The 72,089-nt window shown below is 39.2% G+C and overlaps 1 protein-coding gene across 4 annotated transcripts; it reads left to right on the top strand.

Annotated features, from left to right (window-relative positions):
* Nucleotides 1-27,948: 27,948 nt before the first annotated feature.
* pax2a (paired box 2a) lies at nt 27,949-55,178 on the top strand. Of its 4 annotated transcripts, XM_027015796.2 has the most exons (11): nt 27,949-28,534; nt 30,301-30,466; nt 31,311-31,508; nt 34,939-35,024; nt 35,313-35,432; nt 36,353-36,397; nt 42,464-42,639; nt 45,119-45,239; nt 52,452-52,553; nt 54,293-54,379; nt 54,835-55,178. In XM_027015796.2, the coding sequence occupies exons 1-11, from the start codon at nt 28,492-28,494 to the stop codon at nt 54,909-54,911; spliced, it is 1,221 nt and encodes a 406-aa protein (XP_026871597.1). In that variant the 5' UTR covers nt 27,949-28,491; the 3' UTR covers nt 54,912-55,178. The 4 variants fall into 4 exon arrangements, with proteins under 4 accessions (XP_026871597.1, XP_026871598.1, XP_026871600.1 ...); XM_027015797.2 differs by lacking the exon at nt 36,353-36,397; XM_027015799.2 differs by lacking the exon at nt 36,353-36,397 and having other exon boundaries at nt 54,854-55,178.
* Nucleotides 55,179-72,089: the final 16,911 nt, after the last annotated feature.

Consider the following 72,089-nt stretch of genomic DNA (forward strand, 5'->3'; position numbering starts at 1 on the left):
TGTGGTTGTTTGGCAACAAGTCACTGGATGGGTTATTGAGTCTTCATCAAAGCTAGTGAGTGCTAAATTGAGGAAGATGTGTCTTTAGTTACAGAAAATATATATTACTTGGATATTTGTGTTAGCTACAGAGTGACCTTTCTGAAAATCTCATTATGTCATTATGGTGTGGTGAAATTGGTAAATATAATTTGGGACTTTAAAACTGGATAGATAGTAAAGCATCTCAAATGAGAGCTGGACAGAAATCTGTATTTTTATGGCTTATGAAAGGGTTCAAGAATGACATTTATTATATAGGTTACTACACATATGTGTCATAAGATTGTTAACTGCTCTGTGACTTACACTAGATATGAAACCAAGGTATTTCTAATTACCTTGACTTTCCCTCAAACCCCTAACGTTTTTTTTTTTTTCCTTTTACATACATGGTATACATTTGAAAAAGATTGATCAGATTCCCATATCTCCATGTCACCTTTTAAAGTCACATCAGCCACCATGGCATGCACTTTTACCCTTTTCATCACTAGTGAATTTCTGACCACAGGTCCACTGCTGACTGGATATTATTTGATTTGTAGTTGCATGGTTGGGGGTTTTTGAGCTGATTCAGGTTAATCAGGCACAGCAACACTGCTGATGTTTTTACGTGTCAGTGTCACAACCCCAAAACATATCCAGCCAACAGCAGTCCTTTAGTCAGTAAATGACCATTTATAGAGGGTTTGACGACATCAACAGATGATGCCAACAGATGTATGGTGTACTCTCTTAACTGTACACCTGCAAGGTGTTCATAATAAAGTGTGGGGGGTTTTAATAAAGTGACTAGTGAGTGTATATTTGAGTTGAAATTCCCATGCAAAAATATGTACATATTTAAAATTATTTTTAATGTTTGTGTGATTGAGCTTGCCTTGACTGCCGAAGCAATTTGTTCATTAGGATTTTTACTGCATAAATAAAGTTGATTAATTAGCAAGTCAAGACTACAGAGGATGATCAATGTAGAATATATCACTGTCATAGGAGTCACTGAATTTTTCATTTACACCACAAAAGCCTTCTAATTACTGTGCTGGTTATTTTACAGCATTGCCAGCAAAATTAGAAAAGCATATCTTTGTGTGTCACTCAACTGGTTGATGCTCCCTAAGTGTCTAGCAGTTTCTACAGTTAAACCTTAAACATGTTATGGAAATTAGACTGGGTGCGGTTAGTAGATTAATATAGCTGTAGATTAATTTAGTTCTTCATGCAGAAATTCTGAAATTTTTTTTAGAATGCACATATGGCAGCCAAAGTATAGACTGACCATACCTGTGGTCGACACAAGATTCTCTTTATTGTCTCTTTATGGTGTTCCCTTATTAAGGAAAACATATTTAATAGTAATGTGTAAACAGATTAACTTGGAACAAGTCCCAATAACTCACAAGCAAAATTAAATTCAGATTCCACTGATCAATATCAACATCATCCGGGTTAACTTAACGGGAGCTCAGCCCAAACCTAACTTCTAGGCCTGAGCTACCAAATGACTCAGAAGTAGCACTGCCTTTAGAGTAGTGTTTGTTAGTGTGATGACTTTACATTGTTGTGTTATTTTACCTGCAGAGTCACACTCTACAGTCACATATTTTGTTAATGTTTTATAATATGAATAATAATGAAAACCATTCACATTTATTCACTTAAAGTTTGTATTTTGGTAAAATAAGTTCACATCCTACTAGTGACTCTGATATGATCTTGTGATATGTTTGGAAAAAAAAGAAAAGAAAAAGGAAAGGAAAGGAAAAAACCCTTTGCCATCTGGGCTCCATTAACAGCTCCTGTGGGAACAGTAACGAAAGACTGTAATCATTCATATGTAATTTACTTTTGGGATGTTTGTACACAGAGGGAACAATATGAACCAAAGTTGAATAACTAATAAAATGTGACGTTTGGAGACTGGCATTTCATATAGGCCTATAAACAATAATCACGGGAATACCTGAAATAAAACATCCTCATTGCTTGTGAACTACCTGGACTTAACAGCAGATTAAGATAAAGAGAAATTACAATGTGGGAGGTGTGTGTAGCCATGCTCCTTTTAGTCTGGCACGCAATTTGAGAATGGTGTGCCTGCACAGGTAGATGACAAGCAAGTAATATCAGACACTGCCCACAGTGCTCTGTGCTTACCGTAATCACCCTGTCCTGCAGAGAGTGTACAATAAGCCTTTTCATAGGCTAAGTAATCTATATCTTTACATGTTTACTCACGGAGAAACATACTAAGAAAAATTGGGAAATGAATATTTCTGATACTAGTTTAAATACTGATGCGTTACATTTGGTAACTGTTTCCCAAAGCACCACATATGTGCACATGAGCATGTGATGTGGTAGTCTCTAGGCCCGCTGCTCAAAAGTGCTGAGCCTCGGTCTATTTCTTGGAATATGCATTCAAGGTAAAAAGAAGGTATGCAGGGTTACTGACACCTAGTAGTCACAGATATCATTAATATTTCAGTGACTAAAAACAATAAAAACAACCCTAAATAATTTCAAACTAATCTGAACTTGTGCATGTGCTTGTGTGTCTGTGTGTACAGGCACAATGAGGTTCGGGGTGGAGGTGAAGTGAACTGTGGCAGCTTTCTCTGACCACTTCCTAGTGGTCAGTGGTACAAATCCAAGAGACTAGATTGAATTTATTGCTACGGGGCCAAAGGTAACAAATACATGCAATATAAAGAGGGAGATGGTGCTGTTTTTCCTAGATGGATTTTGAGCCCATCTTGAAGGGCAATCAAATGAAATAGATTGATATTGCATGTAATATCATTATATCATCCCATTCTAATTGGACATCAGTGCTGTTGCAAGGTAAAACTGGGTGTGCTTTGATATAAGGGAATAATAATAATATACATAGAAAGGAATGCTACAAACAGGTGTGTGGAGTTATTTCTCACTATTTATCACAAATGTCAATTTTCGGGAGAAATTAAGCATCCATGTTTAGGGCAATTTTATTTGTTCATCTTGCTTACATATTTTTTAGTATGTTGGTATATCTTTATTAATTTAGATAGTATATAAGATGCACAGCAGACAGATGAAAAAGGTAGGAATATGTAAACCCACAAGACAGCAGACAACAAAGAACAGACAACAAAGAAATGATAAATAAGTCTCTGTAACAACATATTTCCGCAGAACTTTCTATTATCATCATAATTACACAAATGCTGAAACAGTGAAGAAGCAGTGTGGTGTTGCAGGAGACAACTGCAGTTATTAACTGATGCTTGTGATATAGCTGTTATGGGCCTTATAACTTGTATTATACTATGGATATCAATTGTGTATATATCCATACAACCTGTATCTTCTAATGATTACAGTTTGCTTCATTTTCTATTTTAAATATGTTCAAATAAGTATGTATATCTACAAACCTTTTTTCACTGGCATAATTGTGTACAAATCCCTCTTCTCTCTGTGTGCGGAAGGCCTACAGCAAAATCACTCATATTTTAACTGAACTCAGAAATGCTGCTTCACTGTTTTGCAGAAAAGTGAAAGCTATGCACATATAAGAAAATATTTTAATATTTAGAATTGTTAATAGATTTAGAATTTTCATTTGTCTATGACCCAGAGGCACAAATCAGTGACATTTGAAATAATGGTTGTATGGATAATCCACTAGGGAACATGGGGGAAAAAATAGGAAAAAATTAAAAAAGAGAGTTTAGAAAATGGCTGTGTCAGCCGCTGTGTATTTGTGACATGCGTGCCAGAGGCGGTGCCTCAGAACCCAGACCATACAGAAGTCACCAGCAATACCAGAGCTATTGCTGAAAAGTTATGCTGTTATGTCACAATTTAGCACCTAAGTGGTCCCTGTGGCAAAATTGAGAGAGAGGGATTCATAATGGGAAAATGAATGCATGTACACTTTATGTAAAATGCATCCTTATGAGTTACTGTCTAATGCCAAAAGCATCATATTGTATTGGGCAGTCAGCATCAATGTGGCAAGCAAGGACAGTCCATTTGTTTGATACATCAGATATTGTCCGTTTTAGTTAGAAGCTAAGGATTCAATGACATCATGATTTTTTTTAAATAATGTAAAAATGTCTGTGTTGATAAAGTCTTTAAAAAATGTCTGCCATTGATGTTTTTATAAAAACTGATATTTCAAGATAAAGAATATGATACTCATTTTGTCACCGGAATGATGATCATGGGTATAAAGGTTATTGTAAACATATTACCATTTTACAAAGACACTGTAAAAGCAAGTAAGTGAAGATGAAAAGCAGGTTTGAATTAATTAAATGACACTAATGCGCCACGGAATAGAGGACATGAGGTCAGAGCGGCTTGTAAGGTCTGCTACACAAATGGTGCAAGTCCCTGTGGGGAGGAGATTATGGTAGGCTTGGTGTCAGTCAAACAGTGGAGCACAATAACTGCCCTAAACGGAGAAGAGTGCACCCTGAGGCAGGGCTGCCACAGGCCCTCTCACTGGCTCTCCCTGAGAGGGGAGCACAGCAGCCCTGACCCCCACAGAGCATGCCTGACCCAGGCCTGCTCTGCAGCAGCCTACCACTTTTGTAGGAACGCCGCAAAGAGAGCCGAGGTTAGGGGATTTGAGGGTGCCAGTATGGTGCAGTTGGCAAAGGAGGATTGTATATGTGTTTGTCAGTTGGTGGGGGTGGGGCTGCACAGACCTCACCATTGTCCAGTCACTACAATTGCCTTTTTTCTGATCCTTTGTGCTCTCCTGTTGACAGTGGATATTAACTAAACTGTTGGAAATGGAAAAGATAAAACTCCCTTTTCTGTCTGGTCCCCCTGAGGCTAAGAGAGGAAGCAGGCCATAGGTTTACATGCTGCACATAGAGTGAGAAGAGAATGAACATTTGAGAAGATTATGCGAAAAGGTCCTGACCAAAATCAGACAAAGACCAAGAGGCATTTAAATTTGAGATGTAGAAAGACAGACAGAGAAAGAAGAGCAAGAGAGAGAGAGAGAGAGAGAGAGAGAGAGAGAGAGAGAGAGAGAGAGAGAGAGAAACAAGAATGAAACAAGAGAAAGAAAAAGTGGAGTTTTTTCCATCATGGCAGACACTTTTTTTGTGGCTCCTCAAACAGATGCTGAGGCAGATGGTGGTGAATTAACAGAAAATGAGAGAAGAAGGAATGAGAAAGCTCATGACTGGTCCAGAGAGGCAAGACATTAAAAAATAAGGATTAAAGTGTGTGTGTGTGTGTGTGTGTGTGTGTGTGTGTGTGTGTGTGTGTGTGTGTGTGTGTGTGTGTGCGCGTGAGTGTGTGTGTGTGTGTGTGTGTGTGTGTGTGTGTGTGTGTGTGTGTGTGTGTGTGTGTGTGTGTGTGTCTGGGCACATGTGTGCATATGTGCACATGTGTGCTTATGTGTGAGTACCATAAGTAATCATATATACATTTGCAAGTGTGTGTGTATATGTTTGTGTGAGAGAGTAGGAGGTGGGCTTATCCTGTCAAAACAGCAGCTCAGCTGGGAAAGGGAAAGAGGAAAGGTGGAGAAGCTGTGCTCAGAACTGGAGTGTGCAATAATAATCAGAAGCGTGAAATTACAAGTGTGATATTTGTGGGACCCCAGGGTGTGGTGTGGGGGCTCGCTTTGAGCTTGCCCAGACCTCCCATCACTATCACATCATAGCAGCCCATCATCAATAATCAGGAGTCTGCTTCTCTTGCACTGAAAGTTCCTGGGCCCTATTAATATCACCATATAGCACCAAGAAGCTTTTTTAATGAAATATAGAGATTTTATTACAGGCAATCTCATAGTTACAAATATGTTTCTAACAGTGATATTACAAGCAAAAGGGTAAACCAATACTGCCACAACCGGGGCCTGAAGATCAAACATCAAAGAGACCCTCTCATAAACCCATAGAAGCATTAATTTATAATACACATTTACAAGTGTGTTCATGGCAAACAAGCGCACAAGTGAGAAAAGAAAAAAAAGAAACCTAAAAAAAGTCTAAAACCTTTTTTAAATAGACAAAAGTAAAGTAAGAGACTAAACATCATAAGGCAGTAGTTGCTTTCTCAAGAGTAGATGTCTGGAAGAGCTCATGGTCTCCAGGGTGAAAGTGAAAGTGCTGTGTGTTGTCAGGGTAAAACGGCTCCAGATTGCTCTGGTCTCACTCGGTGAGGCCCATATTTCCCCCACTAAAATGCCTAATGACAGTGAAAGGTGCTTGCTCTACCCTGTCATGACAATGTGCTGAGTGGACATGATCAGGCCTGGGCCAGATAGACCTTGTCGTCTGGCAACGAGCTGTGTTTTCAGACTTACTTGGGCTTGGGTGTCCTAGCAAAGAAAACCAGAGACTGGTTAATTTTATGCAGGATGATGGTTTTAAAATAGATTTCTTCAATATCTGCAGTACTTTGGAGAGATGTAGAGCATTTGTCCATCTAGTCCTCTGTAGATGATCTTAGCATGTGAAGGTGAGTGAAATGAGTCTATAGAAGCCAGAGATTTCATAGCTATGGGGCAGATGAGATATAGAGTTATAATGACACATTCTGCATTAAAAGATAATAAGACCTTGCCATTTTGCGTCTGATGTTTCAAATCCCTCACAAAGGCTCCCTCCAGTTTGGAAATACCAGGAGACTCATTGGGGACCTGCTGATTAAGTGCATATTATAACAACCATCTTATCAGGCCCACAATGCATTTCTGGAGGCCAGCGATTTCCCCGGGATTAATGCCAGTTGGGCACTTTCCCTCTCGATGTGCTGTCATCTAGGGGGTCTGAATGACTGCCACCCGCTCTCGTAATCACTTCATGAGCTCATTCCCCTCTGACTGTCACCACCATTCTGCTGATGGAGGCATCTTTCACCCAGACGCAGCACCCAATACTTAGTGGGGGGAGGTTGTGAAATGAAGGGCATTAGGTTGCAGATGTTGGTCATCCTGACCTCGTGGACCCCACACAGATGTAGACTGTATGTACACATGGTGCAAGTGAATAAGAGAAGAAAAAAAAGAACCGTACAATGCATAAAATGAACCAAATAATCATCTGAGCTTTGTGAATAGGGTGATACATATATACAATAAACAGGGGACACAAGGGAATGATATCTGGCAGCATTAAAACATGTAATTCACTCCGCTGAATAGAGCTATAGCACATAGGCTGTGGTGGTGAGAACGTACTTTGTCTTTGGACATGAAAACAGCCCAGGCAGTGTCACAATTCCAGCAGGGGCCAGAGCAAAATTGCTGTTTTTACATTTCTGTATCATTTTTGCCCATAAGGAATACGGATAACAAATGGAATATTCAGGCCTATTGTCTGATTTATTTCTTTTATTATCCACAAAAATCAGCCAGGCAGTTTAAAGGATAGCTTGCCTCATTCTGGGGCCTCTCGCTAGGGGCCTGACAGCCTATCAACTCTTCGTGCATAAACAGGTCAGGATTGTCTGAGTGTTCCAATGTGTTCTACTTTAAGCTTTCAGCATGCAGAATCTCTAAGTAGAGACTGGGGAAAAAGAAAGGAAAAATATCCTTGAGGGAACAATAGAGGCCACTACCTCAGCAACGACAAATTTATTTGTTGAGTATCTTGAAATATGAAAACAAGGTATTATTAATTTTGAAATAACCAATGAATGGTTATTTGAACTGAGAGGATGGCATCCTTTGACTATAGATAATATACCTTATAAAAAACATGTGAGTTTAGCTTTATGTGTGCATCATTTGTTTGATCAATATAGTAAGACAGAGACTTCACTGCTTAGGTGCTTAGAATTGTCTATGGTGATGACACAGTGGGGCCCATAAGCTCTAAGTAATTGACCATTAATGAACTAAAAAACACTGCCCACTGAGGAATACCCACAAGGGCCCTAGGGATAGCATGAGGTAATGAAGGGGTGTGGCTCTAAGCCATTAACAGAGTCCCAGGACTACAATGGGGCTTTAAATAGCCAATCAATAAAATACATCATGATGTTATGCAAATCGCCTGGCTGTTACATGCTGAATACATGAGTAATAGAAATCATGGAAAAATATTTTTAAAGTGTAATTCTTAGTCTTGTTATTAAAACATATATTAAACCACAGCTTACTTAAAAATGGGTAAATCAGAGGATGATATCTTAAAAATTCTCACTTTTTCTTGACATTTTTTAATTTCATCTTTTGATAATAATATTGCCAGAGCTGTTTAACATCTCCTAGATAGTTTTTTTAACTGTACAAAATGGCAATCATTCTTTACAGAAATTGTTTAATAAGAACAAGTAAAATCAGGGCACATTTTCTAATTATCTGATTTAATATATCCATTCCTGAAACACAAGCTAAGTAAAAACACATCCATAGTCAGTTTTGCTCCTAATTTTCATATTGGGTTATACTATATGACACTATGAGATAAATCTCATTACATATAACACTGCTTCCATCCAAATACAATGCTGTGTCCTTGAAGGCCAAATAATAAATGGTTCATCATTGGTGACCAAATGGCAAGACAAATTTATGACCACTGATCTCCCTCATCATTATCACGAAGTACTCAGTAAAATTTCATCGTAACTTTCAGGGAAATAAATAAATTTGGACCTCTGACCTTGGGGGGAAAAATGCAGGTGTAGGAAGGATGGTGCCTTTATTTCCATCACCTTCCTTGCTCATCTCTCACCTGGCCTGTGTTTCCAAACATACATGGGCTAAAGATAGTTATTCCACCTTGAATCGCTCTCTACACTGCCCCCGGAGAGAGCAGGTCCCCGTGCCGAGACGCCCTGTGCTGCCCAATTGTGGGCTCTGGCAGACGAAGGGAAATGACAGCAGAGGAATATGCAGGAAGCTTCACTTTAAATCAAGATAAAAGACAGAAATGGAAAATAATAGGGCGAACAAACCCCTGGACGGCTAGGTACCCTAATGGAAACACATGGCTGAAGGCTGAGGTGTTGTCAGCAGGCTGCGCTATGACATTCCTTTTTGATAATCTGGCCTGCCATAAAATTAGAATAGCAAATACCTCCTGACAAAGATGCATGTCCCCCCTCTATTGTGCCATCATAAAAAACTCCGCTGGTGACTCTGAACGCCACAAACTTCAATTTAAATTTACAGCGCCGCGAAAGGAGAAGTGATATGCACTCAAAAATTTTAATAACCTATTAAGTTACGACTTCAATTTCATTTTATGAATATTTTCCTTGGGGAGCACAGCTATCACCAGAGAAAGATAGAAATTTAAAAAAGATAAATAGTGCCATTAATCTACAACATTTCTCTTCCATTATCCTTGAAAATGAGGAGTTATTTTTGCTCAGATCCTCACGTAATTAGCTCCTTACACTTGATTCACAAGCCAGAAAATGACCATGTTCAGAAAATTAAAAATTTGTCATTAAGTGGAATTTAACATAATACCATTTATCTTTATATATTCCCCAGCTGACAAGCAGCAGCCTTGGAAGTTGATCAGACTCCAATGGCTGAGATTTGGGTGAAACGACAGAGCAGCTCCAAACAAAGCAGGAATCTGATTACCTGTGCTGGCTCTTTCAGTCAAGTAAGATTCTGAAGGAGATGCAGAGTAATCTGCACATTATCAGTAAACCAATAGGTATATGACACTATTGTGAGTACTTCCTTTATTCTAGTGCATTAGTGTCAGCACTGCACTGGAATTTTAATATGTTTTTTTCCTAATGAATAAAGAAAAGACAAAAAGCCTTCTGTTCAACTATACAAATGTGAGACAAAATCTGCACCAGAAGTGTAAATAAAATCCACAGCTCTTTTAAGGCCTCTATGTTTATTTCTATGTGAATAGAGCATTAAAATATAATAATAAATAAATAATAATAATGATGATGAAATAATGATGGCTTGTTGAAAAAAGGCCTAATGAATCAAAGAAAGTGTCTTGTAAATCACTATAAAACTTTCAAATGAAAGATAATGTACGGAAGTTTTTAAAATCTAGTTATTGTTTGTCTCTTGGGCATTAAACACAAATTTGGTAGGAACATGACTATGGCGCTCACAGCAGGCTGCCCCATAATATCTAATGGGTCATCAAAGGGAATTGTTGGTGGAGAGCGACCATTTACTCAAATAGTTATGGGAAACCCCATGAGGTGTCACATGACTCATTACCACCAAGTACTTTGCTTAGTTATCACACTCATATGGCTATTAGAAAGGCAGGTTAAAATAGACAGACATTTGGCACTCTTCTCATTATATTCAAAGTCTCAAGTTAATACTGATTGTAATGAACTGGTGTAATTCACATCATCATAACCATAAAATATACTGGCAGTGTAGCTATAAATACGAGACCTTATTGTCGACAGGTAAATTGGTACCATTTCATTCTCTAAATTTATGATTTATGATTGTCAGGAAAAACCATGGCAATGTAGATTACACCATAAATACCGAAAATCCTAAAGTGAAGGAAAAAGTGAGAATGGGCTGAGTAGTCTCCATTCAATCAGCCTGTTTATCTGGGGGAAAACGAGCCTTGACTGGTGTTCAGTGAGAGTACTCAGTGCTCATTCTAAATACAAATCAGCAGCAGAAATGCCCCCGTAGTTCAGGGCTGTTTTATTACCACTGTAGCACTTGTGCCTAAGTGAGATCTCCCCCAGATGAAGCAAGCCTGGGTGCTCCACCATAAAGCCTTCACAGCCAAGTGTTTTACACAGGCTCGCGTCACCCATGCCTGACTTGCTGAAAATTGCATGAAGGGCCTAAAACAGTGGGACATTACTAGTAGATTTAAAGCTAATAAACTCATTTCATAATAATATGTGCAGCCACGCTGGTAATCAATCATGATGGGGAGTGTGCGTTCTCCTGATCTGGGATTGAGCCACTGACCCCAATCAGCCCATGTGGCAAATATTTAGAATTACAGTGGGGAGTTGATTAATTTCACACATGCCCTGTTTGAATGGAGGGAAAATGCACTGGCTAAAATGGAGATTTGGCTGCAGTGCAGTGATGTGAGCCGCTGATACAGATTTAGTGTGGGTGGACTTGCTCAGGACTGAAGTAAGAAGGCTCTCTGTCATAATTCAGATAGCAATTTTCATGTGTTATTTCTCAGCATGTGGAGCAAGCCCCATTTTGTCCTTAAACAGGAGCAGTTTCATGAGACCACTGCCTACTCCTATATCCTGCAGATTTTTTTTTTCTGTGAAACAACACATGATGTATGTCTTAACATCTACTGCTGTCACTTATCCTTAAACATGTGAGTAGACAAAAATTGATTGATGCATTGAAAAAGCTTTCACACTGTACAGTGTTTGTGAAAATTAATTTATCACTAAACATGCTCATCGCTGGTAGAAATACAATCTCAAAAATTCATACGGTGTCTGCATCAACTAGTGGACTTGTTTTAAGTTCATATCAGCTTTTCCACCTGTTTTCCATGGCTTGGTTTGAAGACTATATAGGCAATACTAAGAGATAATGGAAGCATTCACCATTTGGTCCTTCTTACATCTGACCAAAGAAAATGGATTTTGAGTTTTGGCCTTCCTTAGGCCTATTTCGGCAAGCCTAGAAAGACTAAGTCTGTGAGATATGACAGGAGCTCATTATATAAAGAGCAATATTATTGGTAAACAAATAAATGAATCAAAACAGATTCACACCTTAATAAAAGTTACTTGGTAAAAATTTTGTTTCACCAGTGAAATGCATAGAGCTTTATAAATGAATATGATCAACAACTTGCAAGCTTTAATTTAAATAATTGTGTTATAAAAATATAAAATTATAAAAATATGTAAATTTTCACAATGATTGACTTTAATTTACCTTTACCTCATCCTCTTCTCCTGTATGGAATAACTAACACAATTATCTAGTTTCTATAGTTCACATAATTCTTTCAACATTATTACTAAATTTTTTTGTTGTTGACACAGTTCTTCAGAATGTTGAAAACATTTAGAAATTACTTGAGGCTCACAAAGGGTTTTCATGTTTAAGTGATTACATTAGGATCATTTTAAAAGAATATTTTTGAGAAGAATGCTCTGTGATAAATGAAAAACATACTTTCCCTACTAAACACACTCATGTTCTTGTGTAAAACACACACACACCTACACACACAAAACCACAAAACCACAAAACAACAGTGCCCTGCTTACATGCTACTCACATCGATTCAGTTCCCAGGGGACCAAACCAATTTCTCTTGTTCTCTGCGCGTCTCCCTGTCTGAACCTGCAACAGCCATCAAACCCATTAATCCATCCACCCAAGATGACTATGACTGATTTGGCCGCCAAACAATCAATTTGTATCTCTCTCACTCTCCCACTCCCTTTCTTTTGTGAATGTACAAAATATCATGAAAAAGTGTCAGCGATAACAGTTTCACAACAGTGGAGTAATAGAGTAATAAGGCAATCAGTGTTTGACCTTGGAAGACAACTAATTCATCTGTCCATCTATCTTAATTATTTCACTTTTCAAAGCAGCAGGAAAGAGAAACTGTATGCCATTCATCCCTCAGAGGCAACCCCAGATGCTGCTGTTGGTTTGGATTTCCACTGTTTTATGGACTAAGGGACAGTCTAAAGGATTAAGGGAGTGAGGTTTTTTTCCTTTTTCTTTCTTTTTTTGACAGAATACAGAGAATTGTTAACTACTTCTTATACACACCTCATTAGGGGTGTGAGCATGTGAAAGTATTGCGTAGAATCAATGATGAATAGATTTGTCCTTGTGAACCTATTTTTAACTACATGCTAATATTCGCTTTCAGCTATAAGATCAACTTGCAACTGATTCAAAAGCCTATTTCACCTTTTAAATATCAATAAACCTATATTTTCAACCCCAGTGTACAATACTACTTTAAGGCTTCACAACCAAAGACACATGAGAATGTCACAGTATGCTTACTGTGCAGTAACCCCTTATCAGCTAAGGGGATTCTAAAGCACTTCTATGGTGTCTTACCAGGCTCAACGTGCTGGAGGGACATGAGGCTAAAACCCTGCCTAAATGGTGAGGAGCAGAAGGTAGGGTCGGCCATGTCTGAGAAAAGCTGCAGAGGAACATTTGTCAGGAGACAGTGACAAAAAAAGAGAGGGGGTGTGTTCCATGCTATTCAGAGACAATTTGTAAGCAGGGCTGTTGAAGTCAGGCCAAAGACTGGCGTAACAGCTGGAGCCCCACCATGATTGATAAACGTGGGCCCCAAGAACTTCATTTCGATGTGAATGAAGACAAAAGCCCGACAATGTTCAGTGAGTGTGTAATGTTAGTGTCATTAACTGGCAACTCTGGACATGCCCTGGTCCTCAGATGGGAGACTGGGAGATGCCATGAGGGAGGTCAAGACCCATGCTAATTAGCATTTTATGACAAAATGGTCTTTGTAGCTTAGCAATTATTGATTTGCCTCTCAGGGAAGACCATTATAGATTGGACAGATTAGAAGACAGAATTTATCTGTTAAAACTTCAATAGAGAGGTGAGTTCTATTTCTCTGATTCATGTTCAGATCCCAGTTATGCCATGTGCTGTTAGTGACATAGTAGGTAACATAGTAGCACCATTGGCTGCATTCTCATACAAGGGGAAGGCTGTAAGGTTCCAGTTATGTCTAAAGCTATGTGGTTCAGTTGAGCATCTGCATAATCAAGGGACAGAGCTAAGCACTGAGCATTCTGAAGTTCTCAACAAGAAGAGGTTGGGCCAGGTGGTTGTTTCATACATACCACAGGAGCTGCATGCTACCCTTAGCCCTCTCAGATTGCTGGTGCAAATGTGTTATAAGCAAGAGGTGTCATAGGGAAAAAAAATGGGAGCAAAGGCAATAAAAACACTGAAAGGTTACTAGTCCTTAAAACCAGGCTTAAAGAAAGGTCTGCAGAAATCATATTCTCCTATATTAAAATGCAACTGGTTCCTGGTGAAGAGCAGGGCATTGATAGAGGTGTACATCGTCAATCGTGTGGATTATTGACAAAGAGACAAACCTAGTTGGCCCATTGCCTCTGTGTCAAAGTCTTTTGCCTATTTTGTGACCCATGGTGCTCCAGGTCACTGGAGCATCTGATAACCAATTTTCCTATGGCTGATATTATTGACAGTGTGAACTAGTTTAGGAAGATAATTCATTTTAAACTGTTTTAATTGTTTATAATAAGAATAGCTATATGATTGTTTCCCCCAATTGGCTTGTAGTGTATATTGTACAAGACTGAAAAATATGTCACCCAAAATTACATATTATACTTTGGCTTATGCTGACTAAAGCCCTCAACATAAATTCAGTTTAGTGAAGTGCTGCTCCATACTGTTGGTGGTCAGTGTATTGTAATAGAAATCTAAAGTAATTTAGAGAGTTGGATTCACAAAAACCCTTTTTGATATGACTCCTCTCAACATTAAGTTTGAAAACCATCGACATAGACAAAAAATAACAGCACTTGCCCAAAACACAAAAGCTTTTCTCATTGAGCCAGTAAGCAGAAAAAAAAAGAAAAAAAAGGATACATCCATCCAAGACCTTTTAAATAGGTGGGTACGTTGAGGACCCCTGGAGCAAATGGAAAAGTTTTCAGTCACTAAGTGAAATTTATAGCAGTGTCTGGAGTCCGTAAAAATTGGATATTGTTCTATTTTAATTCTGGGACTCAATTTCAAACATCCTTACTGCGACAAAGAGGATCCCTGGGTCATCCATCCAGCAATACTTGGACGAATTTCAGCTGCCATGGTTCACGATGAATGAGTGAATACTGATGAACATGAAAGATCTACAGGGGCAATCTTTTTCCCCTCTTTGGCGGAGCAGGGGAGGAGAAGGCATCGCGACCATCCCAAGGGAGGAGAGCACCTCTCTCAATATTCAGAATATTCGGCATGAAGTTCAGAGAGAGATATCAATCTCACTTTGAGGCGCTGGGTCTTCATTTGTTTGTGAGAGATGTGAGGTGTTCACCAGATGACTGTGCCAATTCTTCAAAAGCCACTTACAGTAGAGATGCATGCTGCAGTGGTGGGCTTTGTTGCCTGGGCTCTTAGGGTCCTCACTATCCAAGCAGGCAGGCCCTGACCGAAGTGAAGCCACATCACCTGTGAGTTTGAGGACAAACCCAGTGCTGCTATTAGATAGTGCTGACATGCACAAAGCTCTCAGCATTAACAATATTTTTTTTTTAGGAATGTTCCTCTTTTTAGGGCAAATTTTAGATAACTCATGACTTGAAATAAACATGATTTTGTCTGTTAGGTCATTTCATGAAGAATAGCTTATTTTTGTTTCTTATCTGAATAGCACTGATATATGAAATGTGTAAAAAACTAAAAATAAAATTTCCCTTTTACATAGCCTCTAGTGATGTTTACATGTAGCCTGTCAGAAAGGAAATAGCTTCATTCTAACACTATAACCTGCAAAAGCACAAGAGCATGACAACTGAGATCAGATATAAGCCTACAATGGCATAAAATCCTGTTACACATGTTTAATAGCTATTTCAGCATGTTGCATTCATGTTCCACAGTGAGATGCTTCCTGAGTCCTAGTCTTTAAGCACTGTCAACGGTGAGCGGGACCAATAATGACTCTATGAGGCAAAATAATTACAGACGTCCTTCATAACACAGTCATCCCTCACCTCAATAAACCTCTCTCTTGCCTGCCTCTCCACAGCGATGCCACCCACTAGCATTTATAAACATATTCAGATGACTGTCAATTTGTTCTTATTTTCTGTCAGTTTTTTCTACTCAATAGTCTCTCTAAACATGACATTACATTTGTGTGTGTGTGTCTGTGTGTGTGTTTGTATATGTGTGCATGCAAGTGTGTAAGGATCCTGGCTGCGGTTTTAGCAGAGCAATGGGCCGTGCCGGCCTCTCTGTGAGTTTGTTTATAAGGGGAGTCTTCACAGGCACTCAGTTGAGCCTGGTTTACCAACACTATTGATTGCAGGTGATGTGCTGGACAGAGTCCATCTGACCTCTAAGGGGACTTAAATACATCATTGTCCAGGAGAGGGACCTCAGGAAATCTCCTGATCACAGCTGGACACTTACACATTCTGTTGCAGATGCATACAAACGCACATACATACAAAGAAACAGCAAATGTTGTTACAGGAATCATAAAAACCTTTGAAAAGCCATATTTTAATTCAAAATAAATATCTGAATTACTGTGGTGGGAGGACACTATCAGAAGATGTAAACAAAAAAAAAGAAATGAATAGAAACAAACAATAGGCTTGTCTGGATGTAAGAGAGGAGCTTTAAGCATTATGGAAGTTGTATCAGATATGCATTATCCTAATATTGTTCAGCTCTTCCCTTTCCTTTCTCTTGAATACTAATTAGATTTCCTAATGTGCAATCATGTTAACATTCAGGCTAATTTGTGTACCATGCATCTTTGTTTTCAAACACACCTTTGAGCAATTGATGGAAATCCAATGAGACGTACACTTACCTGCCATGAAACTACCCTGGCTGTTGTCGGCATGTTGCAGGGACTGAGGAAAGAATGTTCTGAATTAATTAACAACAGACCCCTTGTAAGTCTTCACTTCTGTAAACAAACATTTTAATATGCTGTAATTAATTGAATCTGCCAAACCTCTCTTCTCTTTGATCTTTCCTGACTTTACTTTCCCAATTTGGAGTTTATTGCAGCTATCCCAGAGATAAGTTACTGTGATTCTGTTAAGGCTGTTCGTTGTCAAGGGTTATAAAATAGCAAGAATTTCAGTTTTCAAAGTCATTTCAAATCCTAAAGACACAATCTAGGTTTTGAATGAGAGGTAATCATAATATCCAAATATATCATGAGAGCCCTTACAAATGCATTGTGCTTTCTAATTTCAGCCTAAAGCCTTTATGGCACCAGAGGATGGAGCCTGTTGGTTCTGGGCCTACACTGCTTTTGGCTGAATCACCAGAGTCCTGGGCAGGCATGGCTGCTCCTCATCATGAAGAATAATGTTTGGCCTGGCAGACCATTAGGGATGCTAATTTCTGTTGGCTTTGTGATGTCACTTCTGATATGCGTGCAATCTGGCAGGGGGGTTCCCATTGTGGCCACGCGGCCCAGGTTGCCAGGCTCCTTCCTGAGGCCCAGCCACAGTTCCAGCCACCCTGCCCAGCTCCGCTTGCCTTCTAATGAACACCAGTGCTGGGGAGCTCTGCATGGACTACATTGCAGGCATAACCATGCAACCCCATCACTTGATGTTCTGGGTGTGAGTGAGTGCAGCATGCGGCATGACAGATGTTCAGCAGTGAGGGGGCTATCAGAGGGAGATCAGAGGCACAGATATGAACAACCCCCTGTGTAATTCACCTTTGGATCTCCCTCATCTATTCAGTGTAGCCTGGTATGGCACCATTCTGTCTAATGCTTCAGACAGCAGGCATAATGATTCTTTTCCCCTTTTATGTACCAGATTTATATTTGTAGATATACCACCATCAGATCTTCTTGACTACTAGTGTTCAGATGTATATTGACTTTTACTATAATTATTGTGGAAAACCGAGTCCTTTGGAGGTGTGCTTTTACCTTTCGAAACTGAATGGTAAAAAAGGTACAGAGGAAAGGATTTGACTGCCAGTCTCATATACTAGCTCAAGTTTGATCCAAATCCTATATCCAGTCCCTGCATCTGGCAGTATTAAGTTTATGGCGAACCTTAGTACTGACCATCAAAATGTGTCACCAAAATACGTGTGGTCTCATATTGACATTTTACATTTAAGACCACTCTTTCTGAATCTGTTTCTAGTACAGTCCAGGAGAGTAGCATGAAGCTCACCATGTTCAGGACCTTGTTTGCTCAATGATTAAAGCACTTGACTTTATAATTGGAAGTGTGTGGGTTCAAGCCCCACCACTGCCAAGTTACCACTGTTGGGCCCCTGAGCAATGTCCTTAACCCTCAAGCTGTACTCAGCCCTAATTGTAAGTTGCTTTGAATAAGAAGTGCTAGGTAAATGTAAACTCAAATCTATGGGTCTCAGTGACTGCTTACAGAGAGGGCCCTTCTCCAAAGCTAGAATTAACCCAGCCTGCTGGTGAAGAGTGAATATTATATGTAACATAACACACACTTTTAATTTTGGAAGAGAGCAATGCTATCCAGGTGAGTTCCTCTTGGAGAGTCCATACAAATCCAAAAAAAAAGTCAAAAAGTCAATTACACAAGCAGCTCAAGCGTGTGCCATTCAAAGCAGCTGATGTTTTATTGAAGAGGTCCTTTAATTCAGCCCCGTCAGTGCTTTCATGAAATCCAGGGCCATGCACCTCCTCGAGAGCACTGGTGTCAGGTGACCTCCTAGTGCCCAAAAAACAACTCTCAGGTGGTCTGCCATGCTCCAGTGGCCTGCCCATTACCCCCACCCATAACGACTCACAGAACGCATCAAAGAAACCTCTGAGCATATCAAACTAGAGTAACCCTGGGTCAGCCTCAGAGATATACAGTATCATTAGACCAGAACCATATTTTAAAATTGATTTGGTATACAAGATATTTATTCATATAAAATGTGTTGGTTCTCACTCTTTATTAGGAAGAGCAAACTCATTAAGACTCAGCATGACTAACAAAACAGCAATTAATTATAATTACAATTAAGGATCAGGTGTAAGAGCTTTTCTCAATCAACCAGTGTGTCAGAGAAAAAATAATGTCTTGATGCCATGCTTTGAAATGCTCTGATTCAGCTTTCATTATTATTTGAAATTCAAATAATAATATGTTCTGACCATTAAAAGGTAACATATTTGATGTACATTTGAGGTTAAATATAGATTTGTTGTAGATAAAACATCTTACAGTTTGTTGCTGTCATTAATTAAAATCTTATATTTTGATTTAAATCAAACATTGGATAGAGTTTTTATATAGGATACCATGATGTCACTACAATTTGATTTGGGAACTGGAGCATCTACATCTGGATATTGGGCTCAAGGAAGCATTGCCGTGAGTGTGTAATGGAGACAGCTTATTTTTTTCCCATGTGATTATCCTAACAGTGCTGCTTTTATACAAATGTAAATGGGCTGCTTAGAAGCTCCCCCTCCCTCTTTCTCGCTCCCTCTCTTCCATCTGCCAGACAATAGTTTTTAATCTTTAATCCATGAGCAACCATTGAACACTAGCGAATTGCAAATTACAGATGTTTTACTGTCTCAGCTATTTTTTTCTCACTCTCTCTCCTGTTTTGCTTTCCAGCTTCCCACTGTCACTCAGTGTCTCGCACATATCCTGTGCCATCATGGCACCATATGACACTGTCATCATTTGGTAATTAAACCCGTACTGGCTTTAAATATGAAAAGCTGGCAAGGGGAGATGAGTTGATGGGGCTTGCTGGTGTGGGGACCAGATTTTACAAAGCAGTCCAGATTTCTGCAGGGAGTATTTTGTACTTTCGCTCTATTTTATCATGTCTTCTAGCTCTGTCTTGCTATTTTCAGACTTCTTTCTAATCAGTATGGCAGCCCTGTGTTTGGCATCAGTGCCTCCAGACAAAGCTCTTTTGTCTTCTCTGTGTTTTGACATTTTGTATGCATAAATAGGTTCAATTATGATAAAGAATTTGCTCATTTACAAACTCACTTTTAAAAAGTACTTAACAATTCTTAAGATCTCATAAACTATTTAAAACTGTACAGGTTAAATAAGCCCTTACAGTTAAACCTCATGGTTTTTGTAAGCACATTCTTAACTATTGCAGGAAAGTCACTGACATTTGCTCTCCGTTCTTTCCTAAAATAGAGGGAAGATAAATGATGAGTGGCACACTTGCTGGGTGCAGGGACCCGCTGTGCCCTTCTTTGGAGTAGAAGGGAGGGTGAAACTTATTTAAAGTTAAATGCTGCAGGAACTGGGACATGTTCAGAGTCTCCCTGAAAGGAAAGAAAGGTGGCTATGTCCGAGGGGGCTGAAGTGCATGGTTGCAGTGCTCCATTAATCCACCCAGCCTTTGCTTTGGGAGACAGGGTGGCATGTAAACGCCAGTCGGCGTAATGGACTATGCAATAAAACTCCACCGCATACCATAATCAGCCTCTCCCTGGGTTTTCAGTCTGGACACACTGACTTCAGTCACAATACCCAGGCCAAATGGACTTTAACAAGAGAAACCTTGCATCCATTATGGATACTCCAACAGCCTTTATTGCCAATCAAACAGCCCTGTTCAGATCACTCCTCAGGCCTCTCCTGTATACTGGGGTTCCTTTGCTAGTGCTAAGAGGTGTGCATAAGGGAGGCTCATCATACCCTATTATGGTTTTCCATAGATCAAGGTCACTGTTTCCATGATCATTACACCATTTACCATGACAGGCTGTATTCACAGGGAACTAGTCACAGGCTCTTGAGGGATCCAGCTAGCTCTGTATTTCTGAGAAGTTCAACAACTGTAGATCCACATATACAGACATTTCCACTAAGCACTTATGCAGAAGACAATAATGGAAGGGTAATTTTTAATACATTTACTGTTAACAATATTATATGGATTTTCTATTGTGTTTCTTGAATAATTTAGAAAGTATCCCACAAGCAACTTGAAAAAATGATAGGGCAATTAATGATACAATTAAATAATTCTGTGTCACTGTGTGAATGAATGAATGTCTGAAAATATGGGAATAATCTTTCTGTGCATGTTTGCTTGTGTGACTGAGTGTTTGTGTATATGCATGTGTATGTATGTGTGTGTCATGACATGGGGGCCATTGTGGAGGTCGCTGCTTTCCATATTGCAGGCATGTAAGTAGAAGCTGTTTCCTGTCTGTTTTAGACAGTGGCAGCTGGGGTGAGAGTGCCCTAGACTGCCTCAGGGGCCAATCCACACACACACACACACACACACACACACACACACATTACATGGTAACTGAAAGGGCTTTGTCTAAAATACATTCAAATAAAAATGTAATTGAAACAATGAATCTTTACTTCAAATAACTGAACAAGGCTGTTGATTAATGTAATGAAACTAAAATCATATTGCATTTCACTTAAATACATACACTGTGTAAGACTCTGAAATGATCAGCTGATAGTAAAATATAATTTATTGGCAATATCAGTTGTATTGTTTATAATAGCTTTGCCATTTGCCTCATTGCTTCATTCATCTTAAAATATCATTAGAGTTTAACTTTTTAATGAAGAATATATATGTTCTAAATGTGGCCGACTATTACTTTCAACAAAGATAGCACTTTTTATTTGGTGCACCTAAGAGACAAATGAAGGCAAATGTGTGTAGGCTAATAATCAACTTGAAATACAAACATTTAACGTTTAAAATGTCATTACAAAACAGTTTTATAAAACAAGACAGTTGAGATAAAACGTTCCTTATCATCCCAGAAAACGAATAAAGCATAATATCCACCTGATTTAACATAAAAGTTATAGCTGGTTTATTGTGAAACGCCGTTTATGCGAGGAGAACACTTACCCAGTAGCTATACGCCACAGTACTCTACATTAAAGTGGCGGACATAAAATTATGTTTTGAGCAATATGTTTCAAATGTTCTTTTCTGATGCATCTGTCTTCTTACAGATGCACACATAGAGCGTGTGGGTGAATGGAAACCTTACCAAAGAATTTAACAGTGCGAGCGAATACAAAGGAAAAACCGAAAGGGATGATAAAGCCTACTAGCTGGAACATTAACAGACGAGTAACGTGTAAAAATGCGATAATACAATATCTAAAAGAACGGTAGAGCGTGATAAAGCTATAAAATTCCACATTAAATTATTATGGCCTCTATATCTCCTATTTAACAAACATTTTCAGTGGGTCCAGATTCTTTTCAATGGCTGAATATCTAAAACCACACAAATGCGGTAACAGGTGATGAATCTTTAACATAAAAAGGTTGTTTAAAAAGTAGGGAAAATCAGCATTTACATTTGTAAGTTGGCCTGGAAAAGCAAGAAGAATACATTACAACAAAACAGAGGGAAAGTACATCTTGACTAAAAACATTCGTTGTATTGCATAGTATTGTGTATACTGTCATCTATCTATCTATCTATCTATCTATCTATCTATCTATCTATCTATCTATCTATCTATCTATCTATCTATCTATCTATCTATCTATCTATCTATCTATTTATTTGTTTGTTTGTACAGGAAGCCGTCTGTAGTAGTATAATCGTTGGTTTACAATGCTTTTCGGCTACTAATCAACCACGACTATATATAATCAGCTACCGCTACCAATCATGGTCAGTACAGCCATTTCCAAGTTCCACTGGAACTGAAATGGCCATTTGTCTTCAGTCGTGAATTGCAGTGCCCCTTCTGGCCAACAAAGTTTATTTTCAAATCATTAGCTGATTCACTCAAATTTAACTATCAATAGGATTTATTGAATCAGAAGAAGTGCAAATAATAATAACAACAACTATAATAATAATAATAATAATAATAATAACGTTATTATGATGCTGATTATTATTATTATTATTATTATTATTATTATTATTATTATTATGATTAATAATAATAATAATAATAATAAGAAGAAGAAGAAGAAGAAGAAGAAGAAGAAGAATGTGTTTTGTAATCTTTAAACAATTAATGAAAAGGATTAAGATTATTTAAATAAGTATAAAATACGGTAAAAATAAAATAAAATAAATACCGCAATAGAGTAAAATTACCAAAAATTATTTAAACTTTTATTCTAAAATGAAGTGCAGTGTGCGTGGGTGGGTGTGTGGGTAAAGCGTATAACCGTGTTTGTGGTTCATGTGAACAAAATCCTATTTAATGCGGGTCGCTTTTTACCAGTTAATACCATCCCTAAAAGTTAATAAAGTCACCTGAATGACCTTAATAAACTTGTAAGCTTATCTTACCAATCATATTGGTACCGTCTTTATATCACTATAGGAGCCTAATTTATATCTCTCAAATGAGTTCAATTCTGACCGGACAAGCTTTAACTGTAAAGAATAATAATCTTCTAATGTAAAGCTAAAGTTGCAAAAAACAGTCTAGCGTGATGATACCAAATTCATAAGAAATTGTATCTATCTATCTATCTATCTATCTATCTATCTATCTATCTATCTATCTATCTATCTATCTATCTATCTATCTATCTATCTATCTATATATATATATATATATATATATATATATATATATATATATATATATATATATATATATCTATATATATATATATATATATCACACACACACACACACACACACACACACACACACACCCTTCCGAAAAGTGGGCCTGGACAGTTAAAAGCTTGCAAGACCATGAAGAGGAGCAAACATCTGAAGCTGTTCAACTGAGCAAAACAACTGGGCGGATGCCAAATCTAAACTAGTGACCATTGTATTAAATTTCAAAACAATTTTAGAACAACGTGAAGTTTCTGAGACAATCCATTTTATTACCATTGATTCAAATACCAAGTTATGTAGATTATTTAAGTAGACCCTCCTACTACGTGCAGGTTCATCTCTAACTTCAGCCAATGAGAAACATTGTTCCGTTATCACGACAATTCTTGCAACCTTTCTATGAACTTTTTTCCTCAAACTTCACAAAACTTATTCACGTGAAAATACAAGCGTATAGGTTGATATAAAATATATAATATAAAAACAAGTAATACGGATTGAAATAATCATGAATATTCATTGCTATTAGTCCTACCTTTCAGTCTCCTACAAAAGCAAAAGCTCTGCGAGCAGATCTTAGCATATCTCCATACTTAGTCTCCTCTTTTACCTCCAGCAGACAACTTTTATTCTTTCTTTTTATATAACACCTGCAACGCTTTATTTGCTTTGATTGCTATTTCGCTCCTTTATCAATCCCTAGTTCACTGGAGCAGGGGTTGCTCTCTTTTTTGTTGTCGTCTAAACCGTTTAGTTTTGGATGATCGGTCAAATTTTCTGACAACCGGCGGGGAGAGGCAGGACACCCAGCCGAGGACGGAACGCAGGAGGCCGGACAGATCTAGTGGGCTGCATCAACGAGACGGACCATTAGACAGGGAAAAGCCATGGCTCACAGCCCTGGTCGATCAGGTAAGCGCCGGTTTCTTTTTCTTCTTTCCTCCAATCGCCCTCCGCCAAACAGTGTCAGTGTTTATTTGCTGGCTGTAGAGGTGAGGCGCCTTCAGCTAAGGTAAGCGCATACAGTAGGGTTACTTTTCAAGCGCTGGATGGGAGGCACTAGACCCACCTTTTTAAGGCTGTCACTGAGTCTTTTCATACGGTAGTTTTAAAGTACTTGGTATTTGCCTTGCAAGAACCCACTGTAATTCCATGGTACTCTAAATCCATCTAGCAGGCTTGGCAAATAGTTTAACATAGCATTGATGCCCTAACCCGGGCCTGAGTGCTGACATTACGCGTACTCCTAAATGCTCTTTGTAACTCATGTATTTTCTCTGCATTTCAGATTTTAGTTACAGATGATGATGATGATGATGATGATAATGATTATTATTATTATTATTATTATTATTATTGTGATTTATTGTTGTTGTTGTTGTTGTTGTTGTTGTATTTTTATGATAGTATTAGTAATATCATTCAAGTATGGTAATTAATATTGTTTTATACCAGTCAGTTAATTGAAAACATAGATCACATGCTAATTCACCTTTCCATTTTGGGTGTAAATGGGAAGATCAATGAAAAACAGTTGTAATGATCTAATTAATTATGGCAAAATTAAAACCAAGTACAAAATCAATCTCTGATGGTGTCGAGGATAGAATTAAATTGATGGTCCATCTGTTCACCCTATAGACGACATGAATAGGCAATCTAAGGACGCAGCTGATATCATGGCGCTGGGGATGCCGTCCTGCTGTTTGTCAGGAAACAGCAAACTATTTCGATACCTTACATCTGAGATTTTGGGACAGTGAAGCAGTGCCTCTCAGGCACAACTCAGTTATTTTATATATATATATATATATATATATATATATATATATATATATATATATATATATATAATAAAAAGCATGCTATTGAATGAGTGCTAATTTTTCAGTATCAAAAATTTAACCAGCATATTGAGCATTACTGTAATTGTTTTTCCAAATATTACTAAGTACTAAAGTTCAAAATGTTGTAATTCATAATAAATACATTTAATCATTTAAAAAAAAAACATGTAAATAGGCTTTATATATTTATTTGATAGTTTTCCACTTGTAAGGTACAACGCAATTTATACGCAGGGATGACTCAGACTAACATGAACAGTTCTGGTGGAGTGAAATATCGATTGGTGACGTAGACATAATAATATTAATGTGAATGGGAAGAAACACCATAGGTTTTCAAACATGGCAGGAAACGGATTTCCCGCTTCCTCATTGGAAGTTCATTACTGCTCACATGGTTGACTCAGCTACTGACAAACTTGTGTGGCATACTAAAGACGGGGAAAGAGATCAAGAGCTTTACCTCAGACACTAGACCTCTCTCACTTTCTCTCATTCTCTCTCCATCTATATATATATATATATATATATATATATATATATATATATATATATATATATATATATATATATATATATATGAATGCATAATCGGGCCACATCAGAGCCACATCAGTGCCATATTTCTGATTGGGTAAAAGTCACAATATCTTTACTATACAACGAGTACCATGATCAGTTGCAATTAGTTTTCCTTCCATTTAACACGGGAAGTAACTAATACACTAAAGGGGAGTGGAGGCGAAAAGCAGGGGTCTTGCGGGGAAATAAAAACAGCTTTAGGGGAAATGTGTAGTGGAGTGTGAAATTACAGCCCATGGTGTTACATATTGTACCAGAAGCTCCCTCCAAAAACACTAACAAAAAGAAGAATCGTCCCCAAATTTGGCCGCAAGGCACAACACAACATGGCCTCCTGTTCTTTTAGCCGAATCTACATCGACCACAAAGCACATAGTGGTTAAATGAAAGTGCCCTTTTATCAATACAGCTATATAGTTTTTAGACTGAAATTAGGCATCTTATTTGGTATCCATATTTTGGTCGTTGCATACCCTTTCATAGTTATTGGACTTTTGCGCTCTTACATGAACAATTTGTAGGCTATTTTCCTACATTTTAGTTAAATGTTAAATATCATTATCCTATTTCTCCTACTAGTGCTACTACTAATAGTAGATATTATTAGAACATGAAGAATATTATTAGAAGAATACGAAAAACAGCACGAACAACAACAGCAGAAACAATAAAAGATATGGCGTGAGAGAAACAGCATCTGCTGAAACAAAACGGACGCGTTAGGGCTTATGAGAGTATATTTAAACGACATTATTAACAATGGAAAAACGAATACAAAACTTTATGACCTCTTTTTACATGATTAAATATAAACACCTCTCAACCCTAATAACCTCGCTACATATTTTATTGCTCAGTTGCTGTGAGCAGGCTAAATATGTAGAAGAAGAGTGCACAACATTAAAGGTACAGAATACTACAGTGACAAAGTAATTTATTTCACGCCACTTATTTATTACATTTAAAAAAAAAAAAAAACTAACAGGATCCGGTAAAAATGTATGGATAACTTCTGAAGATAAGAGCAATTATTGTTATTGCCCTCACATCACATATGTAATCCTACACATCACAGAATGAACGAAATGATAAGACAGCTATGATACTAATTGGACATCGCAATAAATAGTCATTTTCATATGTTAACCAGGGTATGATAAAATGTACGGGTGTTTTACAGTATTGTGTTAGCAATGACTGAATCATTCACTGAATGCTCTGTTGATAGTGTAGTTTAATAAACATGTTTCCCTATAATTTTAAACAGACATGTAAATTGGTATAGTCCTACAAAACAAAAACAAACAAACAAACAAAAAAAAGTATTTTCGAGTAGTTTGACACACTTGCCAGCTACAATTATGCTAGTTATGTGCGACTACACATCACTCCAACAAGAGCCCTGTCTCAATCTCAAATAAAGCATACTATGCAGCGCCATCTGCAGAACTACCTACAATACAGCACGCTAAACACACTAAATGGCATGTTCAAGATACATTACAGTTACAGACAGGACAAACAACAAAATAAGAATAAAAAACAAATTGAACAAAACAGCATTAAAACCGCATCTATAATAAAGTACAGTTCTCTGTATAAAGTTGAAATAGTGAGTAGTTTACTTTATATAAGCTGAGTTCTGGTTACAAAATGTGTAAAAACGACTTTGGAGAGTTTTTTTTAACTCCCTGAGATATCTTAACGATGGAGCAGACGGGATGGAGCAGTTTGTGACTTGGTACCAATGAAAGTAAATGTGGGAATATCTTGGACTAACTTTTTAAACAATTAGCAAGACTGTGGAAAATATACACAAAATATCGAGGATATGAAAATATGGGCCTGTTTTATATGACAGTAATTACCTAAACCGAAACTACAGTTCGAAAATGCATAAGGAAGAATTTATTGTAGCTTACTCTAACCAATGCACAAAGGCCATACGAGATTAAAAATTATTTTAACTGCATGCTGAACTGAAATTAAAACAAAAAAAATGCTAGCTGCTATTGTTGTTTTGCTTCCCCTGTCTTGTAATTTCCTCGATTTCTTAACCTAAACTCTTCTCATTTCCCTGTTTGCATCCCTCCCTTCCCGAAGTGTCAGATGAAGAGACCTCCTCATTTGGGCTCCAGCTTTTTGCGTTGGCGAATCACAAAGTGTTGGAATCTATTGCCTTTGTCTGACAAGTCATCCATCTCTATGCGAGGGGGATCTGAGGAGGAGGGGGCGGTGGATTGCAGCTTTTAGAAACAGACACACTGCGAAGAGGGCTTTCATTCTCAGCCCAAAGCTTCTAACAGGCACATCCCATTCTTGAAGAGAGGGGGACCGCTAGAGACACTCGCCGTATCCATGTTTTTCCATGTCATCCCCGCACGTATGTGACTATACCCCAGACTAACCAGAAACGCTTCCCGATATCGAGGAATTTTACACTGCAGTTTCAAGTGTGGACATTTGAGGAGACGCAAACGCCAGCATCTGCGTTCCTCTAAATATGTGGCAAACAAACATCCACTGACCGAGCAGTTACGCAAATATTGCCGCGTAAAAGATTTTTGAGTATCGGACATGATCTGCAATCCAGCTTTGCATTGTCACTAAACGGACTGAACGACCAGAGATAAACTTCGTCGCGTGGTGAAGAACTTCTGCGAGCCACTGGCCTCGGACGCGCTCGACTATTAACGGACAGCAATTTTATAACTCGCATTTAAACCTGCATAATCAAGGCGAAACGGCGACCTCAGTCGATTATCTTTCCTTCCTTTGCTATCCCATGGATATTCACTGCAAGGCAGACCCCTTCACGGCGATGCACCGTGAGTAAAAGATTAGTTTTTCTTTGTAAATCTTTTTTTAAGAAAATGAAAGGAAAAGAGAATATCGTTATGCATTGTGTAATGCACGGACAAACTTATATAGGCAACAACTTTATACGGCTTCTTATATATCACGATTTCGATATGGATTTCCAGAATTTATTAATGAGACTTTTCATAATTTAGGAAGGATTGGAGTAGTAATAATAATAAATACATGGCCTACAATGCAGCGACAAAACGGTTCTTGAGATGATTTGCTGTATGCGTACTTGTTACCCTTTATTGAGTATCAGTAGATACAGTTGTACAAAAAGTCGATGAAATCCAGTACAATAAAATAGCATGTGCTAATTACGCTCAAGAACACTTACTGTTTAAATTGCTGATCATTTAGTTGCGCTAGTTACTATAAGCCAAATATTCGAATGCGTTTTTCTTACATTTTAAACAAAAAAAAAAATGCAGCTCAACAACTCACTGACTGAAAATGTGAAATGTAAGATCGCTGTTGTGATCTTTGCTTAAATTACACTTAGACTATTTATATAATTTTATATACAAGCAAAACCCATAACAGGGTATGGAAATTGCAAGAACTTTGGAACTAAAACTGTCAAAAGGAAGACATCATGTGCCAAGTTTTGCGATTTTCATTAAAAATAGATATAACACAAATAATGCAATATTAAAAATATTTATCGATTATTTAGTTTGTAACAAGATGATTGTCTACCAGAGTCCAATTTAAATAATTAATTCTTAATCATTTTGCAGTTGCCTTGTCTTCGTTGTAATATGAGTTATCAAAGCTCTTTTTAATTATTTACAATAATTGTGCAAGGAAAATTAAACAGCTTGAAACATAATCTGTGCGACATGTGTTTGGCTGCAATCGAATAGTAGGGAAAAATACTACCTAACTCGCTACTGTGTTAGAGTAGCAAATGACTTTATCAGTTTTCCCGTCCTTAAGAAAAGTACAACAATCCAGTGGTTATGGATCCTTTTTAGTAGTTATGGATCCTAGACTAATCCACTAATACAGCAGTGCCACCAAAACAACTAGGCTACATACTAATACTAATACTAACACTAATATCATCATCATCATCATCATCATCATCATCATCATCATCATCATCAAAAACAAAATAATAATAATAATAATAATATTATTAATAATAATATTAATAATAATAGTATTATATAAATGTGTATTTTTAATTGCGTGATCGATCATATTAATCATTTGCGTTTTATGTGTAGAAGTAGGTCTGGTTAAGTCTGACAATTAACATCACTCTACTCTTACTACAAAAAGGTCCAATGATTAAACACGTTTATGCACCGACTTTGTCATTTGTATGTTGAAACTTGCCGTATGTTGATTCCGTGTTTTGGTGTTTAAGTGATTGCATTTTTAAAGCAGGCCTATGCCCTACGGTTAGTTCATAGGTTCTAATATGTGTGTATGTGTGCGTGTGCATGTGTGTGCGCTTGTGTTTGTGAGTGTAAGAGAAAGCGAGATAGATAGATAGATAGATAGATAGATAGATAGATAGATAGATAGATAGATAGATAGATAGAGAGAGAGAGAGAGAGAGAGAGAGAGAGAGAGAGAGAGAGAGAGAGAGAACTCAAACATATAAAAACAGTAAAGCGAGACTGCATATATAATGGCCAGGTTTAAGCTACAATGCAGCGTGTCTTCTATATGTATGTAATGTTACGCTTTCGTGTCTGTGCTGTTGTATCCCATATAGGGCATGGGGGTGTAAACCAGCTAGGCGGGGTGTTTGTGAATGGCAGACCCCTACCTGACGTGGTTAGGCAAAGAATCGTGGAGCTGGCGCATCAAGGGGTCAGACCCTGTGACATCTCAAGACAACTACGGGTCAGCCATGGCTGTGTCAGCAAAATTCTCGGCAGGTAGGCGAAAAACAAGTCGCCCCATATAAATCAAGCACAGATAGCTATGCAGCCATTTACCCATTTATATCCTCAAAACCATATCTGGTCGGCAAAAATTTGAAGAAGGCTAACGCCTAATCGAACATTAGCCTCACATTTATCGGTTATTACTTTGTAGGAAACGTTTTGTCCTAAGTTGCTCCCCGTTGGTGATAAGATTTAGTTTTTTTTCATAATGAGTTATTGTTCTCAGGAAAGAGAACAAACTGTTTATCTGGAACGTCTTATAGATGTATCTTAAATTTTCTGACATATTTTTCAGCTATCAAAAGGATTTGCTAAGGTATTTTGTTTTATATACTAGGAATGTTCGATAGAAAGATGAGTTAGCGTATATGTTGGTGGCATGTGTTAATCGTGGGTGCATGGGAAATTACAGTTGTTTATGAAATACGATTACGTAGTGTAACCTTTTTAGATGTATTAGAAAAAGATTTCGAATGGAGACAACATTATACCATTTAAAAGGATAATGCGCTTTAAAAAGTAATATATTACTATGCAAATATTACTATAAATACATGCACATGTGCTCTTCTCTAGTGTTGGTCATCTTGGTTGGCAATACACCTCTAATTCTAATGATATTCATGTTGTATTATTAAGCCTATCGGTGGGTACAAAAAAGGTCACGGAAACCTCGGTAAGATATTGGTATAATGTGAACAATTAAACTGAAGAAAAATGAATAAAAAATATAGAACTATTAATAAAACTGGGCAAGAACAATAAAGCTTCGTTTGTGAAGTGGCAATGTATTGGGGAAAAGTAAATTCAATGAATTATCATCCTTGTCTCACAGATACTACGAAACTGGCAGTATTAAACCTGGAGTTATTGGGGGGTCCAAACCAAAAGTGGCGACTCCAAAAGTTGTGGATAAAATCGCTGAATATAAGAGGCAGAATCCCACCATGTTTGCCTGGGAAATCAGAGATCGACTTCTCGCCGAAGGCGTATGTGACAACGATACAGTTCCAAGCGTATCATCTATCAACAGGTAAACAGAGATTAAAAAAAAAAAAAAAAAAACACCACCCAGATTCATTATGACACTTATCTAAAAATAACAATCACATGAAAGCATTGTCGATATTTCCCTTGACATATTAGACAAGGCAATAGGTAAAATAATATCATAATAACGCTGTTTCCATTGTCAGTTTTCGGTAATCGATTGCCCAACGACTTTTTGTAGTATATCGTTAAGTGGAAGATGGAAATCTTAAAAATGTTACATGGAACATGTATAAATAGTACATGGCATGTAATATTTTGCAGATAACACAGAAAATGTGGTTGTAGGCATGACGTTATAAAAGGAATATTTCTATATATAAAGTTTAAGCCATTTTAAGTTCCTCTCAGGGTGGTCTCAAACGTGCAATTCAATCCCAAACCTGTCCGCAGTGAACAACAGATCTATGGTCGAGACCGCGAAAATCACATCTGTCTCGATTAAAACTAATCAATACTCTGTAACCAGAGCCAATGGCACCGGGAAACACGCGACAAAGTCGTTCAATACTGCTCTGTACTGTATTACGGGCACAGCCTGGTCTGTTCAATTCAGTAGTTCGGAAATCAAGCGTAGGCTAGTACGTGGCGACCAAATGAAAGTTCAGTTTGTGTATGCTAAATATTTGACTGGAATTGTTTTACATTGTTTTGTGAAATAAGGCTTCAGAGTGTGAGTAAACGCATAAACCCTGGGGGAAAATGTGGTCTACAGATTTAAGTAAATTAAATCTTGTTTTGTCTTAATGTATTATTGCATTATGTGATATTAGCTGATATTATTATTATTATTATTATTATTATTATTATTATTATTATTATTATTATTATTATTATTGGTCTGAATATTAGGAGAATGCGGGGGGGGGGGGGGTTGATAGTCTTTTCAATTTCAATTTATTTCATTTTGCGGAAACTTTATAATCCAAAGGTGCGGACCTTTGCAGGATAATCCTTACGGTCGGCAATGCAGGCGTTATTAATATTAGCCTAACACTTCCCATGTAAAACAAACAATATTAACAGCTCTTCGGGTATTGCTTTAATTTTCTCTTTAAACACGAAAGGTTCGGAAAAGTGAGACAGAAAAAAAGGAAGGTGGTAGAACAAGGTGAAAAAGGCTTACCTGCGAGCGAGAGTAATGAACTTTGGTTAGGAAGCACTGTTCCATAGAGTTGGCCAGCAGCATTACATTTTAATGAGCTGAAAAGAGATCATGGGCCGTCCCATGTTATAGACATTTCCTCGGAAAAAAAAAAAGTGGGAGAAAGAGAAGCTAAAAAATTCATTTCATGCACCGTGACTGCTTAAAAAGGGCAATTTGAACAGGACTCAACACATGTATGTGGTAAACTCCAAATCCGCGTATAATGACAAAAAAAAAAAGCGGAACCAATAAACTTTCGTGAAATCATGTTAAAATGAGTGCTTTGAAAGAACACCGTGTGGACCTTTGTTTATGTATGGACTTAGTAAATAAATAAAAATAATTTTATTTTTAAATCATAATTAATCAGATGAATGTTTTTCTGTTTATTTCGTAATGCCTCTGTACTATGAACCTAGCTTCAAATTGTGTAGTTGTAAATGAACAGGCGGCATCACTGGTCAAGAATACGATATCGGCCAAAAAAAATAAAAATCTAAAGCGATAGCCTCTTTATTCAACTTTACCGTGTTTTAAGGATCGACATGGACACATTAACCCATTACCCTCAATTTGCTGAAATATTAAGGTCAGGCTACAGACCTCATGCTTTTCAAACAGGTGTTGTTGCAGTATGCCCCTCATACTTTGTGAGGTTAGGTAGTTGACCTCTGCTCTGTTGACATTAGAAGACATCCCAGCTTTAAGTACATTTTCTCTGCATGAATTATTAAAGATTTGTACATGAGGTGGGTGGACGCAGAGGTGGGTGGACGCAGTGTCCTCCAAGCTGCGAGGAGTCACCAGCACACACTCACTTCTGAGCACTGCTAACACCAAGATCCTAAGTGCCTTTCAATGTTATTGATTCATACGTTCGTATTTCTACAGGGAATTTCAACACTATGGCAAGTCATTAATTTACCTTCCAGATTGCTTATTCAATAGAAAAAACATGGATTCCAGATAAAGTCCTTGAATTTATATAGCTTGTCTAAGTCAAAGGGTCAAATCATTGTTATGGTTAGATGTTAAAAATTAAAATAAAATATTGATGTGTGTTTTTCCAAGAAAAGCTTGTAGATTTTGCCAAAGGGCACACCAAGGTGAAACACCAGAAAGGGAAAAACTGAACAATCATATTAGAAAAGTTCTTTAAGTGCTAACTATGTAGTTAACCTGTACAAGTTACATCAATAAAACCTATAACAGGAGTTCGACCCTAAAATATTGCACAGAAGCTGCTATTTTATCTGTGGAAATGATATTAGTTTTTCTGCACATAAACACATGTACATGCATGTATTTGATTCAAACTACATGTCCTACAAAATTACATTTCAAATATAATTTAGCATCAAATTATATATATATATATATATATATATATATATATATATATATATATATATATATATATATATATATATATACTGTGTGTTATAATGTTAAGAATGTGGAGTCAAATAATATAAATGTGTTTTTGCAGCATAGGGTGACAACTCCTTTTCTCGGAAGTATATCCCAGATTAAAGACATCAAATGTTGCAGTGGGCTTTTGTGAGGCAATGAGACACTATTGCTTTCCTGTCACATATAATTTATAGCCATCCATTTGCATCTGTTCTCCTCTACTATTAATTCCCAACTTTTTTATCTGCAAGTCCCAATCAATAGGACCTCGTCCACACTGGCAGTCCCAAATGTTGTTGCTAGAAAAAAAGGTCTGATCAGGGAAGTCAGCAGTCTCAGTATACAAGCAATCTTCACTTTTTTTTTAAAAATACCAGGAGAGAGAGAGGGATATAGAGAAATACAGATTGAGAGAGCAAGAGCGAGAGGCAGAGAGAGATTATTAAAGTTGAGGCCAGGTCGAGGCAGTGAAGCCCATCATTGAGGTGAATTGATGTGATTTCATGCTTTGTTTGCAAGATCATTCAGACCAAAGTGCAATGAAGACTTTCCCTCATATCACACCTTTGAGGTAGGGAGACTTTATCATATTTCTAAAGCTTGGATCCTGTTTGATTGAATCTGCTCTCTCTAGGGTAGCTCCTACTCGGGCTCAAACATCTTTTTTATTATTGGCACTAATGCCTTTGGATTGGTTATTTGTGACAGAATCAGATATTCTTTATAGAAAGGCCCCAAAACAACTCAGCAGTCATATCCCATAGTTGATCTGTATATGTATGCAAAAGACCTCTGCTGGGCAATGTAGCTGTTGGATCTGGTAGTATATTGACCACACTCTCTGCTTTTATAGGATAATACGGACCAAAGTTCAACAGCCTTTTCATCCCTCTCCAGATGGGACGGGAACTACACTCACCACAGCAGGACACACTATAGGTAAGGCAGATGACTAGCTCATAACAAAAGGCACTTCATTTCAAGACTTAAGCCAAATCAATACAGGGACTACTGTCTGTAGTGTAGAGAATTGTCTGTTATTACTGTCAGTAGTGTAGAGAATGGTCTCTTTCAACTGTCAGTAATGTAGAGTATGGTGTCTTACTACTGTCAATAGTGTAGAGAAAGGGCTGTTATTACTGTCAGTAGTGTAGTGAAGGAGCTGTTATTACTGTCAGTAGTGTAGTGAAGGTTCCTTAGTGTCACCTTTCTTCTCTGCACTGTCAGTGCCCAGCACAGCCTCCCCACCTGTATCAAGTGCTTCCAATGACCCAGTGGGCTCCTACTCTATCAATGGTATCCTCGGCATCCCTCGCTCCAATGGTGAAAAGAGAAAGCGTGATGATGGTAAGAGAATGGATTACAATCTATTGCTTGCACCTCTCTTAAGCTTCTTTTCTTTGCCATTCTACAACAACTAGTAATTTCAAATACTGCATGTGAGGGGAGATGAAGGTGGCAGTTTAATAATGCTGGAAGAAGCATTTTGTTTAAGCGTTTTTAGAGGACTTGTTTTATAGTAAAGCAGATTGGACTGTTTCATTCAGCTGGTTGTTAGTCTGCTTTTTGTGGAGCTAAATCTTCATTGTTTTTGAATCATACTGTATCTCAGCACTAACTAGAAAATGATTGCATGCAGCATTGTCATTTGGTGGGCTTCATGGCAGTAGTCAGAGCTTAGTTCCTTTGTAAATATCAGATGCTTTAGTTTTTCAGATTCGTTTAAAGGTATGTTTGTGAAGTTCTTGAATTAGTTTAGCATAGACAATGTCATGCTTAGACTAATTGTTATTAATTTCTCATTTATTGAAAATTTCTTTTTTGATTGCTTCAATCATGCACATTATTACAACTTAAATAACGAAGGCTGAGTTCTTTGTTAGAGTAGTAAATTTTTTAATGTACTAAGATATTATGAGTTTTTGGCTGTCTTGCTTTTCTTGCATTAGAGATTCTTAAAATGACCACAACCTGAAGCCATAGTCCACATAAGATACAAAAATAGGGATGCTGACCTGTTCTGACCAGCATTTTCTCTCCTTTCAAAAATGAGAGGGCACACACTGCCTGAAGCCTAATGGCTGTTCGGCGCTTCAAACAATCAACGTAAGAATGCTAGTGAATAAACAGCAGTGTGGCACTGCGCCAGACAAGCTGACAGAGACAGCCATAGTTAAGGGGAGGGAGGGGGAAGTGGTTGGAAATGATCTCTTAAAGCATTTATCAAAGCAGGCCTACTTGCTTCTTTTATGTTTCCATCTCTTTAGTTCTCTGGAGTGGCAACCACTTGGATGGGAGGAAAATAGGATATTGTAAGTTCTGTTAGCCCACCTTCTCTTTGCTTGCTCGATCACGGGCCACTCGACTCTGATCAAGTGGCCATGTGAGGGTGTGTGTGTGTGCGTGGACACCCGGGTGTAGATGGGAGGGGGAGAAAGATAGAAACAGAGACAGATAGATAGAAATGATATCTTTCTGGGGAGAGTACTGAGTCATATATAAACTTTGAGAGAAAGTGTCTGTAGCAAATAACATTTGCCACAGCATGGTATGTTGTTACTAGAGCTATAGTGAACCTTTTCCCCCACTGTTGCCACTGCCTGGCTCTAAGACCAGAGAAGAGTAGAAGATAAATAGCAAGTCATATGAACACTCAAATGCAAGTGGTGGTAAACAGTTTAATTACATTTTACTAAATGTAAGTGTGAGTGGATAGGTGACAATTGTTTTGCAGATCACTTACCTGGAAAACTTAAATATGTTTATAAACATCTTGATATTATTATAACCTAACAACTTTACTATGATTTTTATTGCAATGATGACTACTAGCACCACTGTTATGACAAATGTAAATGTTAGCAGTGAAGCTGATATTACATATACATATATATTATTTGTGCATTACTGGATTACAGGTTGGAAGAATTTCTACATGTAGATACTTAGCACCTTTGCACTGATTACATATGACATGCTGTGACCCCAATGAAGACCTCATAGCTGGTTATTTGATACTGTGCCAATTGTCCAAAAAGCTGTGGGTTATTTAAAGTTAGCCCTTTTTTCACACAGAGACATCAGGGAGGAGCTCCTCCACCAGCGCCTGGTTTCAATTTCATAGCAGCACAGCAGCCTTGGGCTACCTGAGCCAGATTTGGCTGGCAAATGCATGTGTCACCTTCATTAGATGATGACATAACTGAAAATATGCTAATCCGATTTGAGGGGTAGGTAGACTAGCGCTTATTGAGAAACCCAAATGAAACACAGACTAAAACTGCCAGATTTGACAGAAAAGTTGACTCGCCAGTTTTATTGTGAGTAGAGAAATGCTGGCTCTTTACAGAGAGCCTCAGGCCACTGTGGTTTGCTTCCAGAGCCCTACTCTCTGAAGCCTCCGTATTTGATGTTGGCTGTGCCCTTTAAGAAAAAAAGGGCCCATTACAAGAGGGTTGTGGAGATAATGTAGTGTGACACGCGTTATGTACACCAGGTCTTCGTAAGGGGAGCTTCAGGGACATAGGTGTCATAAGAGTCATTAATCTGCCATTTTCATGTGTTATTGCAAATTAAAAGTAGCATGTTACACTCGCTGGCTATGGGTGATGTTAACCGTGGTGTGGGGGGGGGCACTCTCGATTAGTTCTTTGGTGGCAATAGCTCCCTGCACGTTGAACATAGTGACATTTAAGAGAATTTGCAATTCTAGAGAGAAAAGCTATTAATTCACAAATTAACATCCCCCTTCCTCTATCAGGGATGCACAAGCTATTGAAAAGACAAAAGAAATAGCCTAAAGGGGAAGAGAGCGAGCTGCCGTCCTATCTGGGTGAAGATTGGTTTATATGTCTGCAAGCAGTGATACCAATTACGCCAGCACACCCAGAATGCGCCTCAACCTTATTGCTGCCTTCGCAGGCCCCTCAATCCATTGCCAGATTTATTTGTGTATCTCATTATGGAAAATAGAATGCCTCTCATGCCAAATGCATTAATGGCAAAAGAGGGAAATTAAGCCTGTGTGTTTTTTGGTTTTTTTAATTTTACCATTAATATTTCTATACAGAATAAGACAATTAAGTGCATGTTAGTTATAACATGTAGGCGTATATGAATATGTGCCTACATGTCACTCCCACCCTCACCAGTGGTCTTTTGATTGTGACCTTGCTATAGCTGATAAGCAGGTTGGTGTGACCCAACTCTCCCTACTGTCTTTATCCTCAATATAAATCGAGTCAGGAAAACACAAAGCTACTCGGGGAGTTTAAACATTTGAGGATGGTTGTAATAAATTACATAAAAAAACAGATGTGGCAGTTGAAACCACTGTGGGAGTTGACAAGTGTGTGTGCACATGTGTGTGAGGAAAATTAAAGCAGTGTGATTTAAAAGGCACTGGAGCTTATTTATTTGACGTTATCATGATAAAAAGATTACATGCACATGGCCCATGCCATCATGGTCAAGGCACGCAAGGCTTCGTCACTTCCCTTTGTATCTTGTTTGTTCATTTGACAGGCGTGGCTTTGAGAGCACAGCCCCGGTACACCTCAAATCCCCATGCTAAAATAGTATGGCCTACAGCAAGGATTCTTTAGCCTGTGCTTCCATTTCATGGCTTGTAAGATTCTATTGTGTCAATATGGATTCTACTCAAAAAAAGAGGAATAGAAATGAAATACATCCAAACCAAGAAATGGATTGGCCTCAGTATAAATCGAATAAGAACATCCCACCGATCTCATCATGATGATGGCCTCTGTATGAAAGAGAAAGCCCAGATTTGAGCAGAGCCACCGAGCGGAACCGTGGGAGAAGAAGGTGTCGGGACTCCTTATCAAAGGACACAAAAGGTCTGTGCCCTGCTCTGCTGATACATCTGCATTCAAGCAGACTCACTTTGCCGTCTGCTGGCAGGCCGTTCACAAAACGACACCTCGCAAATCCGCAGCATGGAAATGTCTAAGGACAGGGTGGCTCGCTTGAAGTGGAATCATGTCAGAGAAAAGTCAATTATGGGCACTGATGCTGAGAATTAATGGTGCGCTGCATTACTCAGGTTTTAAAAGGCGCAAGAACGAGGGAGTGGGAGAGAGTGAGAGTGAGAGAGACGGCGACTGGGAGAGAGGAAGATGCATTCATTAATTGCGTTCCAGAACGTTGCATCACACGAGGCCGGTGTGCTAAATGACAGACTTGGTGTGAGTATAGTACAGGATGTGTGATATGGGTGAGAGGAGAAACCCCCTCTGACAATGAGAGAGAAGGAGAGGATTGGAGATAGAGCAAGCGAGAGTTAAAGCCAGAGCTGGTGGTTTTCAGCTCACTGTCAGCTTGCACCCTGCCCAGCAGAGCTAAATTGAATTAATAAAGCTTTTAAACAAGCTGCAACATAACAGGAAATTAACAGCCCCGGTAGTGTTGTGTCCACCAGCAGCAGCAGAAGAAGTACCTCTCTACTCTTTCTGGCTCTGTTCCTCTCTTCTTTCCCTCTCCTTTTCTATCTCTATATCCTCCTAGCAATCTTTCTCTTTCTGTTTCTCCTATTCTCATCTCTTCAATACAGTTATTTGCTGTGCAGACTTTCTGCTCCATGGCTTTCATAAATAGTTTTTTTTTCTAACTAAACTAAGTACAGCTGACATGGAAGGTGTATTTGCCCCTTGCTCATGTACTCTTTCTTTCTCTGCTCCCACTCTCTTGCATGGCGAGCTTTTAGGTATGCTATCTTAAAATGGATTTCTTTAACCATGGGGGGGAGGTTCAAGGTGTACTTGTGTGTCATCACACCAAGTGTCAAACTGGTTTTCAGGAAACAAAATTTACTAGCATAATTTTTTCATATAAGGAATTCAGTGATTCCGCTCTGAAGAACCAAATGACATGTCACCTCAGAGGGCAAAACAAACAATAACCAAAAGCAAGCATATGATCATGTCGGTCAGGCATAGGCCAAGAGGAGGACGACATAATTTGCCTTCCAAAAACTCTTCCTTTCTCTCTCTCCCCTCTCTCACTCAGATCTTATCTGCAAAGAGCTGGAGATGAAAGAGAGAAGCAGTGTCCCTCTGTTTACAGGATGTCACTCCTGCTCAGACAACCCCTTACCACACAACCCATTTACTCTTAATGCATACAAAAGCTAAAAACTAAAATATTCACAGCTAGTATTCTCTGCTGCTGGTCTGAATATGCTAACTCTGTCTAAGAAAAACAATATCAAATAATTGGTGGGCTAGAGATGATTTCCTTACTGACAACGTCAGCCTTTACAGCATCTTTGACGATATCTATTGCGATCTTTCTAGTGTGATGAAATTCTAGCTCTCTCCTGTGCTAGTGTTATCTGAATTACCCTCTCTGGAGGAGCAAACCCAGGAGGGCAGTGTTTTATGGACTCTGGTTATCTGATCTGACAGAGTCTTGCTCCCATAGCACCAGAGTGCTAATGTAAGAGGATGTCAAAACAAACACCCAAAAGTATCCCAACGTGATCAATGCGGCACAACTAAAGAGACATCAGTCAGCAGGAAACACTAGGGACCACACAATTTCTTTCCTATGCATTCCTCATCAAAAGCTATGTGGTTTCTTAGTGGTCAGAGTGATACGCATTTTTATATACTTGAAACGTGATGGTAAGCAGAGCATGCTGAATTGAGAATATGCAAGAACAGGAATGGCTGATATAACCTTGCTCTAGCCCAGATCTCCTCTGACTATTGTAGAGGAGTGAAGTGCAGCCCAGCCCCCACACAGCAGGCTGTAGCCGTGTCCCCCGTGTCAAGCTCTGCGCGCTTTGGGCTTTTGAGTATGGGAAGCATGCTGTACCACAGTGAATGACAAACGCTTGCTTATTGATCGCAGTTTGCACTTAGGCCAACTGATAGAAAGTAATTAATGACTCTATTTTCTTCTGTACCAAAGAGAACAATTGAGTTTTATACAGCAACAACACACAGCCATATGAAAGGCCCCCAAGGGAGCAGTCTGTAAGAAATGCCTGACCTCAAAAATGGAATGATTCAAATAATGCCAGGGAAAAAACGTATGAAAACCATACATGTCACAAGAGGGATTACTAGTGTGTGTGTGTGTGTGTGTGTGTGTATCCCTACTCTGGATTCTACTTCTCTCTCTCTCACTCACACACACTCATACAGCTCTCTGTCACAACCCTCTATGGATCCATTTTTCTGTGAAAGTCAGGTTCATCCTGTGGCTTCAGCCATTGAAAAAAGGTCAAGCTGGCAGGTAGAATGGCAATAATGCCCCTGAAATGGTACTATCAGTGGAACATGATTGATCAATTGAATTCCATAGCACAGAAAAATGTGGGATTAAGTAGAGTATTATACACACAATGAGTTGAGGCATGATGTTCATTTCAAGTTCATTTCGCCTCCCTCCTGCCACCAGATCAGGCAATCAATAGAGGCCTTGCATATCATATATCAGCACACTCGCACTGAGGAGAGAACATAATCTGCTGCAAATTTAGAATGACAGATTTGTAAGGGAAGTAAAGCCATAGGCTGGGTGGGCTGGTGGCCACTGCCATGGCTGGCGTGTTGCATGTATGTTTGTGGGGGGCACACTGGGGGCTCACTGGGGGTTTACTGGGGGCATTCAAGAGCAAAATGAAACAGTGCAGAATCCAAGGCGTCTGCTTCAGCAAGGTGATGAGGTCAGAATCTGAGAGGAAAATGCTCATTTGTTTATAGACAGTGGGTGTGAAGGAAATGCATAAGCTAGCAGTCAAGCAGTGTAATTGTATTCAAGCTGTAGCCAGCCTCCCATTTTTCCAGGAAAAAGCAATCTGAAAGTGAAAGCAGTATTACATTCTAAAGGAAATTGTGCCTTTAAATAATAGCTCTCCATTTCCACCAGCCGCCGAATGAGAGCACAAACCCCCTCCACCCCCTATTTGCTACAGCTCATACTAAAGCATGGTCTTCCCAACAAGTCTATGTTTGCACTGAAGGTAATCCATCAATTACTGCAGACCTCTCACATGATGATGGTGCTGATGCTGAACCAGGAGGGGGAGGTGGAGGAAGACTCTCACCTTCTCTCCTCCCCTCTCTCCTTCCCCACACTCTCTCTCTCTCTGTGGCTCCCGTTTCCCTCTGCCTCTCCCCTTCCCCCTCTCGTGCTGTCTTTCCACAGCTATTAGGATCTGTTTGAGGCTAGTGCTGAATGAATTCGAACTGATATGCTCCAATCTTTCACCTGCGCTCTCACTGCGGGTGCTGAGAGGTGCACTAGCCTGAGCTGTGAGGGGGTGATGGGGTTGGGTGCCTGCCCCTCAGTGAAATGGGGCCATAATGACTGCTACTAGCATGTGGCCTTGTCCCTCTCTCCTCTCATAGATGGCTCAGATGGCTCTGGCCCAAACAGTGATTCTCAGGGTAGTGTGGAGAGTTTACGGAAGCACCTGAGGGCTGATGCCTTCACTCAGCAGCAGCTGGAGGCTCTGGACCGGGTGTTTGAGCGGCCATCATACCCCGACGTCTTCCCAACGTCAGAGCACATCAAGCCAGAGCAGGTCAGTAACACCAAGGCTAACTGGCAAATGGCCATGATCAAATACAATGAAAAAATCAGCTAGCAAACGTCTCTCTCTCATGGATAAACATCTAATTTAACTATACTAAAAAATGCATCAGATACTTTAATAATGCCATAAAATAATATTAACCCATTTAGTTGATCCATGATGAAATGGATTTTTAAATCCTAAAATAGCCCAAATATTTTATCTTTAAATTATATTTCCTGTTTACTTTTAAATCCAATCTTATATTTAGTGTCCCATGTAGCTACTGAAACAATAAATCAATATGATATAGATTTAAAATATGCATATATTTTCACTGTCACACTAATGCATAAAATCATCTTTAAAACTATCCTTTGTAATTGAGTACACACTAAACACATATGCTCTATAAAGGCATTAGTATATTAGGTCCTTAGTGCAGCCTAATTTACAGCTAGATCCTCACCAAAAAAGATAAAAATGATTAAATAAATATACAACCTCTTGTTATTGTGTATGCAACCTCTTGTTAAAGTCCTAAACTTAAACCTTTATTTACCTTCATTAGACTATTAAACAGTAAGTGACTATTAATTTTTCCCTTGAAACTCCACATGGAGGCCCATAACACAAAAGCAGTGGCCTAATTGAGTTCATTTTAATTTCTATCCAATCGTGGTGAATTACACTGGTGATAAATCAGGAGGACAGCCCTCACCCCTAGTAGAGGGCCTAATTTGCAGCTAATTACAAAACTGATTTCTATTGGAAGATCAATACCAAAACGAATTGGAAATGACTTGCAATCACAATGAGAACCAGAGAAAGTATTAAAATCACAAGGAAAAAGGTTAAGTGTGAGGAAAAAATGGCCATGGAACAGTCCAGAAAAATCACTTTTAATTCAGCATAATATTAATCAGATTGCAGTCCCTTTTACTGGTCTCTTTTTTGGCCCGTTTTTTAACTCTTGAAAGGGCGGATCTATTAGCCAATGTCTGGTGTCTGAAGCGAGACATTAAAAAGCAATTTTGGAAATGCTGAACTCAATGGACTCACCCCTCCCACACTTCTGCCAGCCATTTGGTCATCCTTTTCAGATGGCCCTTCAGTTGCCCCACGCCCAACCTGCCCCTATCTGCATGATAAAATGGCTGTCGTGCATCTGAGGCCAGGCCGAATAGAGAGGAACATCCGCCGCTGGCCCACTGAACAGTTGTATCAGACAATTAGAGTTTATCTGGGATAGAGGCAGACAAGACCGGGGTCACAGCATTTCCCTTTGGGAACGCCAGTCCATTGAGGAGCACAGATGCACGAACACATTTGCACACACCCAAGTGTGTTGTGTGTGTGTTTGTATTCACACACACACTCACACACACACACACACACACACACACACACACACACACACACACACAAGATGAACACAGAACCCGGAAGTCTCATTGCATCAGGATAACAACAGTGCAAAGTTGAGAAGTTGAGTTCCCAAAAGCTCTATAGTGCAAAGAATGCAGTAACACACTTACAACAAGCTTTTTCCCACCCTCATAAAAGCTATGCCATTCCTATTATCATGTGCAAACATTAGCATAACGTCAGTACTTTTTGAGAATCTGAAGCCTCCATGATTATTGTTTTTGCTGAAAATTTCAAGAAACTTTTAGGAAACTATGTAATGACTAATTTAATAAACAACTTATATCATCATTATACAAATCACATTTAGATAATCACTGCACACCAAAAATTCAATTCAGCAAATAGGGCATAAATCTATTGTGCAACCAAAATTATACAAATCTCTTTAATTGTTCTCTTTGCTGCTTGTGTCATCATTTTTCCCTCCAAAGAAAACAATTACAAGTGGTCGGTTGTGGCCCTAGAAACGGGGCCACATGTCGGTAATCGAACAAAGCAAGTCCGCCTCTTGCCTCTGCTGGTCAGCGGCATGGCTGCAGTCAAGCACAAAGAGGCAGCTGACACCCCTGCCTTTCAGCGTGCTCCAAATCCCACTCTCAGCCGTGCTCAAAAAACGACTAATATATGCGCTCTAAACGCACATGCTTTCTCACTAAAGTACACATGCAGGCCCGCCAGTCTCTCTCTGTGTGAATGGGGAGACGGGAGATACTCCAGAATTCTGGTATCACTGTAATCCAGGTGCTCATTTAAAAAGCTGCAAACCTATCAGCTGAGCAGCTAGTAAATTAACCTAGATGTTGTTGGTGCCTTCTCTGGTGGCACATTTTCCATTTTGTACCCCCATCTTAGTGCTATACCCAAACCTACATACAACAGTCATTTGGGAAAAATTCCAGACAAAGCAATAAACATTGCTTCATATGATAATGGAACATGTCCAGTGCCTGGCAATTCAGAAGCAGTTCAAAAGCTGTATAATTGGACAACTCGTGTGTACAGAGTTAGGGACAGAGCTCTGCTGTGCGCCTGTTTAAAGTGTCCCCCTCATTGGCAGGGTAATGAATACTCACTACCAGCACTGAACCCAGGACTGGACGAGGTCAAGCCCAGTCTGTCGACCAGCGCCAGCTCAGAACTGGGCTCCAGCGTGTCACAGAGCTACCCAGTAGTGACAGGTAAGAGAGCGGGATCACCTGTCCTGGCCCAGGCCGTTAGTATTCTTGCTACACGGCTAGAATACGGGTTCATCCTTGGCGTGTGTATTTGTGACTTTTTTTTCGTTTGTGTTGAGAGCTAAAGTGAGCTTTACATGTTGAGCTGAGACTCTGTGAATCTGGCATTTGTATCTAAAGTGCTCAGATTAGTGTGACCTGACTGACAGTGTGTGAGAATGCCTCTCACAACAGACAGCTGCAGTTGCATGGCAGGGTGGGATCTTCTGAGCTGAGGCTGGCAGTACTGATGGACAGTGTCAAGCACGTTACTATGCAGTAATTGATGCGCTTCTTCCACCTGTCACCTTTCCACCGAAAAAGGAAGGATGAAAGCAAGCAATGCATTCCTCTGTGAAACCCCTGTATAAAGGACATTTTCTTTAGATTCTATTTTAAAGATACTGGGCAAGAACCAGGGTTCTGTGTTTTTGCTCTGCAGTCCTGTAGCAATACCACCCTCCCCCTACTTGTCGTCTTTTGGTATGTAGTGGTTAATGTCAAGCTGGCTAATTGAAATATTGTTTCATTGTAGCGGCTGTTATTACCTCGGAGAAGGTTAAGTTTACTGATAGCCAACTGTCGCTCTGAGATTAATACGCTGAGCTTTTAATAAAATTCACATAATTATGCAGGGGCCATCAAAGCCAATGAGTTCTGTGTGGGCGTAGGACAGGATGATTGAAAATTGCTGTGCCCCCTTCTCAAATGATAGCTGGCCAGTGTTATGTGAAAAGAAAGGGCTTTTTTCCCCTCTCAGTAATATGTGGGAGGTAGGATTCCCTCCAGAAAGTTGGGCCCCTGGAGAAGAAAGGTGTGTTTTTGTCCTTTGTATGGAAGCAGTCTCGGTCTGGGGAGCACCCTCATGGCAGGTGGCCTTTCTTGCACCTGGGATGGGCCTTCGCAGGGGGTCTCTGTGCAGACCACCTCGCACGCCAGAAAACAAAACTTTCCACATCTAGAAACAAGGATGTTTATTAGTTCAATAGTGGCAGAAGTCTTTATTAGTATGCATGTACTAATGGTTAATAATGAAAGTGTTTTGTTCAGTATGTGGTAAATTCTGTCAAACCGTAAAAAAAAGGGTTGAGGGCTTGCAAAATGCTAAGTCATTATATGTATTACTAAACATGTAATGATACTGTAATTATTTTTGCAGCTACCATTCTAAAGCATAAAGGCACACTTTTTGGAAAGGTACAACATAAGGTTGTGGCACATAGGATTTTAAATTACTTTTGGCTGTATTCATCCATTTATAATGTAGTGTGGGGCTAGTAATGCAAAGTGATATGCAATAACTGGATGTTATGGTGTTCCAGCATGTGATAAACTGTGGAAATGGGTATAAGGGCTAAGTTAAAAGAGGTGCTAAATTATCCTCTGCATTTAAACTGAGAGCCAATTTGGAATAAATGACTCTATGCTATTGGATAGAGCTGGAGATTATGGCAATTCCCTGCAATGTTTTCCTGAGCCAATTAAAATTCACGCTGTCATTGATCATGTTGATTTTATGCCATGAGATTTGCATAATCTATTAAAGATGAATGATTAATGAACTATTCATTGCAAAACAGAAATTAGAATTTTAAGGGCAGCACAAGGCATAGCCGACATGACTCTTTTCTGTTTAGTCCTTATCTTGTTAGTGCAAGAAGTTAGGACTGCTGTTCCATCCCTGAAAAAGGGAGGGAGCAGTGTTAGTTAGATTAACGCACTGCAAAGCAGACCTGGTTCTGGCAGAGTCTGATGTTTCTTCTCCACAGCTGATTTAGTTAAACAGTTAAACGAATATTGAAGTAAATGCATAGAGCAATTCACTTGCATAGTTAGACAGTGGAGGAGGAAACAAAAAAGAGACATGTGTTTTATGCCTCATGCTGCAGCTAATCCTAATATGTGCTTTGTCACAGAAAATAAGTGCAATTATTAAAATTGAAATAGCTTGAATATTTGTTTCTTACATTTCAAGCTCAGAGACAATTTGGGGTAAATTCTCCTTTACATTTTTTTGCCCTGCCATCTTATCAGGGCCAAAGACACTTTCTTATATGAGTCATTCACATTCCTACACTTACATGTATTAACATTAAGGAAAACAACAAAGACATGATTTATTCCAAGTATGGAAAAGAATTTGGCTGCTTTCCAGATATGACTTGTCTTTTAAAAGGCCGTTTTGCACATAGCTCCAGAATGAATGGCCAGTGCACATTCTTAAGCGCCCTCCCTGCAGAGGCATATAATGGAAGTCTTCCTGGTGCCAGTGGGATGGCACCGTGTAAATGGGCACCCCTCTGACCCACTGAAAACCTGAGCAGGTGCTGAAGGGATCTCCCTTGTTCCAAATCTCTTCAGAGAGGTGGTGGGGGGTGGGGGTGGGCAGCAGCATGCCTGAAAGCAAGAGAGCTCCATGTCTGGAGGCCATGAAAAAAAGGAAGAAAAAAGAAAAAAGAAAGAAAAAGCACAGTGGAGGAGAAGTACGAAGGAAAAGCAGCAGACACAGGCTGAGGGGAAGAAAAGGCTGCATTGTGTCCACCTATGCCGCTGATGAACTCGGCCTGAAATATATCCGCCAGAGAGCCATTTTTTAAGTGTGGCTTGCTATTCTCCAGTGAGCAGCAAACAACAGGCAGCCGGTTAGGCTGAGGCGCCTGATGTGTGGCCCTGTGACAAACTACCTGTGTCTCTCAGCACAGCAGAGCCCCTGCAGCTCTGGAAGCCCAAATTAATGCTTATTTCATCCTAACACTAGCATGATAACCTTTGAGCACACATTAGATAATGAATGACTTTTAACACATAGATAAGGAATTCAACTTTAATTTTCCTCTCCAAAATTTGTTTGCTTAGTTATAATTCATTGGGGTGTTTATTTATTTATTTATTTATTGTGGTGGGCCTATAATAAACTGTTAGTCTCATTATCTTGAAAATTGAGGTCAAAGATTTTAGTAGCTGTTACTGTTACAAACATGAAGGTGTCCCTGTCATGAAGAATGTAAAATATTTAATCCCCTAAAGAGTCTCACGTGGGTGACTTTGCTGTAGCTGCTGGGTTTAAAAAGGGAAGGTCATCCCCTCCCCCACCCCCGACTATCTGCACCCATGTGAAACCATACACAGGAGGGAGACACACACAGAGGAATCTAAAGCTCAGGCTGGTGTTGTGATGTGTTCTGCTGTGTGAAAGCCCCTGCACAGACCTGGGTTTATCTCCCATCTCAGTCATCGGGAGGTTGACAGCCTTCCTGTCTGCAGGCTGTGCTCATCTGTGGGACAATAAGCAACAGCACTTCTGATTAGCTTCAGAGTTCACTGATCTTGAACACTAAGCCTGGGTCTGCGTAGCATGGTGCCCGTGTCTGTCTGACAACAGCATAGTCCAGGGCATGAAAACAGGAGACCTAATTCCCTTCTCAAAATCCTATTTTCCTCTTGCTGATTGGCCTCCATAGATTGTATTTTAAAGTTGGGCTTCATGGCCAACATGTCCTTCTGTAAAACAAAGTCATCTGAACTGTTTGCTTTACACTTCCCCTCTACCTGTTTTGTGTGGATGGTTACACAATTTTATATTCAGCAACAAGCTCTCAATTAAAAAGTAACATTTGTTATTCACGTGCTACAGGCGGATGCAGACATCAGGCTGACACAGACAGGGACGTTCCTGTGAAAGGGGCCAGTTACGTTTCCTGATTTCCTGGCGTTTAGTTTGAAAAGGCTGTCAGGGCTGCATCCAGCATAAAGGAGACTTATCTTAATGAGGGATTCTCCGCACACAGCTTGGTTGTAAAACAACAATAGTTGGGATGCAGCTAATGAGGCTATCATGGAGCTGTGAGTGCCCTCCCCATAGACCACACTACCAGGAGAGGAAGTAAAAGGGAATGAGCAAAAGAGGGAGAGAAAGAGAGAGAGAGAGAGAGAGAGAGAGAGAGAGAGAGAGAGAGAGAGAGAGAGAGAGAAAGAGAGAAATACATTATCTATGCTTCTGCAACTCAGTAAGATGAATGAAAGATGTTCAGTCTCATCAGCCAGGTGATGATAATTGTGGTGTTTCATTGAAGGGTTTCATCCTTTTAATTTTTTTTTTTTTTCTTTTATGAATTTTAATACTACAACAGATGGGAAATTTACCCACTATCTGAGTTTGACTGATCGAGGAGACCTAAAATTGGTTGTTGGCATTTAGCATTATTTTATTTCTTAATACACAAAAACTACCTAAAAATGTGAAATATACATTTGTAATGAAACAACACATCAGACAATGTGTTAAAATAATTCCTATTGCTCATGTAGATAATAAGGATTGAGCTTTTTCATTGCACATGTTTTGTTTTTTTTTGTTGTTTTTGCACAACAATAATTTACTTTTGTCCTGGAGTTGGGTAGCTCATTTACATACCCATACCTGTCGCTGGCTTCATACTTTGCCTTGTTTTGATTAAAGAATTCTAAAGAAAAGCCCAAGGGTTTGGAATGAAAGTGGGATCTGTCCCTTTATAAACAAAAAATGCTCTCTCTCTTTTACAAGGTGTAGGAGATGACTGCATTTAGCTTCATTAACAAAGTGTGTTTAACGCATCGACAGTGTAATTATTTGGGGATCAGCCCCCCTGAATACTGCATGTGAGCTACTAAGCATTGGCTCTAACAGCATGTGTGTGTCTTGCTCTTCCACCCCTGCTAACTTCACAATTCACTCACATATACATACCTATACACACTCACTTCATACTTACATATGTCTCTAAGGTCTTTACAAACACTTCAAACTCCAGAACATATCTAAATGATTGGGACAGAACATATTGCACACACAGCAGAGCACACAGAGCTTATTGTCTTCTGTTTTAAAACACAAAGACAAATCCAAATTATGTATCTTTCTGCTGTTGGCTTTGTTCAACTGGTCCCATTCAACACATCCATTCTTCATCATTCCTTTTATTTATTTATTTCATTTGTTTGTTTGTTTTGTGTTTGTGTGTGTGCCTGTGCATTGTCTGATTGGGTGTGTGGCTTTTTGTTTTGTTTCTCCACCCGGCAGAGTCCCAGTCGTCCTCGGTGTGTGTTAAGCAAGAACCACACGAGGCCTCGCTGGCTCCTTTCACCCCCTCCTCGCTGGCAGCCTTGGGCCTAGCGGAACTGCTGCCCTTCCAGTCCAGCGTGTCAGTAGACGCCTCCACCCCCTGCTACAGTGCCTATGCCCACCATGGCCCCAGCTACGGCCAGTATGCCAGCCAGCCTATTATAGCAGGTACAGCCCCACTGGAGAGAAAAAAAATGTACCTTGCGCTGGTTGGGGGGAGACAGCTACTGTCCTACTCTAGCCCAGAACCACTAGCTACCAGAACCATGAGCTACCATAAATGATGGCCATTTTAATCTGGAAAGGTCTGGTGATATATCTTCACCCATCCCTCCAGATCTATTTGCAGTTATGCATATTACTGATCTTTGCATGTACTTTTTGTGTGTGTGTGAGAGTGTCTTTGTATGTTTGTCTAAAACCATGGACGTTCTTTACCATTTTCATAAATTATGATTTCTTCATATTAATTGTGGGAGGCACAAAAACACAAAACATCCTATCTAGGCTAGTACCAGCAGGGATAGGTAGCATTAGCAGGTATTAGATTTTATTGTGTATTTTGTGTCCTTTATTTATTTATTAAAAGCCTTGCTGACCTTGATGCACAGATGCACCAAAGAATGTTAAAATTGTTATTTTTGCAAATTAAAAATATCCATATCACAGTATACACAATTGCATATATTACCAGAACATTTTCAGAAAATTTTCAAAAATCAACTGAAGATGCTTAAATTTCAAAACGTCTCAAAATTTCAGAATGGCTCAGTTTGCCCTTGCTGTATGCCATGCTAAACTACTCCTGCTACTCGGCCTCGGAATAAGCTCTGCTCTGTGCTGCATGCAAGTGTAAGTGAATGTTCACTAAGGGAGGTTACTACTCAGACTTGTGAACTTTGAACTGGATGTACAGGAAAATAAGGGTGTGGAATTCCACAAGGGTCTTGTGTATCTTGGAGACAGTGCTAAAAAGACAGCATTGATTATTATAAGGTTCACATAATTAAATTTGCCTCTTTTTGAAATCAGCTATTAAATCCTGTATCCTTATCACTATTGTAGTGACAGTAGCTTTGGACTGGTAGCTGGGAGTGTAGTTGTTCTGAAATGCCATTAGTACATTCATGGTAGGTAAACAATGAATGACTCTGGATCTAAGGGGACACTTTCTTCCATTACTGTTACTGGCACTACTGCTGACAAACCCAGGGGGCCAGCAGAGGGGCCTGTGAATGCCTAGCCAGGGCCATGAGGTTTACATGTTCCAGAGTGAGAGCCACTGGCTCAGCCAAAAGAGCCACCAGCCACCCACAATTATGGGACTGAATGTGTTCCCCTGGTCCTCAGGAGGGCTGAGGTCTTTACTAGCTCCACTTCAAAACAGCATTTCTCTACAGCTTTGTAACTTTATGAAAAAAAAAAGACAGGGCTGAGTGGGACAGGGCTGTCTGTGTTGTCCTGGGAAGCGCAGGAGGGTTGAATGCCTGGATGACATGGAGAGAATGAAAAGCCATGGACGTGGTTTCCAGTTCTGCTGTGTAAGCAGTTTCTGAATGGTGGGGTAGAGTGGAGATGATCTTTGACCACAGTAATGAGTTGTAGACAATATAGCCTCGTTGTTTGTCTTTCTAATGATCTGTGGTTGGTTTGCTGGCATTCTCTTTGATAACTGATGAGGTTAAGAATTGCAGAATTATTGGCGTAGTGTAAATGAAGAGGAAATGCTTTTATATGATTGAAAGCATTTATTGTTGTTGTGCTCAAGGTCACATATCTTCCCAGTGTGTTACTTTATCACTATTTAATGCTTAGGGCAGTTTTCCAGTTTATTTTATGCACCATAAACTTTACTGAGAAAAGCCTTGTAGTCTACACAATACCATACCTTACAGTACATCAAAGAGCAATTGTGATTTTACCTGCAATGCATATATTCATATATATAAAATATCCTTAAAAATCAAGGACAGAATACTTATTAGAATTCAGATTTGTATATGTAGAACTGAAGCACGTCCTGCTCCTGCTCAGTCCTAGACCTGCTCATACATTATTTTCCTCTTCCCTTTCAGGTCGAGACATGGCCAGCACAACTCTTCCAGGGTATCCCCCACACGTCCCCCCCACTGGGCAAGGCAGCTACCCCACCTCAACACTTGCTGGAATGGTCCCTGGTAAGTGACATTACTGTTTTTATGAGGCTGTTAATTTTAAGAGAGCTCATAATATTTTCAGTCAGTAGTCCTCACCAATTGGCCATCTTCAGGAAAGCTGAGGTCATTCAAAACCAATATAAAGTTCATGAAGAAATGTCTTGGGGGGGGGGTTCACTTTTTATTGCGACGCAAAACAAAAATGCCTACTGAAGCTGGTGTCTAAATCCAGAGTCAGGTAAAACCCTCTAAATACCTGTCTTGTGTTTTCCCATAATGCTTAGTACGTTCTGAAAAAGGAGGGCTAGGCATGAAGTGAATGTAGTCTTATTAAGGACACTGATGGGTAGTGTGAATCAGAGGCCGGCTTGTACACGTAATTGACCTGTAAGGAAGCATGAGCCTGCTTATTGGCTGCGTGGGAGCAAATTAGTGCTGCTCAATAAGTGATCAGGGCGCGGGATATAGGACAGTTCCTCTCAGTTCCACTCGGGTTCCAGTGCTCATTACCCCCTCCCCTCCCCAGTGTTCTCACGGACCATCGATAAACAGGGCTCTCTCGGCCCCAGCCTCCAGTGGTGCAGAGCGTATCTCTTTCCCCCTCTACTTAACCTGCAGTTCAGGTTCACAGCAAACAGTTAAGGGTCACAAAACAGCGGGCGGGAAGGCCTGTAAATATTTAAATCACTATCTCTCTGAGGGACCCAGCTTGAGTTTCACTGCCAGCCACCAGGACAGGATGCAATCTGGCAACAGCCTGGTGCCCTCTCCCCAAATAGCATACACACACACACACACACACACGACACCAGTTCTGTACTGTACAATACCGTATGAGCCCAAACAGCACTCTGCTATAGCTCCTTTAGAATAGCATGGTTTAGACACCTTATACTGGGACAGGTGATAACATCGACCACAAAGGTCACACCATAGCATGTGCGCAAACATACAGTGGGTGAAAATTGGAGAACAAATATTTTACATCAAACAGGGAAGGATTCTTGCTGTTCACTGTTGAGTGCTTCAGCCTCTCTGAGTTTGGCCAGTCTACAAACATGAATACATTTTTCCTGGGCAAATTTAATTCAGTGACAGAATTCATTTGTTGGGCAAACATATCTTTAGAGGTACATCAAATTTGTTTTCATCAAAGATTCCTTTTCAGTGGGCACACGCGCTGTGAAATCCTCTTAAATCCAGGAGCCATGGCTTTAATGTGCACTCCCATTCATCTGGTCCCCAAAAGACTAAGATTTACTGACAGACCCCAAACACTGTTAAACCAAAAGCCATTCCTCACCGGCTTCATATAAACCCCAGTCTTTATTGTCTCATAAAAGAAAGAAACGTGGGGGACCAACAGCATTGCTCACACTCACGCCTGCTCCCTGCAAGTCCAATCCAGGCTTTATAAAGAAGGCGTGTGTGAGCAGCAACGAGTCCGTCGGGGAGCTTTTGGAAGTTAAATTTTGACGAAAGCAGGGAAGGGGAACTCTTAACAGCAGAATGGCTGAAATCAAAGAAAGGAACACCAGGATGAGGTCTAGGGCTGCCCAGGCAGAAAGACTTAAAACTTCACAAGCAATGAAACAACATCATGTTTCACCTGCTTATCCAAAATTGCACCACATCATTATAATCAAATGCCACAATATGCCATTATCTCTGGTTTGAGATACATAAAATGAAGTGAATATTTTATTACTTTCAGTTAGGAGTAAATCACATGTAATTGTGTGTTTGTCTTGGTTTTTTAGGAAGTGATTTTTCAGGAAACCCCTACTCCCATCCACAATATACAACCTACAATGAAGCTTGGAGATTCAGCAACCCAGCATTATTAAGTGAGTATTAACACTTATTTGCTTTATGTCATCTGATATCTTAAATAATCTTTGAAAACTGAAACTTCAGTATAGTTTAATTCCTATATTCACATTTTATTTTATGACATTAGGCAAATTTTCAGTTTTAATTTGTTTACATTTATCATAGTGTACTGCAGCAATCCTGACCTCAAGTTATCTGAACAGCGATGTAACAGCAAATTTGACTTTTATCTTTCAATTATAATTAAGTTGGGGTTTTTTTTCGGAAGACTAAAAAATTCTACCTTATGTATAAAGACTACCTTACCTATGAAACAATTAATACGTTTCATTTCTCAGTCTAGATCTAACTCCCTGATAATGATTTAAAATGAGCTTATATTCTATCCTGCTTTTGAGTGGGCCTGAATGTTCCTCTGCTGTGGTGCACTGGGTGGTTTCAAACGGTCCGCTCTTCTGTTAACTTCCAGGTTCCCCTTATTATTATAGTGCCGCATCCCGGGGCTCTGCCCCTCCCACTGCTGCCACTGCCTATGACCGCCACTAGTTACCATGGCAACCCAATCAAACTGCAGCACCATGGTTGTGGCCTCCATATTGTACCAGTCTGAATGGCATTAAGGTTCACGGGATTGAACGTGGCTCCACAATCTTCAGTTTCACGGGCTCAGGCTGAGATTAGGAGTGTCAAGCAACGGTGGGTTTTGCCTCATGCATATCTTCGACACCCATCCCCCCGTCGCATAGTCATCAACCCAAGAGCTCTCATTCTTCAACTCGCCGAATACTGACTGAACAATTTTCTGGGAAGATTCTGAAAGAATATATATATATATATATATATATATATATATATATATATATATATATATATATATATATATATATTATAAGATACGAAACAATACAAACAGTGTGAAAAATACAACGTAACAAGTGGTGGTTTTTTTTTTATTGCTTTTTCATCAACAATGCATTTAGTTACATACTGTACTTAGTATCCTTGACCAAGGATTGATGGAGGTATCTGGAATTGTCCTTTGCCAATGTCCTACCATTTTACCTGTGTCTTACCTCTCATGGACAGTAATGCAATGGGCACAGTTACAGAGAAGGCTAGAACTGCAGTAGAAAGCTTTTGCTCCAACCGCTGTCAAAAGGATCATCTGTGGCCTCTGAATGATGACATGATAATATCAGAAACATATATCCTGTGATACACAATCATATGTAAAAGTCTGAATGCTAAGAATAAAAGGTAACTGTGTTTCTGAATGGCCTAAAAAATAAATTTCTTAAATTATTGTTATTATTGTTATTATTGTTTTTGGTTTTACTGATCTTTCAGTTTCTTTTTCTCTTTTTTTAAATATGGATTCAGAATTACACCTGTCCTATATATTACAGTTCATTCAGTAATACATCACATCCTACATCATGCATTGTTGCTTTTTGCACTATTTAATCACAAGATTTTAAAGAGGGCTGTAAGCTTGCAAAGAATACCAGACAGCATTTAAAAGAAGCATTTAAATGGTCATTGTAAATGCTAACCACATACCACAATTGAACAAAATAGCAGAAAATAATTTGTACTTTACTTCCACCTCTTATGACTGTTTTCATTGTGTGTTGTTTCATTTGGGTATGAATGAAACAAAATAAAGCCATGGCTTGTGCTCATGGCATATTGCTGAGCCAGTATGAGCTGAACTAAAATCACATTTGCAAATTGAGTCCTACTGTTAAATTATTTCCTGTTGTTTCGACACTTATGAAATCATAAGTAACACTCATTGTACTGCCTTACAGCTTTTATTGTTTTTTGTTTTCATTTGGGGAGTCTGGTGGGGTGGGTTGGGGTGAAAACATTGGCTCTGGTCCTGAGAGGTAGACGTGCATGTAACACAACATTTGTGTTGTTGATCAATATTTCTGTAAATCTAGGTTGGACATTAAAGACAGAAGTGAAAACGGTTCATTACATACACTCCTGGAAATTGTGAATGTACTTTTTACCACATTTGCCAAAGACTTAGTTTGATATTTAATATTTTATTTGCAGTAACTGTATGCATTAATAAAGCAGTATTATGTTTTAATAGTAGTCAACACTGATTGTATGTGGTAATGTTAAACAAAACACAAAGGTCCATCAAATGCACATTGCAGTGTACACAAACAAGGTGTATTCAGTTACTTAATGTTATGTCATTTGCAACAAATTGCTGCTTTGTAGAATTTGTGAATAATGTGAAGACAATTCTTCTATGTATATAAAATCACCTACATCTGACCATTGCAGTATCGAACTAATTCACTGATTCCATTTGTATATATACAAACTGAAAGAAAAAAAAAAGATTACATGCTTTTGTGTCTTAAGTGTTGTGCTTTGCATAAAAGCACAACAAAAAAATTAAATGTGTCCTTTATTATTCTGAGGGTTTCACATTACCCATCATATCATAGCTGGTTGTATGTTTGGTTCAGTTTTTCTTGACTTGTTCAATATTTTTTAAGCACTATGCAAATGAAGTGAATTGGCTTTCTGTATTGTCTTTCATTACTGCATTCAACTGACATTTAATTCCAGTTGATCCTTCATTCTTTCAATGAGGCTCTACAAATTCATTTTGTATGCCTGGTTTCGTGGACTGTTTTCACAAGTTGTCTTACTATGATCTTTGCTCCACATCTGAACATGCAGCAAAGTAACCTGTGATTGCAGTCTTTAAGCTTTTTTAGCCAGACTGACCGGAAGGTGATTGTACAAGACAAGTTGCAAAGTCATAGAAGCATGGAAAAACAGCACATTGACAGACTATCATTCGTGTGCATGCAGGCGCTCTCTCTCTCACACACAAAAACATACAAGTTCAAAACATTTATTATGGAAACTGAGAGAACTGCAGTTAAAAATAAGGAGAGTGTATGCTGTTTTTAGCTAAAAGGTCAAAAGTTCAGTACAGCGTAGAATGAAAAGACTTTTGTCCCCCTCATTGCACTTCATTTTCTTGTCTTTTACAAGAGGCAGACAGAAAGGACCTACATCAGTAGCGCAAGGCAGAGGACATGGTTCTTCTCCAGTTGTTAAGATGATACAAGAGATGTGTCATGGACATAACAAGAATTTCTGATGAAAATCTATAACAAAAGCCACTTGGTCTCAATCATTGCTCTGTTCAACGTCTGTCCAAATCCCTTTTTTGTGCACATAAGAAATAAATTTTTTTGTAAGACAACCTGTGAGAGCAGTAGTTATTATTAACCCTTTCAGGACAGAAACACTCAAGGTTCATAGACCCACATGATAAGATCAGGTTCCAGCTGTATCAATGCCAGTTTGTATAAACATCATACCACACAAAACATGTGTGTGTGTGTGTGTGTGTGTGTGTGTGTGTGTGTGTGTGTGTGCTGTGTAATAGAGGCAATTGAAGTCAAGTAATTTTATTTTAGGAGTGCTGAAATTGTTTTAAATGGATACATATTATATGCTTATTATTTACTGTATATTTATCATTTTATTTAAGACATTCAGTTCCAGAGAAGTGAAGACGGAGATGGAAAAGGGGACAGAGAGTAGAGGATATGTAATGATACATTGGGTATCTTCTGCAGCACAGCACTGCCTACTGTTACGGCCGAGGCAGACAATCCTGTCCAGTTGTAATTCAATTGCTCTGCCTATTGTTTATTTCATAGCTCCCCTGTGAAGCATCAAAAGCTGCTGTTCTGTGAGCCTCTTACTGTCATATATGTTTGTCATTCAGGCCTTGTTAAAATAACGAAAAAGAGCCTCGCCTCCACTCTTCCCCCAGCTGAGAATTCCCAGTGGTAAAATTATTCCATTTAGATGGAAACTTTTTTTTGTCACTACCCTGTCTAAATTGGCATATCTGCCTCTTTTGCTGAAACCAATAAACTGTGAACCCGGATGCATCTGTCAATCAGGCTCATCTTTACTTTAGCATGCCAGATGACAACAAGGGAGAGGGAAAAAAAGAAGCAGAATGGAATCAGCTGATTGGCTCTCATCAGAAAGGCATTACAAAAAGCACCTGTCATCCTCCAGGCTCCTCAAACCCAGTCAGGGGCCCCAGCCTTATACTGCTGCGCTTGGAGAAACAGCTACACACACACTCCCCCCTGGTCACTCTCACTGCTATTTACTGTTTCACTTCATACCAGCAACTCTCCAACTCTGAATCCTTCAAACATGCAGCTTGAAAATTTAAGAATTTAAAAACTGACATTATTATTATTATTCTTATTATTATTATTCACACCAAATAATGCATTTGGTCAAGGATTATGATTGTCTGACTAATTGTCCAGTACTCATCTCTCTGCTTATCAATTTCCTTAATTTGATTTATTTACAACAAACACAGTAAAAAAACACAAACAGCATAATGAGGATACACTAAAAAAACACTTATTACCATTGCAGCTGAGTACCTTACACCTATGCATTTGATAGAGACACTGGATTTCACATTAATATTATGTTAAATACTGTTTAATATGTAGATACTGCCTGTTGTATTTACTGTACCAGCATTGGAAAGCCTTTAAAACTTGGCCTCTATTCCTGTGAGGAGGCAGTGAGCACAGTATAAAAAAACAGCGATAAACGAAAATCCATATTTCACATTATGACATTATGTTCACATTTCCAATGCGTATAAGCCTGAGCTCCAATTCAGGAAGCTCCCATGCTAATATAACTAATCATTCACTACACAGTGCAGGTTCCACTGATCACACTACATACGTGTTAGCAGCTGACAAGTCAGTGTGACACTGCCTCAATCCCATCAAGCATTATCGGAAATGGTAATAGCATGGAAAATGTATCCATGTAGCTTTATGCAAATTTTGGCATGTGATAAAGATTTGATGACATTTAGAACACAGTGGAAAAGCAGGTTGAAGGTTGAACAGGGGGAAAGCAGCCTTATCTGTCACGAGGTGTCACCAACGGGAGAGGAGGGGTATCAGAGTAGTTGCAATGGACAGCGCTCACTGCTATATCCTGTCAGCTGTGTACGTGAAAATCATCATCATCACTGTCATTTCTGATACTAGGGAGGTGAAAGGCCAAGCTGGAGCTGACAGTCAAATCCTCCTCATTAGGGCCAGGGCTAATTATGACATTTTTGGAGAGGGCCAGAGAGGTCTAGGACAGAATTTAGGTATTATATTTTTGCTGTTCTGCCCGCATAAAAACACATAACTTACGATGTCTGCAAATTTCAGTTTGAAGGATCAGGGCTTTGTAATATTCATGGTCCCTGGCAGGATTAAAACAGAATACATAATGGCATGAAATGACTAAAACATATATTAGATGAGGGATTTTTTTCTACCGTTTCAAGACTCCCAAACAAAACTTTTTTCAAGACACCAATGTATTCCGCTATACAAATGTGCAATAATACTAACACATACAACAGACAATATGCTTCATTAAAAGAAATAAATACCTATAAACTACCATGCTATAAAAATATTAACTTCATTGGGAGCATAGCCCAAAGTCTAAATTCTAGCATCTTTTTTTACATTAATTATTTCAAAGTCTTCTGTTGCATGTATTGCATTTAACTGGGTGTAATGTAGGCTAGGAATTCATTGTAGCCCTCACTTTTGCCTGCATTCCTGCTGTTTGGAGCATGGCGTCAGTGGAGCAGCACGGCTCTCCTGATAGCTGCTCTGTAATTATGAGGTCATTTTTACTTGAGCTGTGTGAGCCCATCCAGGAGACAGTTACATAAGTTGGTGAGCTTCCTAATGAGGGAGCATTGATTGACTTCACATTGTAAAAAGATCAGCTTGGGTGGCACTGAGGCACTGCAGAGTTCAGCTCCTCCTCTAAACAATGGGGTGGTTTTATTAGTTATATAATTAGCACAGGAATCTTATCAAAGCCTGTCTGATCTGAGACCTGGTGCCTCATCCCTGCCAAATCTGGCCACTTCAATCGGTAGCCAAAACTCATTTTCTTTCAGCAGCTAAATGATTGCATCTAATGGCTATTGTGTGACACATCATGTAATTAAGAGCTAATACAATCCATTTCTCCATGTGATTATGTGACATAAGGAGACTGTAAACCATACTCGTATTGTCTAAAAGGAAAACACTGTTTTGACCTAACTGTCCAATCAAGTAGAGATCTTCTTAAAGCTGACAAAGACTCAGCCTAAGGGGTTTGTTTGTTTGCAACCTGGAGGCACCCTGCACATAGAAGGGAAAGAAGAAAACACACACACAAACTCAATCTCCCATTTACACTTCTTATGTCTGTACACTGAGGATCATCATGCCTTTTAAGGGTCAGAGAAAAAGAGCAAGATGGGAAAGGGGGGGCAGGGGAGGGCAGAAGCTAGGATCAGCAACCCCCATTCTCTCCCCTAACCCCAACCTCCCCCTGGCTCCCAGTTCCTCTCTCTCCCTCCATCCCCCAACCCTTCCCCAACACCCAGTCACTGTCAGGCCAAACACATGATGAATTGCCCTGTCAACAGAATTCATTCAGGGACCAATTAATTCAGCAGAAATGAACTAGAGCCATCAGTCGCTGAAAAACTCAGTGCAAAGAGAGCAAAGTAGCTTACTTTGGAAAAGGGGAGTGAGACAGGGAAGAGGGAGGCATGAAGAGGGAAGGAGAAAGAGAGGGAGAGAGAGAGAATACGTAGTGGAAGTTAGTCTGACAGAAATTGGTCATTTAATGCTTTAGCGCACTGGAGACAGCCCCTGTCATACAGGAAGGCATGGCAGGGCTCCCCTGGTGCTTTATTTATTAATTATCCAAAGCAGCGAGGGGCATTTAACTGTCTCACTCCAGGCCTGTCAACCTGACTTCTTGTCATTTCCCTACCATAAACAGATTCTTTAACACCACACTGAGTTTAATAAAACGTATTAGTGAATATCTCTCAGTTTTTAAAAATAATCATTTTTGGTGGAAAATAATCACCTATATATTTCTCAACTACATTTGCTTAAAGTGTGGGTCTATGAAGGGTTTAATCAGCCTTAGGGGCTTGGTTAACCTTTTCGTTTGGGGGAGAGGGGGATTCAGGTATGACAATTTTTAATTGTCTTGTTAGAATTATCAAAATCAAGCAAGCTGTAAAGAAGAGAATATATAAAATATAAATTAAATAAAATGTTGCAAGCTGATTTTTTATTTATTTATTTTTTTGATTGACAGAACATTACTGTATCTCGCCAAACCTTCAAAATACGTAACAGGCATAACTGGGCTCTGCATAGTGCTACCCAGGCGTGTCCACATATCTTAATTGAGCAGACAATAAATAAGCAATAAAAAAGGAACTAGCATGTTTTTTCCAGCCCTATTTACAGTCATTTTTCCTACAGTTTGCATGCTTTTTCACAAATTTATTTTTATATTGCGAGACCAATTTAACTAGAACCTAAGATCTGTATCTTAACTATCTCCGAAAAAAGAGAAAAGAAAGAGACAGAAAAAGAAGAAGGCACCACCACACCAGTTCACCCAGGCAGGGCTCTAGAGCAGCACAAACTAATTAAGGTGTCGTGTGATTTTTGGGCTGGCGATCAAGCGGCTACCGCCTCATCCCATTGGTAATTATGATGTCCATATGGTCAATGCAAAGTTATCTAAGCGGGGGAAATACTATCAGGCTGCTTCTGCCGCAGCTGAGCCAAAAGTTTGATCTTCTCCATTGTGGAGGCCCTGATCAGCGGACTGAATTATTGATGAGACCCTTTCTTGAGCAGAGCACCGGAGCTGCTGTAAGAGGAGGCTGGAGCGAGGCAGGTGGGGGGCAGCTACTCAGCACAGGGCCCATCTCCTGCCCTTGCCACTGGCAGCAAGTGAAACTCGAGGCTCTTTCCACTGTGCTGTTGCCTCTGGAGTGAAGGCGTTGGTACCTTGGATGGCCTTCTATGGTTGTCACCTGAATGAAAAGGGTTGCAGTGCACTTGCCAAATGGAAGCCACATCTATTCATAATGGGCACCCAATAGGAGGACACCATAGCAGATTGTACTACGGCCATATTTATAGTATGTCAGCATAGCATTTAAAGTGACATACTATATTTACAAATACATTTTTAGCAAGTGATCTATGGTCTAAACTGTGCCTGTTTCATGGCAAACATTGATAGTTTTCCAACAATGTTTCTCACAGTCACAGATCTTTTGTGCTTGACAGCCTCTGTCCCATAGTCTCTATATATTGTGGAACTGAACTAACCCCACTATCATGGATCAAATGAGGAGTGATTACCTATAGGCTGTGCAATCTGAGTTTGGGGTGGGTACATTAGGTCCACTCTGGCCTATGTCCTTGCCCCTTGCTCAGCTTCCTTCAGTCCACACTCTGCTGCAGCCCACTGTTTACCTGTTCAGCCTGATAGACAACATCGGCATCCAAGCTGAGTGAATCTGACAAATGAAATAGAGAAGCTAACAGAGAAGAAAAAGGTGCTTAGGTAAACTGTCTTTGCTGAAGTGCTCTCCTGGCTGCGGCTCACACACTGTGTTTAAAGTTGACTTGTTTTTGTGGGCAAGCTAAAGAACCAGAGCGTGAGCGTGTCAGTAGGTAAATGTGCTGTACTCATGGCCCTGTACGCAACGAGCACTGAAAGGCTGTGCATTGCCATGACAACACGTCACCTCATAAAAGGATGATGACAGAAGTAGCACCACAAATATACAAAGGATCAGCAATATTTAAACATGAAAGAGTGATTGAAAACTTGTGATATTTTTAATGTCACGTGCATCTAAAACAAAGCAAATATGTCACATGCAAGATCAAGAAAACAGTATGTATAGTCATCAAAAGCCTGGATCTATTTTGGGGGGGGGCAGGCAAAATACAAGTGTTTAAATTTATAAAGGGCTGTGTATAAAAATATAAGAAAATGTACAATATTCTTCAGACTTACTCTAAGTTAAATTGAACATAACCACTTGAATCCCTATTATTTTACCACTGCTCCAGGGACTGGGGAAGTTTTTTAAGCACACACATACTTTCACCAGTATGAGTAGCTCTTTATTTCTCAGCCTAGACTAAATGGAAAAAATGAGCAGAGAAGCAGATAAGAAGAAGTGCAGCAGAATATAATTAATTAAATGAGACTAATTAGGAACATGAGAGCAGGTGCCAGGCTATGGGCTGACAGCACAGACAGCGAGACAACATGAGAGGAAGAAAGAGAGAGAGAGAGAGAGAGAGAGAGAGAGAGAGAGAGAGAGAGAGAGAGAGAGAGAAGGGGGAGGGAGAAAACACTCCGGTTAAGGGGTGTAACATGACAGGAAGAGGGACAAAACAACTTTCTGCGTTTTGTCATGTGAAACCCCACAGGAATACATATGACAGAAACTGTGGACCCTAGCACCATGGGGGTCTTTCCTTTGTCTGAGACAGATTATATTTTTGGCAATTGGAAGTTTGCACAAGCACAAGATTTTTTCCCCCTAATTATTTCAGCATATGCTCAGCACTGGTGGCAGCATAAATTGAGAGCATTTTTTCTCCTCATCTCTTCTCTGCCTCTATTACAAGGAAAAGAATCAAGCGTGGTCCCCCCTCTGGAGAGCTTAAGTGAGACTTCATATTTAAAAATCAAGGTGACAATATTCACTGCTTCATACACCTGTAAATGGAATTAAGTGTGCCTTACCACCATGTAGAGAAAAAATGAAACAGTTTGGATGGATACATGTAAATTATCTCTGCTGTAAATATAATACAATATTTGAAAATATGTTCTGCAAATTTCTAAAGCATATTTTGATTTGTGAGTGTAAATGTACCAATTAAGTTACAATTTCCATCTGGAACAATGGCAGACATTACCTATGTGTAAATGCCTGAGAAAGTCATTCCTAATAGTGCATTCAGATGTGAACTCCGCATTAGCTATTTGCTGCTGGTGACCCTTGGTAATAGCAAAATAATCTCACCCTGTGAGGACAGCAAGCCAACTGAAATTCATGCTTACTACTCTGTAACTGCAGTCATTATCAGATGACTGCTGAACCACATGACTATAGAAAAAATACCAGGCATGATTAGAAACACTGTTGAGTAATTGAACAATGGTACTGAAATGAATACTGAATTTATCCTAACACTAACTATATTATAGGCAATTGCCACTAATAATACTGTAACAAGCATAACAGGTTAGGGTTATGTAACTAGAGGAAATCATAGTCCTGCATGCCTCTCTATGAGCTTAACACATGAAAAAGCAGGTCAGAGAGTCATTTCTGTTATAAAAACAAACAAGTTCATTAAACAGCCTCATCCACTGACATTATCTGTTTACTACAGATTGGGTTAAGCACTACAGGCCACACTCAGCAAATAAAAAGGGCATATTTTCACTAAGGTGACCAGCAAGCTGCTGTTTTCCTCAAGACACACAGTATTCTGTAATGTCAAGGTTTGAAATGTGGAAGCCATGACAGAAGCTCTACTTTAAAATAACAGGGTGAAAGTCATCCAATTAACCCTCCCATGCAAAATTTCAAGCCAAAGAAACATCTTTGCATAGCCAACAAGAACAAAACTGGGCATCAGCTTCTTTTATCACAATTTACTCAATAACAGGTTATAAATGTGGCATGTGAAGAATATAATGACGTTTGATATAACTTATCCTGTGGTCATGTGTTTGAAATAGAACAACATTTACAGTATATATATATATATATATATATATATATATATATATATATATATATATATATATATATATATATATATAGAGAGAGAGAGAGAGAGAGAGAGAGAGAGAGAGAGAGAGAGAGAGAGAGAGAGAGAGTCTTATTTAGACAAGACTTAAGTCCTCCAAGTTTGTTAATAAAAGATACTTGCACTTCTTGTACTCACCATATTAATTTTTATAACAAAGTACCTCAACAAAGAAATTGAATGATGGGGAGAAAGTTCTGAGTCAACAAATCTATATTCACATCACAAATCAGAGAAACGCTTAGACAAGTAGAAAAGAAAATTTAAAGGTTCTCTTTCAATAAGGAGCAAAAAGACTAAAAACCAATAAAACTTCTCTCTCTCTTCTTCTCTCTCTTTCTCTCACTGTCTGTTTGTCTGTCTCTCTGTCTCTCTCTCTCTCTCTCTCTCTCTCTCTCTCTCTCTCTCTCTCTCTCTCTCGCTTGTTCGCTCTCTCTCTCTGCCTCTTTCTAGAAAAAGCACAAGAGACTGTTTGTAGAGGAGTTTGATGTTAGCAGTCAAGAGGCTGCCAAGAGGACAGCTCAATATTTCGTCTGAGCTCAGCTGTCAATAGGCCAAAAGTAAAGGAAGAGGTAGGCCCAGCGTTTTTTTTTTAATTATCTGCAGCCCAAGCCAACTGTGCATCATCATTAGAGAGACTAAGCAGCAGTGGTCACGGACTCAGGTAGTGGTAAACGGCACAATTAACAGGCTGCAGGAGAAGAACTGTGTTCAATTTGAAAGCCTTCTCTGTTAATCCATCTTCACTGATCATGCCCTGTGCTGAGCTATGGGCTTTTACATTCAATTACATTAATCAAGTTAATTCTGGCTAAGAAGTCAACATTTTAATCAAGAACTGACAATCTATAGTTAGATCTTTTGTTGAGACAACTTTGGTGATACCATATTCGACAGAGTTTTCACTTTGTCTTTGCAATCTGAAATACATTGTAATTTGCAAGCAAGGACTAGACAAACTTAAAGTTCATCTTGCTCTGCCTATTTTAAACCCAGTTAGTTTAAATCAAAATGAAATCATCAGACCAGATGATGTGGCCTGGTGCAGAATGTGCAAAGAAAGCCAGCAGCTCACCTAATTTCTTGAACTGTAGAAGCTGAGTGCAAACCTTAGATCTTGCATAGGCATATTGGAAAAGTTATACATGAATTGTTGATGCATTAATTTGGTGGAAAACATATTTTCCATCTTGTAATAAATGGTTGAATGGACTGGTCCTGCAGTACTGTAGAACTATATTTTCATAGTGTACTTAAAATTCCTTTACAAATGGGAAAAAATGCTTCAATGGGGTAAAAAAAAACAAAAAAACAACAACAACAAAAAAAAACCTTGTTTTCTTTTTCTCACACTAATTAATGGCAAAGTCCTGGATGTTCATGAACAGAGCTAAATCTTAGCATTTGCATGTTTTATTTATTTATTTATTTATTTTATTTATTTATTTTTTTATCCTTGAAAGCAACAGTTTTGTTAAACAAGCAGGTGCACAAGGAATTCATAAACACATCTGGAGACTACCAATTTGATCCACAAGCCCTCTGCCCCTTCCTTGTGAGAATGAAAAATCGCTATTATTTGCATTAGTCCACAATGCACAAGTCATACAAACTGTACTATGATACAGGAAAAAGAAGCATTCTATCGAAAGCATTCTACTATCTACAGAAAGCTCCTACAACGGGTGGCTCCAGAAAGACAATTTAACACAGTTTTCATGGGGACTGATATTTGTTTTAACTCCTATACTTTTAGTGCTTTTTTGCATTTTTGCTTGTTAAAGAGTCTCAAGCGCTAAGTGACCCTGAAAGCTGGTGCTGCTTAACAAGGAAATCCACAGCATTCTCCCTTTAATCAGACTGGACAGAGGTTAGAACAGCTCAATATAAGAGATAACCACTCTTTGATCCAAACAGCCATGCAGAACCTGGCAGCAGCAGTGTCACAAAATGTACTGTCAGGGATTTTGAATTTAAATTTGACCTGATTAGCCTCACAGCGCTGAGTGAGAAAGGGAAGGGACAGCAGAATAATGTTCTACATCCTCCCCTCAACAAACTTTAAGTAGCACTGATATCTACATACAGGGTCTGTATCCAAATTTACAAGCAGATATCTGTACGTTTCTGAAGAACAATGCAAAACAAATGTAGTTAAACTTCTTAAAAACTGAAACAAACACTACTTTTAAAGCTCATCAATATTTCATACAAAAACATGCATAGCACCGATTCATATGCTGATAAATTAATTCATTAAGAATTTTCTATCAATCAGTAATCATTTTGCAAATATGTGTAGGATCATCTGCACGTGCGCCTTAGTGCATAAATTATGCCATTAATCCTGTTCTATAAAATCATACAGAGATGGTGCCTCATAACTAAGGACTTATTTCCCCCTAGACTTAAATTTAAAACTGTATTCATAGACAAGGAATGTTAATCCTTTTTAGTCTAATGAAGTAACATGTCTGTAATTAATATACGCCTTTTAATCAGACATGCTGACATTCAGGAAGACACTGGCAGGCTTCCCTCTGCTCACAGAGTCTGTGTTAATTGTTCAGATATCGGCAGCGCCATCCAAATCCCTCGGACCCTTCACTTATCCAGTGGGAGCAACTGCGAGAGCTCACTTCGCCTCACACTGCTACTGAAACAGGCTCTGTGTATCCATGCCATTCTCCAGTAGAGTTTCCTTCACCAGCCCACCTCAGGGGCAGCCATCAGCCATTGCTGTTGATTTTCATTAATTTACAGACACAAAATTTGCCAGTTTGGGTCTAACCCTCGCCCCAGCTCTCTGCTTCCTCACTCTACATCTGCTCCAGTGCTCTAGAGCAGCCAGGGAGCAGCACACTCCCTTCCCTGCGATGGCAGTTAAATTAAATGGAGTCAGCCTGATTGCTGGAAATCGCAGAGCTGGGTGATAAAGCAATTAAGGCCTTCTAATTCTTTAGCCAGGAAAAGGTCGGCCCAGGCCTAGGAGATAATTAACTATATATAATGAAATCCTTTTGTTGCCCCCATTTTTTTTATTCGATTTTTATTTCCTGGTGCTGTTCACTTCAGAGAAGTGTGGGTCTGTATGGCAGGGGTTTCCCCTCTCCTAGGTTGTCCAGCAGATGAAAACAGATCTTTAGTTAATAGGCTCTCTATGGACAGATGAGGTCTATTAGGAGGTTAATTTGAAAATGAATGGAGGGACCAAAAAAGAGAGGCCATGGACAGCACATGGGGACTCAGATACACAATGTCCACTCCAGTACTGCATTCAGCCTCCAAGACATTGTGCTTCAATCGAGATATACCGAAAATTAAAGTGAAATTAAACTAATTATAATTCAAGAGAAAATGTGATAAATAAGCCAAAGTAAATGAAGTTTAATGCTGATTTATTGTTATTTATTCAGTTATGTCTAATAAAATAATTCTTCTAAATGTTAAAATCTGTAGTTACTAAATTGCTCTCCATGTACATAACATGATGTGAAACACAGAATTTAACCACAACCGGATTAAATGCATTTTTGTGTCCAAACCAAGACAAACTGACAATTTTCCCAAAGAATGCTCTAAGTTGCACACAAATGGGAATTTATGCCCAAGAACTCCATTCCTAAACTTCTCCATGGAGCCATTTTAAAAAACAGCAAGGCATTGTTCAAATGCATGGCACCACCCCACCTCCCATTTCCATTTTTTTCCCACTGCCCAGGAAAATATGATCCGAGCTCATTGGTGTGTGTATAATGAGGGGGTTACGGTGAGCTGAGAGAGGTGGTGTAATTCCCCGTACCGGGGGGACAGGCTTTTTGGGGGAGTTGGCTGAGCACTCCTGTTCTGTGATGCATGCACTCATGTGTGCCAGTGACGACCCTTCCAAATCCAAGGTCCGATTTAGGCATTGCCAGCATTAAACACAGTCAGACTGTATCAATTTCTTCAGCTATACATATTTTTCCCCTACCAAACACCAGAATTGACACTAAATGAATGATGTATAAAGTCCAGGAAAACATACAATAAGTGAAAATGGTAAAAACCATATGGCAAGGGAATAGAAATTAAATAAAATCTTGGTGAATGTTATCTTATTTTACAACTTAAACCGTAAATGGAATAATATAATAATTTCATATAATTTCATTGCTACTCAAAATATCCAATAGCTTAGAATTTTCAAATATATAGACCCACTGCACACTTTCCATTTTCTTTAGAGTTTTTCATTTTGCAAAACCACTAAAATCTAATTTGACTAAAATCACTTTTCCTGTGGTGTAAAAAAAAGTTCTGAATAGTGTTGATTTTCACTCCATTATATTGTGTGACCCAGTTTATATGTCAAACGACATCCCGACCTTCAATAGGTGAGCCCAGTTCATCAGGGCAGCCTCTCAGATGTGGGAGTAGCCCTGACGCAGCAGAGGTCACCAGCATTAACATATCATCTGGCAATATGGTCAGCCTTTGTGGAAGAGTTTCCCAAAGGAGGTCTGCTTGGACCTCCCTATGGACCTGAGAAGCCAAAGCAGTCCAGGGTTAAGTATCCCTACTTAATTATGATAAAGACGTACGGCACCATGCTAGCTCCTCACTGCTGCCTGTTTAAATGCCCTGTGTGGTCAACATTCTTTTTCCTTTGACCACATGACCTCTTAGGAAAGCTTCATCCATCATCGAACTCCTCACCCCAGATCATCGCAAATCATTACAGCCCAACATGACGACAGCAACGCATGGCCGTGGCCAGAATTGGGGGTAATCTTTTGGGGTGATCAATCATGCCTGGTGGCACCCTTACATCAGGCTGTGATGAAGCCCCATCGGGCTCTTGGCGAGTAGGAGGAGTAAACCATTCCACAGAGATCACTCAACACATGTCAACCCCACTCTATCTCAGCTAAAGCCATTGTACTCACATTAAAATCCATTTAATCACTGGAAAGCATCCTAGCTTATAATCACACAAGGGGACTTGAACACCTGGGTATAGCTACAATAGTGCATTCCAAATTGTTACAGTGGTTCTCTTTTTCTTTGTGAACTAAGAAAAAAAATACAGAAATGTAATTTTTCAAATTATTATTACTATTGTCATTTTTGGAGTTACATTTATTATTATATTTATTATTATTAATGTTGTTTATTATTAGCATTTTAAATCAGTATCTTCTCACGAAGACACAAAAGCCAGTTTTGAAGGCGGTAGATGCCACCCATTTGAAATAGAACCCCCCTCCCCCCTGCCCCCCACCCCTCCCACTTTTCCCAAAGCTGAAGATGAGCCAGTGACCCCACTTGATTTGCAAAACTAGTGCAGCGTTCTAACCTGGGGGCATGTGTTGTCATGCAACTAAGATAAGTTTATTTTGCACGCGGCCGGCATTTGTTCCGTCAGGCGGTGTGGGCTCTGGACCCTAAGCACAAGCAGTGGGGAGCCCAGCTCAGCACCTGCAGTGCTAGCAAGGTGGCCACCGAGACGCTTTGGCCGCTGCCCAAATATCTGCCTCTACCTTCTGTGCTAAGCCCAGCCTAGGGAAAGCAGGAGGCGGCAATATTGTGGAACAAATGTGCTCTAATGTGAGCCTGCTGGTCGGAGGCTCCAGTGGGGCCTGCCGCCGTACTGCCCCCGTTTCCCCTTCACGCAGGCCGCCCGCTGGCATGGCGGAGGTACTCTTAAAGGCAGGCGAAGGCTGCGGGGAATTCCAGATGCTCCATGGCCCTAATACTGCAGTCCAGCAACAAACAGGTGCTGACAAGCCAGACCAGGACTGGGGATCAAGCAGGCCGAGTAGGCCAGCAGGCATGGGGGTTGAACCTAGGCAAGACAGCCTGGTTACAAATCTACTTCTACAAATCTACAAACTAGTGTTAAAGGCATCGACATGAGAAATGTTTTTGCGTGTTGACAGATAATTCAAAACGCATTTCAATTTGTGAGTAAATTTAAAACATTTCTTCTTACCCAAAATGACCAAAGGCTGCTTTTGAAAATGCTGAGAGCCTTGTGAGAAGAACAGAACTTCTTATCAGCTTAGAACAACATTTTTTTCAACTCTTTGAAGTTGGTTTTTATGACTCTCAGTAGAACAACAGCTATTACATTAAAGCACCACAAAACACTGCTAATGTTTGCTCTGTGAGAGACAAGCTTCTGGATCATGGAAATGTTTTGTTTGCCCGTTGCTTGTGTTGCTCTTTGATTTGAGATTTAAAGATAACATTATGCCTTTTTCAAGGTGTTTGAAGTAGAAGATCAGTTAAGTTAGTAGTTCAGAATGAAGGCAGTGGTGTATCTCAATGTTGCTTCTTTAGCAACAACCTATCAGATTTGCTTACTGAACAACACTAATCATTAATTTCCAATCATTGTACAGATTAAACCCTGCAATTATGAATGATGTATTAAAGGAAAGAGCCCTAGAGTAAGGCATATTTCTATTTCAGAAATAACATTAAGTGAGTCTGAAAATATGTCAGCATTCTTTAAGGTGTTGCAAACATATAAATAATTTTTAATAAAAAAATATTTTGAATAGTAAGGATAAAGTATTTTTAATGGAGTCATGCTGGGAAAAACACCACTAGGGAGTTATACACTCATTCTTTATGATTTGGCTAATCATGGATAAATATCAAGTATGCAAAATATACGCCACTAAATTTCTTTGAAGTTCATTTTAATTCAAATTTTGAATTTTTTTTTTAATTTATGCTGTAAACTCGCTGTATCATCTCTTTTTTGGTAGGGTGTGAGTGGGTGACTGGGGGATTCTGCTCATCTATACAATTCCTGAAGCATCCAAAGATGACCAAATAACTGAATGAAAAAAGTAAAAGAAAGATTGGACAAGCTGAAGACAAATGCTGAGTTTAATTTGAATTAAGATGTGATTACATAAAGATAGGTATGTCTACATTTAAAAACAGCTTATTAAGC

The sequence above is a fragment of the Electrophorus electricus genome, chromosome 11 (assembly GCF_013358815.1).
Source record: "Electrophorus electricus isolate fEleEle1 chromosome 11, fEleEle1.pri, whole genome shotgun sequence".
Lineage (NCBI taxonomy): Eukaryota > Metazoa > Chordata > Actinopteri > Gymnotiformes > Gymnotidae > Electrophorus > Electrophorus electricus.

Bases quoted from the DNA above. Each gene is read 5' to 3' on its own strand.
- pax2a (XM_027015796.2), top strand. From the start codon at position 28,492: ATGGATATTCACTGCAAGGCAGACCCCTTCACGGCGATGCACC. The intron at 35,433-36,352 runs GTAAGAGAATGG...CCATCTCTTTAG, and splicing joins AAAGAGAAAGCGTGATGATG to TTCTCTGGAGTGGCAACCAC. The intron at 54,380-54,834 runs GTGAGTATTAAC...GTTAACTTCCAG, and splicing joins CAGCAACCCAGCATTATTAA to GTTCCCCTTATTATTATAGT.